Genomic DNA, 72,089 nt, shown 5'->3' on the forward strand with positions numbered 1-72,089 from the left:
CATGTGAATGATGAGCCTGACGATGATCCCACCCATGGTCCACAACATGCCCAGCCACAAGCCCCTCCCGGGTACTCCCCGCTCCCCCCCCCCCTAATTTTTCCGAGCGGTTCGAGTCTCTTTGTGTCTCAAACCAAATCATGTCCCAGAAAATGCACCATATGTGGGGGTGGAACCAGTGTTCTAAAAGGCACGCCATGGCGTGAGGCGTGGCTTCGCCGTTACAAAAAGTTTCATAACGTTGTTGTTAGGCGTGGCGCGTGGCAAGGAGTGATATTGCGCCCCATGGCGCGTTATGGAGTGTTATGGCACGTGTTTTTTCGTTTGAGACACATTTTTTTTTCTCTTTGTTATGTCTTTTCAAATCGGAGATATAAGTATTGTGGTTTTTGTTAACTTTTTGTTATTAGTTATTGATCTAACATTTCCAAAAAGTAGTTATATTTAATATAAAATTATTTTTATGTGGTAATATAATTTTAAATTAATACAAAATCGCCGCCTTACATCACGCCTTGAAAAATGCCATGGCTCGTCATGGCTCGTTAAGCTTGAGGCTTGGCCTTGCCGCCACGCCACACCACGCCTCACGCCATTTAGAACCTTGGGTGGAACTAATCCCAAAACCATTTTGAGAATGTCCCACTTCCACCTTCCTATCCATACCCTCCATGTGACATCCCCAAAATCACGGCCAAAAAAGACCGGTTTTGTTTATACTTTATTTCAAAATCAGAGTTATCTTTTAATAAAAGGGTTGCGGAATTTGTCCCAAAACAATAATATGATAAAGATTTATCAAAAGCATTTCCATAGAAATGTATTTCATTAAAAGACTCGGGATGTCATGTTCGTACAGATCAAAAGTATAAACAGTACAATATAAGCCTTACTACATTATTTCATATCTACAGGCCTATATCCGTAATCCCTCGTCCAAAACATCACACCTATGCTCATGCGCCACTACCTGTAATACATAAAACTGAGTGGGTCAGGCTTGGGAGCCTGGTGAGCACATAGGGTTTTCAACCCACAATAAATAAGTTTATTAATTTCATCAATCAACAATAACCCGATTACCCGTTCCCGTTATCCTCACTTTACGTCCCTAAACACCTATCATAAGGGACCTAGCCTAAGGATTATCATCGGGACGGACACTACTGCTAAGGGGATTCCTCAGTAATAAATGTCCTAATAGGCAACCATGTGGGGGATGGAGTACACCGGTGAACACATCGTTCACAACACCTACAGGTTGCGAACCTGCTAGTGTTCCACTGGACTGTCTAGAAGAGTCCGTGGTCGTCATCTATACTCCGCTAGATGACTGGATCAACAACAACAACATCGAGGCCTCTCATCATTTTATCACACATCACCTATTACATCTACCCATGTTTTACCCCAACATTTTCGTAGATATAAAATACATATACAGTTTAAATCATTGAAAACATGTATAACAACGTTCATCTAGCATAGATAGCAAGTATTCAGATAATATGCACACATAGCACGTAATTTATATAAAATACTTCATATCTATGTGTAAGTTGAAGGTAACTATGCACTCACCGGAAAAGGTGGTGATTCCGAACTCAGACAGCGCTTCGCTTCTTAAAAAGAATTTTTCTTCGACGAAACCTAGTATTATTACCACTAGAGTTTAGTTTATTATTCGTCGAGACTAATTAATAGTCTAGCTATTATTATTATTATATAAGCGTCAAAAAATACTTATATAACCCATAATAATAGCCCAAGTATTTATTATAAGTTCCTAATAACGTTACTATAATTAAATAAAAGTTATATTAAAAATAGCGTAGGCGTAGCTCACTTACAGCGGGTTTTATAGAAAACCGGGCTTTGCTTGGAGCAGCGTTCCCGAGCCGAAAAGCTCTTCTTCTCAAAGCCTTCGAGCACTCCGGGGCTTCCGCCTCGTGCTAGGGAGGTTCCCTAGGCTTTTCGGGGAATTTCGGGGCTAGAGAGAGGTTCTAGAGAGAGAGAGAGAGTAAAGAGAAGAAAGAATGGGAAAGGTGTGAAGAAAATGAGGGTGGGAGAGGTGGTATTTATAGGGTGAAATGTGGCTGAACTTGGTGCCACATGTCACCATCTGGTGGCAAGCCTTGGGGAGAAAGCAATGGCCAAGATTGTGCCACATCACCCATTTTCGCACAGCACACTTCCGACTTCTAAAATCCGTAACTTTCACATACGACCTCCGTTTTTGACGTTCTTTATATCCACGCGTAGGTAATAATAAGATCTACAACTTTCATTTTGACACCGTCAGCTAATTCTCGACCGATCTTAAATTTAACAGTACAAGGAGATTATACTGTTAAACGTCTGCGTAAAATTAATAACTTCTACATACGGACTCTGTTTTTGTCTGTCTTTTTACCGTTGATTTCCTATTAATGAGATCTTCAACTCTCATTTATGTTGCGTAAGCCAAAAACCGCTTGAACTAAAATTCGAGTTTCAGGCCGTGCACTGCTAAGCCGAATCTTAGAAAAATCATAACTTCTTCATACGAAGTCAGATTTGGGCGTTCTTTTTATTGATGTTCTTAGTTTTATATATTCTATGACTTTTGTTTAGATTGATAAGGCTAAAAAGTCTTCTATCGTAAATTCACTATTTACGTCTCCCGGTGCCGTGCCGGTTTTGCCGTAAAACTTCGGCGGGCCATAACTTCTTCGTTATAGCTCGGATTTCGGCATTCTTTATATGTACGGAAACCTTGAGACGTATTCTATAACTTTATGTAGAGATATTGGGATTATCTCACACTTTAATTTTGACGCTCATTTTTATTCTTTATTAATTATACATTTATAATTAAATAATAAACACATAAACACACATAATTCACATAATACTCAAATATTTTATATTTATTACTTCAAAAAGAGTTACAATAGTTGACCTAGACTATTACATTGACAAAAATGCTTAGCCCTGAAAACCCGGACGTTACAATTCTCACCCCCTTAGGATGATTCCGTCCCGGAATCATGCATCAGCAAACAGATGTGGATAGCGACTCATCATGTCATCCTCTGTTTCCCAAGTGAGATTCGGCCCATTCGAATGTTTCCATCGGACTAGCACCAAGTCGACCATCTTGCGTCGTAACTTCTTAGTCTTACGGTCAATAATTGCCTCAGGCTCTTCGATCAGCCTTTTATTCTCATCCATCCTTAATTCCGAGATTGGAATTATGTCGGGAACATCTCCCATGAATTTCCTCAAATAACACACATGGAAGGTGTTATGAATACCATTGAGTTCTTCGGGCAATTCCAGCTTGTAAGCTTGGTTCCCAATCCTCTGAAGAACTTTGAATGGTCCAATAAACCTTGGACTCAACTTTCCTCGTTTCCCAAATCGTATAAGTCCCTTCCACGGTGAGACTTTAAGTAAAACGGAATCCCCAACTTCGAAGGTTATCGGTCGTCTTTTCTTGTCGGCATAGCTCTTCTGACGATCCTGAGCTGCTAACATTCTTTCCCTAATCACCTTCAATTTCTCAGCAGTCTCATGGACTATCTCGGGGCCCATAAACTGCTTCTCTCCGGCTTCAAGCCAACAAGACGGCGTACGACACTTCTGCCCATACAAGGCTTGATAAGGAGCCATCTTGATGCTCGAGTGAAAACTATTGTTGTAGGAAAATTCTACCAGAGGTAAGTGCTCGTCCCAATTCCCTTGGAATTCGAGGGTACATGCTCTCAGCATATCTTCCAACGTCTGAATCGTTCTTTCACTCTGACCATCAGTTTGCGGATGGTAAGCAGTACTCAAACACAACTTTGTACCCAACTCCTCTTGTAGACTCCTCCAAAACCTCGATGTGAAACGACTATCACGATCTGACACAATAGTAAGAGGGACACCGTGAAGTCTTACAATTTCCTTCACGTAAGCATTTGCGAGCTTATCCATAGACCACTTCTCGTTGGCTGCTATGAAGTGTGCACTCTTGGTGAAACGATCCACGACTACCCAAATCATGTCGTGACCATTCTTCGTTCTGGGCAGTTTAGTCACAAAATCCATGGTGATGTCTTCCCATTTACCCATGGGTACAGGTAAGGGTTCTAAACTCCCATACGGTTTTTGATGTTGTGCCTTAACCCTCGCACATGTTACGCACTCAGCCACATACTTCGCAACATCGAGCTTCATCGTCGGCCACCAGTAGTAGGGTTTTAGGTCCCTATACATTTTAGTGCTACCGGGATGAATCGAGTACATGGTCTTGTGTGCTTCTTCCATTAGAAGATCTCTTATTCCTCCCGTCTTAGGTACCCAAATTCGATCTTGGAATACCTTCAGTCCTCGACTGTTCGTACCGAACACTAACGTTTTTCCCAAACGTTCTTCCTTTCGGTCATTCTTTTCTAAGGCTTCTTCTTGAGCTTTCCTGATACTTTCCACAATCGTCGAGACGACTTCAATTCTTAACGCTCTTGGCCTTCTTCTTTCAAGATTGACTTTCCGACTGAGAGCATCAGCAACAATATTTGCTTTACCTGGGTGGTAAAGTATCTCACAGTCGTAGTCCTTGAGAAGTTCTAGCCAGCGTCGTTGCCTCATGTTCAACTCCTTCTGATTAAAGAGATACTGGAGACTCTTATGATCAGTGAAGAGCTTGCACTTCGTGCCGTAGAGGTAATGCCTCCATATCTTTAAGGCGAATACTACCGCTGCCAACTCCAGATCATGAGTGGGGTAGTTCTTTTCGTGCTCTTTCAATTGTCGAGATGCGTATGCTATCACCTTTTCTCTTTGGGTCAGAACACAACCTAACCCGACTCCAGATGCATCACTATAAACTGCAAAATCTTCGACTCCATCGGGTAGAGAAAGTATCGGCGCTTCACATAACTTCTTCTTTAGCTTCTCGAACGCCTCATCGTGTTTCTCACTCCATGTATACGTAGCTCCTTTATGGGTCAAAGCTGTTAATGGAGCAGCTATCGAAGAAAAGCCTTGGATAAATCGTCGGTAATATCCGGCTAATCCTAGAAAGCTTCGAATCTCCGTGGGATTCTTCGGACGTTCCCACTTCATTACAGCTTCGATCTTGGCAGGGTCAACCATTATTCCTTCTTGGTTAACAACATGACCCAAGAATTGGACTTCCCGTATCCAAAAGTCGCATTTGGAGAACTTTGCAAAAAGCTTCTCCTTCTTTAACACCTCCAACACTTCTCGTAGATGCTTGCCATGCTCCTCCTGGCTTTTCGAGTAAATGAGAATGTCGTCGATGAACACTATCACAGATTTATCGAGGAATGGTTTACAAACCCTATTCATCAAATCCATGAATGCTGCGGGAGCATTGGTTAGTCCGAACGACATAACCAAGAACTCGTAGTGTCCATATCTTGTTCTGAATGCAGTCTTCTCAATATCCTGCTCTCTCACCTTCAGCTGATGATATCCTGACCTAAGATCGATCTTTGAGAAGTAGCTCGAACCTTGCAGCTGATCGAATAGATCATCAATCCTCGGTAATGGATACTTGTTCTTCACCGTTGCCTTATTCAACTCTCGGTAGTCTATGCACATCCTCATGCTTCCGTCCTTCTTCTTCACGAATAACACCGGAGCTCCCCAGGGTGATGAACTAGGTCGAATGAAACCGCTATCCAACAGCTCCTGAAGTTGCATCATGAGCTCCTTCATCTCCGTCGGTGCTAATCGGTAAGGTGCCTTTGCTATCGATGTTGTTCCTGGTAATAAGTCTATACGAAATTCTACTTGCCTATCAGGTGGTAATCCAGGAAGATCTTCGGGAAAGACTTCCGGATAATCGCACACAACCGGTATATTCTGCACCTCTTTCTTTTCTTTCTTAGCATCGATTACGAATGCCAAGTACGATGCACATCCCTTGGACAAACATTTCCTAGCTTTCATCAAGGATATGATTCCAGAACTCACTCTGCGTTTGTCCCCGTACACCATAAATGATTCCTTTCCGGGTGGGTTTATCCTAACTATCTTCTTTCGGCATAATATCTCGGCATCGTTGGCGCTAAGCCAATCCATACCCAAAACGATGTCGAAACCGTTTAACTCTATGGGTAATAGTTCCTCCTGGAATTCGTTTCCGTTTAGGTCAATGACGATGTTCCTAATACGATTACTAACAGGTACGAATTTGCCACTGGCAACTTCTACAATTAGGGCGTTATCAAGTTTTTCTACAGGTAATGCTAATTTCGCACTAAATTTATGCGACACAAAGGAGTAGTTGGCTCCGGAATCAAACAGTATATTTGCAGGCAAACCATTTACAAGAAAGGTACCTGAAACGACGTCTGCTGCCTCCTTTGCAGCCTCGAGCGTCATCTGGAAGGCTCTCGCCTTCGGCTTTGGTGGTATGTTGGGTCTTCCTGCCTCCTTCTTCTTCGGGCAGTCCTTCAAAATGTGCCCTTCTTCATTACACCCATAACAGGCCTTCTGGTTAAGAGTGCATTCGTTGGCATAGTGCCCAGGCTTTCCGCATTTGTAACAAGTGACCCCTCCATCACACTTCCCAGAGTGCTTCTTCTTGCACTTGTCACACCACTTTGCTTCTGATCCTCCTCCTCTCGAACTAGACTTCGAGAATCTACCTTTCTTACCGGACCTCGAGGATCCGTCAAATTTCCGTTTCTCTCCCACTTCCGCTCTCTCCAGACCCTTTTCTCGTATCTGGGTCTCCACATTCTTAGCAGCCCAGATGGAAGCTTTTAGAGTGGTAGTTTGCTTGACCATTGGACCGAAGTCCGCTGGTAATCCGAGGGCAAATTTGTTAACCTTGGAGAGTTCAGTTGGGACGAGGTGAGGAACAAGCTTCATTTTCTCAGTAAAGCTTGCAGCGTATTCAGTAACGCTCATTCTTCCCTTCTTCAGATTCTGGAATTCGTTGCTGATCTCCAGAAGATCCTGCTCAGAGCAGTATTGCATCTTCAACTGTACCAGAAAATCCTCCCACGACATTTTGCTTGCTTCACCTTTGGGCATTGAATCAGCTAATAGCTTCCACCAGCTTAGTACTCCAGATTTCAATAGAGGAACTGCAAGAGCAGTCTTCTGCCTATTGCTACACTCGCAACTCTCAAACATTGTCTCCATCTCAGAGATCCAGTTCATGACTTCCACCGGCGTCGGGCTTCCGGATAGACTCGGTGGCTTGGATGCCATGAAATCCTTGTATTTGCATCCACGTCCATCATTTCCTCCATCCTGGTGGTTTTGCCTAACTATCGGTGGGTTGGCTTGACCAATAGTCCCACTGTAGTTTCCTTCTTCAGTCTGCCCTTCGTTCAACTCGGGCTGTTCGAGCTGAATAGTCGCTTCCTCTCGATTTTGCTGGAGCAAACGCCTGGTTTCCTCCATTTGACGATCCAACATTGCCTGGATCATCGCTTGCACTCCGGCCATCGTTATTGGTCCGGCAGCGGCTTCCACAACTGGTATTTCCTCGATCACGGGGGGTTGGTGTCCGTTCCCATTTGCGTTTACGTTTCCGCTACGGGTCCTTACCATCTTGATCTATATACCGAATAAGGTGGATTTAGATCTTTATTTAGGAGAGATGTTTTAAATCGTCCTTATCACTCCGACACGTTTACATGCTAGTTCTAATATCGTAGTCGTACGTTTAGAATCCTAAACACATAAGGTTCCAGATCCGGTCGGCAACAGACCATAGATCCCGAACAAAATAACAGCATATCATGCATAAAACATTTAGCACATAAAAGCATTTTAGGCACAATTCCTAAAATAAGCTAGTGCTCACACCTCACAATCATCGCTTAGCATTCTAAGTTTAAGTCTAGAAATCCTACAAATTCCTAGTTCGCTTAAACTAATGCTCTGATACCAACTGTGACATCCCCAAAATCACGGCCAAAAAAGACCGGTTTTGTTTATACTTTATTTCAAAATCAGAGTTATCTTTTAATAAAAGGGTTGCGGAATTTGTCCCAAAACAATAATATGATAAAGATTTATCAAAAGCATTTCCATAGAAATGTATTTCATTAAAAGACTCGGGATGTCATGTTCGTACAGATCAAAAGTATAAACAGTACAATATAAGCCTTACTACATTATTTCATATCTACAGGCCTATATCCGTAATCCCTCGTCCAAAACATCACACCTATGCTCATGCGCCACTACCTGTAATACATAAAACTGAGTGGGTCAGGCTTGGGAGCCTGGTGAGCACATAGGGTTTTCAACCCACAATAAATAAGTTTATTAATTTCATCAATCAACAATAACCCGATTACCCGTTCCCGTTATCCTCACTTTACGTCCCTAAACACCTATCATAAGGGACCTAGCCTAAGGATTATCATCGGGACGGACACTACTGCTAAGGGGATTCCTCAGCAATAAATGTCCTAATAGGCAACCATGTGGGGGATGGAGTACACCGGTGAACACATCGTTCACAACACCTACAGGTTGCGAACCTGCTAGTGTTCCATTGGACTGTCTAGAAGAGTCCGTGGTCGTCATCTATACTCTGCTAGATGACTGGATCAACAACAACAACATCGAGGCCTCTCATCATTTTATCACACATCACCTATTACATCTACCCATGTTTTACCCCAACATTTTCGTAGATATAAAATACATATACAGTTTAAATCATTGAAAACATGTATAACAACGTTCATCTAGCATAGATAGCAAGTATTCAGATAATATGCACACATAGCACGTAATTTATATAAAATACTTCATATCTATGTGTAAGTTGAAGGTAACTATGCACTCACCGGAAAAGGTGGTGATTCCGAACTCAGACAGCGCTTCGCTTCTTAAAAAGAATTTTTCTTCGACGAAACCTAGTATTATTACCACTAGAGTTTAGTTTATTATTCGTCGAGACTAATTAATAGTCTAGCTATTATTATTATTATATAAGCGTCAAAAAAATACTTATATAACCCATAATAATAGCCCAAGTATTTATTATAAGTTCCTAATAACGTTACTATAATTAAATAAAAGTTATATTAAAAATAGCGTAGGCGTAGCTCACTTACAGCGGGTTTTATAGAAAACCGGGCTTTGCTTGGAGCAGCGTTCCCGAGCCGAAAAGCTCTTCTTCTCAGAGCCTTCGAGCACTCCGGGGCTTCCGCCTCGTGCTAGGGAGGTTCCCTAGGCTTTTCGGGGGATTTCGGGGCTAGAGAGAGGTTCTAGAGAGAGAGAGAGTAAAGAGAAGAAAGAATGGGAAAGGTGTGAAGAAAATGAGGGTGGGAGAGGTGGTATTTATAGGGTGAAATGTGGCTGAACTTGGTGCCACATGTCACCATCTGGTGGCAAGCCTTGGGGAGAAAGCAATGGCCAAGATTGTGCCACATCACCCATTTTCGCACAGCACACTTCCGACTTCTAAAATCCGTAACTTTCACATACGACCTCCGTTTTTGACGTTCTTTATATCCACGCGTAGGTAATAATAAGATCTACAACTTTCATTTTGACACCGTCAGCTAATTCTCGACCGATCTTAAATTTAACAGTACAAGGAGATTATACTGTTAAACGTCTGCGTAAAATTAATAACTTCTACATACGGACTCTGTTTTTGTCTGTCTTTTTACCGTTGATTTCCTATTAATGAGATCTTCAACTCTCATTTATGTTGCGTAAGCCAAAAACCGCTTGAACTAAAATTCGAGTTTCAGGCCGTGCACTGCTAAGCCGAATCTTAGAAAAATCATAACTTCTTCATACGAAGTCAGATTTGGGCGTTCTTTTTATCGATGTTCTTAGTTTTATATATTCTATGACTTTTGTTTAGATTGATAAGGCTAAAAAGTCTTCTATAGTAAATTCACTATTTACGTCTCCCGGTGCCGTGCCGGTTTTGCCGTAAAACTTCGGCGGGCCATAACTTCTTCGTTATAGCTCGGATTTCGGCATTCTTTATATGTACGGAAACCTTGAGACGTATTCTATAACTTTATGTAGAGATATTGGGATTATCTCACACTTTAATTTTGACGCTCATTTTTATTCTTTATTAATTATACATTTATAATTAAATAATAAACACATAAACACACATAATTCACATAATACTCAAATATTTTATATTTATTACTTCAAAAAGAGTTACAATAGTTGACCTAGACTATTACATTGACAAAAATGCTTAGCCCTGAAAACCCGGGCGTTACACTCCACCCACCCATCCTTATCCCCCTCCACCTTACCCTTACCCCTACCCCTGATACCCGTATCCTCCTCCCGATCCGCCGATTTAGGTACTTTCACCTCGCCCCAAGCATTGAGGACAATGCTTACTCCTAAGCTTGGGGTGGGGTATTCCTTTTTCTTTTTAATTTATCATGCATTTTAATTAGATTGCATAGCATTTTAGTATATGTTGCATTCATTTTTTATACATAAAACCCCAAAAAGATTTTATTTTCCTCTTTTTCATCTTTTATTTTTGCATGGCATTTAGCTTAGGGCATTAGCACTCATGCATTTTTGTTTTCTGTTTATTCTCACCTCTCTTGGATGCTATGGAACAGGTTCATAGTTATTGTATCATTATTGGTCCAGGATCTTGTTGCTATCTCACCCATCAAACTGGGACCACTAGCTGTAGTTTAGGATTTCATACCTGGGATCAGATGCTGGTAGCTTAAAGGGGTAAGTGATCATGGCCATGTAGTTTTCATGAAGAATTATGCATACAATACTAACGACTGTAGGATATATTATAGCAATAGATATCTTAGCCTTGCGGTCACTACCGCCGAGAGGATCACACTTGATCATGTTTGAACCGTTAGGATGAAGCACTGGTGCTTGTCCCTGAGTAGAATCCATATCTGGTCTCTTTATGTCACCATATCTTTTTCGCGATTTTTTAGGTTTTTAGAGTCTTTTAGCCCACATTAGGGCATTTTCTTTATTTATGGAAAATCAAAAGTTTGAAAAGGAGCTTGCATATTTACGCTCCACACATGATCATTTTCACACTTAGCCCATTCGGATTATTATTTCTACCCATTCGGTTCCACTTACATACTTTCGGGAACCAAATTTTGAGTCAAAGGGGGTTTCTAGTTAAAAAAAATTGTGGAAAAAAATATAATAATAATAATAATAATAATAATAATAATAATAATAATAATAATAATAATAATATTAATAATAATAATAATAATAATAATAATAATAATAATAATAAACCAGGCAAATTCCCAACTGCAGAAATCTGAGAAGGGTGACCGGTTCAATTATTGAACAAAATTTTCCAACATTTTTGGTCACCAGGCGTTTGATATTCATTTATATTGGTTTAATTTATTGTATTTAGATCGAGTTGTTTTTCACAAATTGGTGATGTTAGGGAGACTGTCGAGTCGGATACTACGGGAGGTTTGGGCCAACACCAAGTGAGTCGATTCCTACAATGGTGCCCGAGCGATTAAACCTAGCTACACATGAGAGAAACCGGCAGACGTGAGATCAGAGTGTACACTTAAAGAAGAGCTCCACACGAGCCCATCCAGCTGCTTTCTCCCTACTACAGATGTTCTTCATTGTATGCATGTTCCATTGAGGCTACGACTGACCATCCCTCCTTGCTCACCTAGAGGAGTTGTCCTGGCTATGGTTTATGGTCCCATTGTCATCGGATGAAAAAGTTGTGAGATAGCAGCGAGATCAATTCTGACCATATTGACTAACGTTGTACAGGTTCCATGGTTATATCCCTTCTTTTTATTTTTAGGGTAGTTCGTCTCAAGTTCTTTTTAGTCTTGTCTTACTTGAGGATAAGTAAGGTTCAAGCTTGGGGTGATTTGATAGCTTCATTTTATTACTTCTTTCCGTAGTTTATTTTTAGTTAAAACCATCTCATTTTAGTTATTCTTCATGCATATTTTCTCTTTGTGTTATTTTTCTCCTTCATCGGGTGCTTTCCAGTCTTTTAAGCTTATTTGTAGGATTTATCGAAGACTTTTTGTTATTGGTGGCTTAGAAGGATGCGGGACTTATGGAGGCTTGCGGTTTGCTTGTGGATTTGGAGTGGTGAGATTGGGCTTGGTGCTTGCATAAAGAAGAAATCAATTTGGACTTAATTTGTGAGCAAGGATGATGATGAGGCGACACGGAATCGAGCTACAAGAAAATTGAAGGAGTATTAGATCAATCATTAGAAGGCTTTGGAATGGAACAAATGGGCTCTAAAGAGTTATGCATGTGGGCTGAAGTTGAAGAATTGAACATTGGGCTAGATTGCATGTTAAATGGCCCAACTCACATATTCAGCGTGACCCACGCGATTCGCGTGGACCCATACGCGGTCCGCGTGAATTGTGCTGAGTGGATTCCAGGTTTTGACTTGTTGACTCTATTTGTGGAAGTTTGGTGGGTGGGTTTTGACACCTTTTTGAATCCAGAAATCAGCTCCCTTTTGCTAGAGATTGGAGCCATTATTGACGGGCATCACTTGAAGAACAAAAACCATTCTCTCTCAAGAAAGCTTTAGAAGATTTGAAGGATTTTTGGAAGAATAGTGTAATTTCTTTCCATCTTGCATCTAAGACAATGTTGGTACCACTAAACTATATTGCTTTTCTTTTACTTTGGCCATGCTTGGCTAAACTTTCATTTGGTTGATTATGGTTTAAACCATGGATAATTATTTGCTTTGAAGACTTATTATTACATTGTGTTTGAAGTTTATGGAAATGTTTTCTAGTTAAACATCTAGTTGTGCTTATTTATCTTTGATCGTGAGCTTGTATGAATGAATGCTTGTTTTTGTTGACTAATTTCTTGGTTAAGTACTAGACCTTCAAATTAGTAAGCAACAAATGGTTTATATGTTTGTTTTCATTTCATTTAGGACATGGAAATGTTTCCTCCATAATGATAATGTAAGCATTTGATTATCTTTTGGACTTGGTAACTCTTATAACTTAATGCTAATTGATTTTCACAAGATTTTATGCTTCATTGATTTTGTGACTTCAATTAAGGAAATGTATTAAGAGCTCCTCTAACCATTTTCATTTCTAAGAAGAGTTGATGCAATTTGTGCTTATGGATTGCTATAGCCAAGTTAAACCAATTCACAAGTGTTATTCCATTATGTCTAATGATAAGTCAATCATATCATCCATTAGGTGTACCCAAAAACTCAATCAATTTTACTTCATTGAATTTAATCCAAACTTTTACTTGTTTACTTGTCATATTGTTATTCTAGCTAGTTTTAATTTTTTTCAAACAATCAAAAAGAATTAAACCCTCCCCCCTGTTTTACTTTTTCTTTTTTTTGCAAGTATTTTACAAAGAGATTTACACAGAGATTTGAATTGAACCAATCTTCGTGGATACGATCCCCTTACCACTATACACTATTTTAGTGTGCAATATTTAGGGCATTTATTTTGTTGGCCTCGACAACCACCAAAGATCTTATGATACTTTAGAGAGAAATGGGGTTTCTAGCCTTATAATGGAAAAGAAATGAGGAAAAGGGTGTAAAGTCATGTATTTAACATGAGTTTACAGCCCAAACATGAAGGTTTGGCTGTAAACTCCATTTAATGGGTTTAAAGCTTGATTTAGGCACAATGGTTTCAAGCAGATACTTCCTAACACCCGATTCTTGAATATACTAGGCTTAGAACACTCAAATAGACTCTAAACAGTGCTAAAAGATAGGAGAAACAAGTCTGACTTTGATTGCATTGATTGACTGTAAAAGATAGAAATTTCGGGTTGTCACACCATTAGAGGAGTATTTTGGTGTTTTTGAAGAAGAAGGTGTTTAGAGAAGAAGCAAGAGATTGAAGTGAGCTTGTAGATCTAGAGGTTTTACATCATTTCCAGCCTATTGAAGGTATAAATTTCTCATCTTGGTGCTTTTACATCATAGATCTAGGTTCTCATGGATATTGTCCCTTTTGGTTTCAAGATTGGATTTTTATGATGCAAATCCGTTTCTGGACTTACGGTTGCCAACCATGAAGTTACTTGAGTCCCTTGAGCAGTAAAGTCGCAATCTTTAAGGCCTATTTGCGTCTATGCACGAGATCTAGCCATTTCCATGAAGATAGTTGTTATTTTTACAAGTTTGATCTCATTTGGTGAGGTGCAAGCCACCAAGTGATCAACTTTATCAGTTAAGAAGGGTTATTGGACTCAGATATGTAGTTTGGAAGTTGTTTCTTAAGGGATTAAGTAGTTTTGAATAATATGGCTTATCAAGGGAGTACGCTGGGCGTACAAGCAATGAAACTGTATGCGCAACGTATAGTCAAACTATGGACTTTGTGTTATTGGGCCTTGGTTTGGGGCCAGGCCTTAGGTTAGTAGATGTTAGGCCATGATGGGCCACCAGGAGACAGTTAAGGGCCTAAGGGCTAGTTTGGGTTTGGGTGGAAAGCCCATTTGAGGATTTGGGCCTAATTTAGAAAATTGGGCCACTAGAGGACTTTAATGGGCCTTAGTGAGTTTGGAAAGACTAGAAATGATTGGGCATCGATCATGGTCCAATTTAGATCAAAAGGGGTAAAATAGTCATTTTACCCTTAGATGGATTCTCAATTTTTGACTAAGTGTTTATTTTTGGTCATAATAGCCAAGGAGTCATTGGAGTAGTTGACAGAGATACCTTCGTCTGAGTTTTTTAGTATCCATTTTGAGAGGTGAGTTTTCCTCTAGTAGGAACGGTTCTAAGGCACCAATGCCGACTCGTTTAAGTAGTAGAGTATGCCGAGGTGAGCCCGATGTCGGGGTTAGCCCGTTGCAGTCTATATGTTTCCAAACATCGGTCCGATGCTGGGGCAGTTCCGAGAAGTAGTTATCTATGCTTGATGTCTTTGTGATTCATGTATGATTATGTGTTATGTGTTAGTTGTTTCGGGCCTCGGTCCGACGTCGGGGAAAGCTCGATGCAAATTATGTTATTATGTTATATGTTTATGATATATGTTATGTGTTCCGGGGTAAGCCCAATGTAAGTTAGTCATTATGCCATGTTTTATGTATTTCGGGGCAAGCTTGAGGTATGCTAGTTTATGTGTTATATGTATTTGTTCCGAGCTTCAGTCCGATGTCAGGGAAAGCCCGATGCAGTATATGTGATTATGTTATATGTTATGTGTTCCAGGGTAAGCCCGGTGTCGGGACAAGTCCGCTGTCGGGGTGAGCCCAAAACCCGATGCGGTCGGATGTCAAGGTGAGCTCGATGTCGGACATGAGTCTAATGTCCGGTAAGCCGATGCCAAGATTCGTCCCAATGTAGTAGGAGTTGTCCCAGAGTTATGTTATTTGTGATATGTGCTTTGTGTGGTATGTGGTAGTTGGGGGAGCTCACTAAGCTTCATGCTTACAGTTTCAGTTTTGATTTCAGGTGCTTTAGTTTTCAAAAGAGGAGCTCGGGAAGATTGCAGCACGCACACCATTTGTTCAGCTTGGGATGTTTATACTCTAATATATTTGACAGATGTTATGCTATTCTTGAGATACATAGTTTATGATTTTTATATGTTGAAAGATAATTATGGTTTTATTAATGAGTTAAAATGAAAATTTTGGGGATGTTACAAACTTGACCAACATTTGACATTTTATAGTAAAAAATTACAAATTTGATACACACATTTGAGCATTCAGATTAAATTAGCTAACTTTATCTTCTTCAAATTTAATAGTAATATTGTAACGCACCGATCCTTAATTTATTTATTAAGATTTTTTGGATAAAAGCTCTACTCGACGAGTTGGTCGACCTGCTCGTCGAGTAGCAGCGGGGTAAGAACGCGTGTTTAGTGACCTACACGGCAAGTCCACTATTCGGACTCGGCGAGTAGGAGCTGGCAGATGAAACCCTAAATCCCGGGGGTTTGCACCCCTATTTAAAGGAGCTTCAGCCTCCTTTGGGCTTCCTTACAGTCTTTGAGAGCCCTTATAAACCCTAATTCGTGTGTGTGTGTGTGCCTTGGAGTGGTTTTGAAGCTTCGAAGAGAGGATTTTGGAGGAAGGGAGTTAAGAGTGCAAAGGAAATTGAAGCAAGAAAGGAGGGGGAAACGGGTTTTGCCTCAGCTAGCATCTTTTGAAGGTATCAAAGTGCCATTCTTACTTCCTTTTCTTTCCTATTATTGAGTTCTAGGGCTTTTTATGGATTTTCAAGTTGGGGTGTTGAGATATAGCCTAGATCTGAAGTTGTAACTTCCGATCTGGACCCTCCTTGGGAGCTAGAGTCATAAAGTTGATGTATTGGTTGTAGATGAAGTCCCTCTTGGACTAGAAGCTCCATTAAGAACTTAAAATAGACATTTGGAGCCTTTATAACCATGCATGTACGTAAAGTTTGCAACTTTACGTGGTAAGTATGCCCTAGAAGCTTGGATTTGTGATTTGGAGCCGCTGCATGGCTCAAAACAAGTTTGTATGGATAAAGGACTGGATGGACTCATCGAGTCTCAAGGATGACTCGGCGAGTCACATGAAGATGGTCATTGAACTCGGCGAGTTGGATGAACAAATCGGCGAGTCCGATGAAGATCACCATAAAACTTGATGAGTTGAAGAACAACTTGGTGAGTCGGATGGTTTTTCCCTAGGATATGAATGCATGTGTACCCGTCGAGTTACAAGGAGGAAACTCTACGGGTGGCCCTTAAGGATTCGAAGGAACTCGACGAGTCACTCCGATGACTCGGTGAGTTGGAATATGCTCCATGGACTCGGCAAGTGGTCGAGTGCACTCGGTGAGTTGAGGTCAACATGGACTGTTGACCTTGACTGAGGACTCTGACCTCGATCAGGTTTTACTAAGTGATTATGGGGTGTCTCATAAGAGTAACAACTGATGAGTATATTGTGCTATGGTTATAGGTGGTGGAGCCGATGTCAAGTGATCCGATTGTTGGAGTTTGCATTTCTATCAACATCTGCGAGGTGAGTTATCCTCACTATATCGATAGGGTCTACGACACCAAGGCCAACCCTTTATGATTTACATCCTAGGTTAGGATGGTTGCTTTGTTATTGCCATGTTAGATTTCATCCTGGTTTAGGATGGGTGTTATGTTATTGCCTTACTAGAATTTATCCTGTTTAGGATGGTTGTTATACTAGAGATCGGTGGTTATGGTATGTTGTATAAGATTCTGATCTATTGGATCGGAATCAGGATAGATAGTATGTTATGCTTTTATGATCCGTAGGGATTCATATGTTAGTGACATGTTAGGTCGATACTCTAGCTATGGGTGAAACTCTATGATTGATGGTCAATGAGATAGATATGTTTGCTAAGTGTACATGCCAGTATATGATCGTATGTGTACATGGTTAGTTGCTTGTTGGTTGGGTTGAGGCGGTCCTGCTTTGTGCTGAAGGCCAACACACCCTCTAAGCGGTCCGGGGAGACTGTAGGCCCACACGACAGACCAGTCATGCCGAAGACTCGGGATAGATTCAGATAGACTGTAGGCCCAGTAGGGCGGACCAATACGGCCGATGGCCCAGTATGTATGTTGTTTGATTGATCGTTATGGCTATGGTTTCTGCCAGTGTGGTATTGGTATTTTGGGGGTAGCTCACTAAGCCCGAGTTCAGTTTATTGTTTTAGGTACTTCAGGAGAGCGAGGGAAGGCGAAGGCGTGACCGTACCGCTCCTCATGCTCATGATCTATTTTGGGACACTCTAATGATAAATGAATTGTAAATGTTTTGTAAAAACAATTACTATTTGACTCTTTTGTTAGTATTAAAAGTTTAAATTTGGCGTAAATTTTATGGGTGTTACAAATGATTATATGTGTCAAAAGATTCTCTTGAATTTGAATATGAAAATAAAACTAGATTATACTCTATAGAATCATAGGTTGTTACTTCTAGGGTGGAAGGAGAACTCGTGAATTAAATTAACGAAATTAATGGCACTGGTTGGTGAAATTACATACCAGGAGCGAAGTAAGTGACGAAATTGAATTCAATTGCGGAAGGAGTAGAGAGGGGGAGATCATTGACGTTAGGCAACAAAAGCTCATTAAGCTCTTTTTCTCCATTATCTCCTTCACCATCAACGACTACCAAGTTATCTTTAACAACAGTCGGGACTTGTGATTCTTGTTTGGCGGCTGAGTAGGTGCTTAGCGTGGTCGTTTGAACTAAAATGGAATCGGAAATTAACGCCTAACCTAGCAACAAGATTCGTAAACGATACAGGTCTTTGATTGGAGATAGAAGATAGCTTCGATTGGAGATGGAGCCATCCAGAATAACATCTGCATAACCAACGGAATGGGGTAACAAATTTGCAACAAGAGGTTTGACTACCACTTTTTATTAGACAATGTTCATTCGTCAATAAGAAAATGGGAGGAGGCAGAAATAGAATACGTATGATATGAGAGGCTAGGGTTAAATAGTTTGTCAAATAGATTTTTATGGTAATATCTATAAATTAAAGGATTTAATTTTAATTATCATGCTAAAGTTACATAATTACTCTTATTACAGTTTTTAATTATTCATAAATTCTTATTGGTGCATTCATGTACACAATAGTTTATAGAAACATCTCTCTCTCTATCTCTATCTCTCTCTCTCTCTCTCTCTCTATATATATATATATATATATATATATATATATATATATATATATATATATATATATATATATATGATTGTAACCCTAATGTATATTGTTTATATTCAAGTTTATGAATAAATTTCTCTAGTTCGTTTATGGATGTAGCTTGATTACTTTAATCAAGTGAACTATGTTAAATCTTTGTGATCTTCATTGTCTTCGCTTCTTTATTATTTTGTAAAGGTTTACAAAACATAAAACATTCATATGATACACAAAAATATGAAGCATTATTACAACCTTCTTTTTTTATGTCAAAGACTAAAAGCTACACGAAAATTTTCATTGGATATCGGTTGTTCTTAAAAGCGATGGCTATTCATTTAAGTCCCCGAGTAGCACCACTAGAACTTCAACAAGGTAGAAATTCTCGTATTCCTTATGTACACGTTCCCGCGGCTCGGATGAGTATTCTTGTTTATATCGCTACGACTATAAACACGTTCTTGTTCCTATTAACAAAACATCCCCTCTTTCTTCGCTCTTTTGGAACCGGTACAGAAATGGGTGCTTTTTCTACGTTGTTTACCTTAGTTACTGGGGGGTTTCGGGGAAGACCTATGTGGGGCACCTTTTGGGTGTGGGATGCTCGTTTAACCTCTGTATTAATCTCGTTCTTTATTTACATGGATGCACTGCGTTTTCAATAATTTCTCCATCCAAATTTTTATACATACATTGAAAATCAAGTAACTTTAGTTATATAACAAATTGTATGATATGATTAAATATATTATAACATGAATATAGTATGCATTGAGAAGTTTCAACACACTGATGCTTTTATTATATATGTTAAAACATAAATGCATGACCGATGTGAGATTGATCATGTTGTATTCGGTTCTTGAGAACACAAATTTGGTCAGACTAGTAAGAGTGTAACTCTTAAAATTAATAAAATTAGCATGAAATGTAATAGAGAATCAACATCTTGTAGAATATCATAGCGATATTTGAAGTAAAATTGATAAAACGATGGGAAATTTTTTATATACAAGGTTAAATGATCAGGTAAACGAAAAAATAGAAGTTCAACAAAATAATTAATGAGTATGGATATTTGGATAAAATATAGTTTTTTTTTTTTTTTTTTAGAAAAAAAAAAATCTCTCTCTTAAAAGGTGTCAAAGACAGACCCCGTGTACCACATGACGAGTTTACTTCTTAAATTAGTAAAAATTTAAAATACCAGTGAAAATTAATAAACGTTTAGGGGTGAAGCTCTTTGAATTTGGACGGCAGTGATGGTGACTGGTGAGGAATAACAAACTTATTGTCTTTGAATCCTTTTCGAAGAGAGTACCTAACCATAGACTAGCTAGGTCCAGCCCATAAGTTTAAACTAATTGTCGCCTTAATTAATAGAGCAAATTACCCCACAACAATTACCTAAGAATTACCATTTTGACGACTTCCGTGAAATGGTATTTTATATATAAGGCTTATCTCTTGATGTTATAAATAGGTTAATTTTGTTTGTTTCAACAGTGTTAAAAGTTACAAGTGTGGTGTTACTGTATTTCTTGGCCCTGTTGATTAATTATAGAAGAAAATGGATCGGACCTCCACTCTAACCTCAACTTTTGCTCTCCTTCGGTTTATTTTGGTGCTATATATTTTTTCATCGGTTTATGGGAATTCTGAAGGTATGTTCGCTTGGTGCCAATTTAGTAGTTCACTTCAACTGATCTTAGCATCTTTCTTCCTTGTGAGTGTACGGATTTTAAGATGATCAGGTAATTGTCTAATTGATTTAATGTGTATATATAACACAGGTGATGCTCTGATCACCTTCAAGAAACAATTAAGCGATCCTTACAATGTTCTCCAAAGTTGGGATCCAAGCCATGTTAACCCGTGTACTTGGTTTTATGTTACTTGCAACTCAAACGGTAGTGTCACACGATTGTAAGCATACCCTACTTTTGTTTTTTTTACATGAAATTTTGTTATAGTACTTTCTCTATTGTCATGATTTTCAAAACGAAATCCTGTGCGTTCTTGGATTTGTTGAATGCAGAGATCTCTGGAACATGAGCTTGACTGGTCGACTTGTTCCGCAGCTCGGTCAACTCACCAATTTGTACTACTTGTAAGTGCGGCCTTTTAGCAATTGAAACTATACGTATTTTATTAAGTACAACATGTTCTTGTTTTTAGTAAATAAATAATATAAACCATAATAGCAATAGTCACAATAACGGTCACTCGATCAGGGATGACTTAAACATAACTTTTTTAAACCTTAAACTGACGAATTAATTAGTTAACGTTCTAAATAGATCAATCTATGCTCACAGGGAGATTTGTGGTAATAAGATCATGGGAAAAATTCCTAAAGAGCTTGGGAACTTAAAGAATTTGGTGACTTTGGATCTTTACATGAATCAGTTAGAAGGTCACATTCCAAGCACATTAGGCCACCTTCAGAAGCTTCGCTACCTGTACGATTTCACATATTTCAAATTCTTTTCACAATATTATTGATTTTATATATTTATGATCATCTTTTCGACATATCATTGCTCAATGTGTCGTTTTCTGCTTGTGCGAGGGCAGACGTCTCCACCGTAATGCTTTGACAGGAACTATCCCGTATTCGTTAACCACTATAACTACACTAAATGTTCTGTTAGTATCCAATTTAGCTGGCATATATGCTTTCATGCATTTTGTGCAACATGTTTAATATATTTAGTGGTTTTTATCACAGTGATTTATCTTACAATCGTTTGAGTGGACGTGTTCCGGTCAACGGCTCCTTTGCAAAATTTACACCTATAAGGTCTGCTATTATTTATTTGAAACGTGAAAGAATACATGATGTCTTCTTGATATTGACTGCAAAATATTATATTTTTTTTCTTCAGTTTTTTCAATAATCCGGGGTTGATATTTCCTGTGTATGTCCCCCCACCTCAATCTAGAGATGTACCAGTTACTGCTCCAGCTCCAGCTAAGCCCCTATAAATCCATGCAGGTATTTTAAGCATCGTTGGTGATTATTACTACCAATACTCTGAGTGTTTTTATTTAATGGACTTAATAAAGCAAACTTAGTGGTTCTTTTTCACATCACGTAGAAAGAATAACTTTAAATAGAGAAATAAGAAATAGTCTTAAATATAAGAGCAAATAAAATAGGTTTTTTTTAAGGGTTTAAATATTTTTGGTTATTTAACTTTTGGTTTTATACTTATTTGGTTACTTAATTCTTTTTAAGTTTTAAAAGGTCATCAAACTTTTGGCTTTGTACTCATTTAGTAACTTAACTTTTGGTTTGGTCACATTTAGTCACCTAACTTTTAAAATCGTGCTCATTTAGTCACTAAACTTTTAAATTTTTTCAAAAGTTAGTGACTAAATGAGCACACAATTAATTTTAAAAGTTAGGTGACTAAATGAGCACAAACCTAAAACTTAAGTGACCAAAACAAAAGTTAAGTGACTAATGAGCACAAAGTCAAAAGTTTGATGACCTTCTAAAACTTAAAAAGAGTTAAATGACAAAATAAGCACAAAACAAAAAGTTAAATGACCAAAAATGACCTAAACCTTTTTTTAACTGTACGTTTGGTTCTAGGTTTTCTTTGTTTTGCACTTGGACGTTCTTTTGTTATTATTTTATTGTGTTTTATGTCCTTTTGTATATTTTAGACATTTTTAGATAGGAACGGAGCTAGAATTTTAGATTAGTAGGGGCTAAGATGTATATCGTAAAAATATAAAAGGGAGCTTTAACTGATAATACAATAATACCAATGGAGTTAGGGGGACAAAATACCCACTAGTCCCTCTACTGGCTCCGCCCATGTTTTTAGATATTTTTATTATTTATTGTTTATAAAAACTAAAATAACTAATTAATAAGCATATATATATATATATATATATATATATATATATATATATATATATAGAGAGAGAGAGAGAGAGAGAGAGAGGTTCCACTCTCAACCTTACCTCAACCATCTAACCCTCTCATCTCTCTTCTTCTTCTTCTTTTTCTTCTTCTTATTCTTCTCTCTCTCTCTCTCTCTCTCTCTCTCATATCAATTGAAAAATATAGAAGCCTAAACATTTGGAACATAGCCCTCCACCACTAAAACCATCGGTCGCCGCCGGAACTATCGCACTGCCATCTTTTCGTACTTCTCGACTCTCTTATCCTGCTGCTTCTCTCTACTTCGTCTTTTTCCTTTCTTGGGCCGATCTGACTGTTTATCGTCATCCAATCATGCGGCGGTCATAGCATAAGATCTGGATCCGATGGTGTTAGCTTTAGGGTCCTGTGGTGGTGTTGGCTTCAATCGGCGGTAGTAGTTGATCTGGATCAGATGATGATGGTGGTGGCTTCCAAGCAACGACATTGGTGTATGTCGTGTCTGTTGGCGTTCTGGTCTTGTTCAAGTTTTGGCCTCGCAAGTGCTGATAATGGGCATGAAGAAAAAGGTGATATGAGATCTTAAATTTAAGTTGTAGATTAGGTTTGGAGGTGAGGGTCATAGTTTTCTCGCCGAGGGGGGGGGGGCGGTAAGACAAGCAAACGAAGGTTGTTTTCCCATAGCAACCTGACGAAAGGGGCTAAAATGGTAGTTGAGAGTGCTTAAGGGTTTTCTATAGTGAGAAGGTTTAGAAGAAGAGTGTATGAGGGGTGCTGCTATTAAGACATCATTTAGACACCATATAAACATCTTTATCAAAAGTCAATCAATAGGTAACAATTTTTAATCATCTTTTTCAAAAAAAAAAAATGCAATTTTAAGCAATAAAAAGTACTTTAAAAGCTATATAGAATGTCTAAATTGTAAAATGGTGTATCCCTTTAGCCAACCCCGTATACGAAAAGCGGTTTATGAAGTAGGGCATTTTAGTTTGTTTTATTATATAAATGCAAATAATAAATCCGAATAAAATAAATCATAAACAAAAAAATTTATTTCAAGTTTTTGAGAGACAAAAATGGAATAAAAAAAATACACTAGAGACGGTCTAAGAAAAAAAAACCTTAAGGACCAAGCACATTGTTTATACAAACCACATGATTTAAGTAATTTGTACTAAATATTACTTCAAAAACAAATTCATTTGTCTATATTTAAAATTTTGTAAAATAACTTTTTATTGATAAGTAGATGTGTTCGTTACACAACTTTTGAGAACTTCTAACTTCTAACTTTTAACAAAAGAACTTAAAAACAACTAGCGTTTAACAAAAAACTATATTAGATTTTTAGAAATTGATTTAAATGTATTTTTAAATAAATAAATCATATCCATACTATTAGTAATTATCTTATATTATTAAATATAAATATATTTTAATCATTATGAGGTCCTTATTTGAAACAACTATATCACTAGATTTTATAACTTATTAGTTTTCATCTAACAAACTAATAAATATTTATTATATTAATTTATAAGCTAAAATTAATAACATAAAATAATATTGTTTCTTTTAGAACACTGAAACACTTGTAATATCTATAAATTATTTGGTATGGTTTCTTAGAAAATTGAAATATCTTATTTAATTTATTTGTAAAATACTAAACATTTACGATATGTTTGGTCTACTAACTGACAACCTAACTCATAGCTGAAAAAAGTTAACTTATAATAGAAAAACTAGTTGTTATATGAAAAACTAATCGATAGCTAAAAAACTTAACTAATAAAAAATATTATTTGATAAACCTAGCTAATTAGCTAGCTGAAAATATAAAATGATATCATTAGTTAAGTGCATATTTGGAAAATAAACAAAATAAATTAAAAAAAAACAATCCTAAAAACATAAGCTATGTTTGGTATATTAGCTGAAAAGTTAGATATAACTAAAAAAGCTAGCTATTAAAAAAATGATATTCGGTAAACTAGATGATAAGATAGTTGAATGAAATAAAATGATATAAAAGAATATTTGAAAATATATGTTTTTATATTATTAATCGAGGGTATATTTAAATTTTTTTAAAGCAACTAAAATTCTAATCTAAGTAGGTTTTAAAAATGTAGCATATAAGCTAGTTAACCACCTAGTTTGGCTCACTAATCACAAGAATAGTCTAACTAGGTTTCAAAAAGGTAATGTATAAGCTACTATTAGCTTGTAAACATGTCAACTTTAATTTTTTTGAAAAATTAGCTAGTTATGTGGCGCTAAACACAACATTATTAATATGCATAATTTGCGCTAAACATTATTAATATGCATAATTTTTTTTACTAATTGATTAGCATAACGGACGCTTGATATTAAAATCTCGAGGATTTTTAACTTGTGACAATTATAGTTTGGAAGAATAAATTAATCATTATACTATTTCAATCAATATGACAAAATGAAGTTATGGCAACCCCGCTAAATGGTTGCATTAGACCTTGTAAATTGTATAATGCCTAAAACAACTTTTTTACCAAAGATTGCATTCAATAAAGTTGCATTTAACCTAAAGCACCAATTTTTTTTTTGAAAAAATGCAGAAAGAGTTGCATATCTTTTTTTAGATTCAACCTTTGTAATGCAAGTCAACCTTTTTTTATGCTCATATGTAGCTTTTTTTACATTTAGATATAACTTCTTTTAACTGTTTTAGTTACACATGTACAAATGCATCACCACCACCACTTTTTTTTTATTATTAATTATTAGTCATATCTCTACTATAAAGTTGATGGTGTATATCATTCTATTTGTTCATCGCAACCATATAACGACCGGCAACATCACTTCCATCTTTTAGAGGTTTGTAGTTCTTTATTTGTTCCTTCAAGAATATTAAAAAATAAATCGGATAATATTTCTTAAAAATATGTTGTTAAGAAGTTTATATTGTAAAAAAATATTGCACTTCAGTGTACAAAAAAACATATTTTTATTGCGTAAAAATAGCTACTTGACATCCAAAAATTTGTTATCAAAAGATTGTTTTTATTGTAAAAAACAACATTTTAACATCTAAAAGCTCTAATTTAACATCAAAAATGTCGTTTACTATCAAAAGGAAAAATCTATTGTGAAATTGATATACAAACTTACAATTTTGATTGTCTAGTCATCATATGAATAAACAAATTCACGCTCATCTATCATTTTACGTATACGTTTAAATATTTGACGTAGAGTGGGGAATTCTTTGTTTGAATCTTCATTTTTTTGTATTCATGGTAACATAGATATCAAAATGAAAGTATCAAAGTATTGGAAAATAAAAATACAAATCACGAGCAAAATGAAGAAGAAACTAAACGTAAATATCAAGCATGGAGAGTTGATAAGGATATGCTGGTATGGAGGGTTTTATCAATGAACATACCAAAAAAAGAGTACAAAAAGAACTTTGAAACTCACCAAGAAACTGTGAATTTGTAGCTTGCTAGGAACTCTCTGAAGACTCAAGACTGAAATTAATGATCGAGAATGATGAAAATGATTGACTCACCTCAAACGCTGCTAAGAGTGAAGCAAACAAATAAGAAATTCTGAAACACTACGACCGAACATCCTAAACAAATCCAAACAATCATATTACCAGGTTCTCTCAAGTTTAGTACTTTCACAAATATAGTATAAATATTACAATTAGGTGTAGGCTTACTTTCATTAGTGTTTTAGAATTTCTCACTTTGACCCATGTTTTGTGTTTTGATCACAAAGCAATATCTGCACTTTAAACAGGATGATATCAAATTTTCCAGAAAATAGACTTGATTTCCTACATCTTTGTTCTTGTAGTGATTTCATCAAATTCGGACGAGAATGACCTCTACACCCTTGCAAAACATGTCAACGAATCTGACCAAATTTAACTTTGAATCAACAAGTCATCTTAAGATTTAGGGTTTGGTTTAACCCATCAAGACCTTTAGATAATTGGCTGAAATTGACTCAAATGTTTATTTTACATCTTTTCGATCTTTCTTGTGTTAACCTAAATTTTTTCTCATTTATTGCAAGGGTAATTAAAAAATAAAATTGGAGGGAATTAAAATTAACAATATAACTTTTTGTAATAAAGTTACAATTTTTAATAAGAATTGAAACTCTTTTTAAAAAACTATCAATTTTCAATAAAAATATGTAACTTTTTTACATTAAAAATTTAGAAGTTTCAATAAAATTTGCAAAATTTTAAATTCAAAGTTGCAATTTTTGATGAAATTTGCAAGTTTTCTTAACAAAGTTTCATTAAATCATCTAGTGCAACCTTTGTGTTGGGAGGGACATTATTTATAATCAAATAGAACTTGTGTGAAAAGTGTTAAGAAGTAAAGAGGATATATCGCAAAACTATAAGCACATAAGACATAGTATTTACGTGGTTTGGTTAAGGTGACCTACGTCCACGGACAGGAGGGAATTATTCTTTTATTTTAGAGCTCCCAAAGCCCATTGGCCAATAGGCCCATGGATAAATGCAACTAATCATATTCCGCCATGTAGCATCTTCTAGAACATTCTTAAGAACCATAGAGGACTTTAGAGCATACTTGTCTCATCAAGGACCAACATGGTCCAACTTGCACCATAGTGGTGCAACAAGTGTATGGATGGCGCAACACGCTTCAAGAATGGCAGAAGAATGTCAAAATCAGAGCAACAACACCACCTTGGTGCAACAAGAACATACATGACACAAAAAGGCCATGCATGGTGCAAGAGCATACTTCATGGCTCAATAGGAGTACCCCATGGCGCAAATGGGATCCTCATGGCGCAAGAGCAACTCCTCATGGCGCAAGAGGAAGTATAATGGCGCAAGAAGGAATGCCCTTGGTGCAACAACATCCTTCTTGGCATATCCCTTTAACATATGGCGCAAAAAGATCCCCTTGTTGCTCCATATCACTCCCAAGTGCTCCAAACCCCTTTTGTACGATTTGTTCCTTTGTCACATGCTCCATGAAGCCCAATTGCTCCATTGAGTTCCAAGTGCTCCAAATGCTCCATGAAGATGATCCAAATGCTCGAGTCACATTTAAAAATCTCCACCTTAACTTGAGCATCCTCTGAACTACACCTCGAATAAGAACTTCCTCTCCCTTGCTACCATTCGTCCCTGAAGAGATCTACCTCCTACGATTATCAACCAAATCCAAGCAAAGCTTGGACATTTCCGTTAGCAACAACTTTGTCAACATATATGTTGGGTTGACTTTGGTATCAATCTTTTGTATTAAAAATTTGTCTCCTTCCAGAATATCCCGAATGAAATTCAGCGTGACATCAATGTGCTTCGTCTTCTAGTGATACACAAGGTTCTTTGCAAGACTCAAATCACCTTGAATGTCACAACACAAGACATGCTTCTCCACCTTCAGAACAAGACTCTAAATAATCCTTTCTAACCATATCTCCTCCTTCATTCCTTCTATCATAGACATGTACTCGGATTTAGCTATAGACAAATCAACGGTATCTTGTAACGTTGACTTCTAATTGATTGCACATCTGAATAAAGTGAATATGTAGCACGTCTGTGACCTGCACTTCAACAAGTCACCACCATAATTAGATTCATCATATCCCACCATGTCACTCTTCGTATTAGCTTCATACAACAATCAAACATCAGTCGTTCCCTTCAAGTATCACAAGATCCACTTTATAGCTTCTCAATGCGTCTTCCTTATATTACTCATAAACCTGCTAACCACATTAACTGCATGAGCCAAATCAGGTTTGGTATAGACCATAACAAACATGAGACTACCAACATCACTTGAGTATGGAACCTTGCTCATGTACTTCCTTTCTTTATTAGTAATGGGTATAGTGCTTAGAACAAGTTTAAAATGAGTCGCCAAAGGAGTTCCAACTGGCTTGGACTGATCACATTTGAAGGACTGTAGAACCTTCTCAATGTACTTTTGTTGAGAAATAGATAACTGCCCTGATCTTCAATCCATTTTGAATCTCCATCCCCAATATCTTCTTTGCTGCTTCCAAATCCTTCATCTCAAACTCATTCTTTAGGATCGGCTTCAAGTAGTTTATTCCAGCCGTGTCTTTAGCTTCGATGAGCATATCATCAACATATAACAACAAATATATGTAGAAATCTAGTGACAATTCATTTTAGTAAACACAATTGTCAAACTGGTTTTGAGTGTAGCCATTCGATATTATGAATGAATCAAATCTCTTGTACCATTGTCTTGGAGACTGCTTCAACCCATAAATGGATTTCATCATCAAACATACATGATCCTTCTTAGAATCAGGGAACCCTTATGGATGGGACATATAAATATTCTCATTTAATGCACTCACCATGGCCAAAAGAAATCGAATTGTTTGTTCTTCAAGAACGTTGAGAACACCTCGTGATAATAAATTCCTTCCTTCTAAGAAAACCCTTTCACCACGAATGTTGCCTTGAACCTAGTCGGTTCAACTCTTGGTATCTCTTCTTTATTCTTAAAGATCTATTTTTATCCTATTGGCTTTGCTTCTTTTGGTAATGGGAATAGGTACCATGTTTCATTCTTCTTTAAAGATTACATTCCTTCATTCATGTCCATCAAAGATTCATTTGCTTATTTCCTCGCCACAACGTCTTTATATGATTGAGGCTCCTCAATGTCAATGTCTTCTCCAGTTAATAAAGAAAAAGCAATGGAGTCAAGTTCACCTGAATTCACACATTCCACATATCTATCAGGTAGTCTAATGAACCTTTTTTACATTCTCTTTGCTATACATTTAGACATATCATCATTCCCGACATTAGCACCACTGGATGAAGAACCCATGGGTTGCTCTTGGGTTTCATGTTGTCCACGATCTTTACTGCCGCCTTGCTCTTTGTCACTTTTCATAACTCTATATGGAGTTTGAATTGTAAACTCCACCTTCTGGCTAGCACCCTGAACTTTGTTCCCTGCTTGACTTGTATCATCTCCTCCCTGGTTATCCATGGCGGATTCATCAAAGGTCACATTTCTGCTCATGATATATTTAGGAGTTCTTCCTTCTTCTGTACATCATACTTGACAACCTTTTACTCCTGTCGCATATCCTATAAATATACACGTCATTTCCCTTGGCTCAAGTTTACCATCATTCACATGAGCATATACGGGGAATCCAAATATACATAAACCAAAATAGTCAGAAGGTTTCCCATATCATACCTCTTGAGGAGTCTTCAAGTCTATTGCAGTTGATGGTGATCTGTTCAGCAAATAGCAAGCAGTGTTAACTGCTTCCGCCCAGAATTCATTGCATAGGTTAGCAAATATTTGCTTGCCCCTTATACGCTTCATAAGAGTTTGGTTCATCCATTTTGCTACTCCACTTTTGTTCTGGTGTGTTCCGTACAATGCGGTTCCTTACTATACCTTTTGTCTTGTATAAATTATCTATTGGAGCATTGCAGAACTCCAACCCATTATCAGTCCTCAGAGCTTGACCTCTTTTCTAGTCTTTTTCTCAACCATGGTCTTTCACTCCATAAACTTGCCAAACACCTCATCTTTGGTCTTCAGAGAGTACAACCAAAAACTTCTTTGAATAGTCATTAATGAACGTCACAAAGTATGTGAGTCCTCCTTGAGACTTCACTGGTATAGGACCCTATAGATCTAAGTGAACATACTCCATGATTTCCTTGCTTGTGTGTTGACCGGTACCAAACTTCACTTTGCGATGCTTTCCCATGATGCCAGCTTCACAAAACTTTATCTTTTCAGTACCCTCTACACCAAGCAGTCCATGTTTACTTAGAAATGACATGCCATTCTCACTCATATTTCCCAAACTACGATGCCACAACTCTATCTTGTCATCACCTCCATTCAAGGATTGGGAGATAGCCATCGTTCCCATAATCCTACTACTTTCTAGGATATAGATCCCTCCACGATTCATCTTCCATTTCATTATAACTAGAGATCCTTTGGTCACTTTGACCCAATCACCTTCATCAGCGTACCTCATCCTATTCTTAGCCAATGTACCGAGAGAAATTAGATTCTTCTGAAGTTCTAGAATGTACCAACAATCTAACTTCCTGAGCATGCCATCGTGCATCTTGATCTGCATTGTGCCACTACCTTTAATACTGCTCACCTAATCATCACCCATCTTGATTGTGCCATCCCACTCTTTAAAGGAGGCGAACCTATCACGATTATACGTCATGTGATAGGATGATCAAGAATCCAAGACCCAAGCATTAGCAGAACTTGATGTACGTCCAATCAGTACATCACCATCATCCCCTTCATCAGAACTTTCATGAACTACAACAATAGTGTTATTGCTGCTTGATTCAGTCTTGGACTTCCCATTCTTTAGCTGTGGATAATTTCGCTTGAAGTGTCCTTTCTCCTTGCATTTATAACATTTCATGTTCGATGAACCCCTAGACTTCGATTTTGAACATGATCTCCCTCTATTTCCCCCTTCCTCTCTTCTATCCTCCCTCTCCATGCAAGGAAACCAAAACTAGACATATCTTCTCCAAATTAAAATTTTCTTTTCAGTTCCTTTGACATCACAGAGTCCTTCATATCATTCACAGAGATTGTTGTCCTACCATAGAGCATAGTAATAATGAAATACTCATATGAGTTAGGAAGAGAACATAAGAGAATGAGCGCCTAATCTTCATCTTTAATCTTCATGTCAACAGCTTGTACATCTAACCTTTGCTTCAGATACAACCTTTGTTTCTGGTACCACATTTTCCTCGATACTTCATATATTAAGCTAAAAAATTGCACTATGTGACTTCGCCAGAATGTCCACCTTCTTATCACCTGCCACGTCGTTTGGCAATTCCGCCTCTCCTTCCAGTACCGCCGCACATCCTTGTTGAGCCAGAAGAGCCCCCATCTTCACCTTCCACAAAATGAAGTCATTTGAGCCATTGAACTTCTCCAAATTAGTCCTGTGAGATGCCATCTTCAATCATAGGAGTACAAACCACAACTTTGATACCACTTGTTAGGAAGTAAAGAGGATAACTAGCAAAACTCTAAGCACACAAGGTACAATATTCATGTGGTTCGGTCAAGGTGACCTATGTCCATGGGCAGGAGGGGGTATTCTTTTATTTTAGAGCTCTCAAACAGAGGTTACAAGTACAATTACATAGAGATTCGCCTATCACTCTATAATTCAAGATACAAAATGACCTGGCATGCATCCCTATTTATACTAGACAGATCAAGCCTAAAACCCTAATGGGCCAAGCCCATTAGCCCATAGGCCTATGAATGGAGGTAACTAATCATATTCCATCATGCAACATCTTTTGGAATATTCTTGAGCAACATAGAGGACTTCATAGCATACTTGGCTCATTAACGACCAAGATGGTTCAACTTGCATCATAATGGTGCAACAAGGGTATGGATGGTGCAACATGCTTCAAGTGTGTCACAAGAACATCAAGATTTGAGCAACAACACCACCTTGGTGCAACAAGAGCATACATGGCACAACAAGGCCATGCATGGCATAAGAGCATACTCCATGGCTCAATTGGAGTACCTAATGACGCAAGAGGGATCGTCATGGCGCAAGAGGGAGTATAATGGTGCAATAAGGAATGTGTTTGGCGCAATATCATCCTTCTTGGCCCATCCCTTCAACATATGGCATGACAAGGTTCCCTTGTTGCTCCATATCACTCCCAAGTATTCCAAACCTCTTCTAGGAGCAACAAACCCCCTTCGTAGGAACCTTTGCTTTGTCACATGCTCCATGAACCCCAAGTGCTCTATTGAGTTCCAAGTGCGCCAAATGCTCCATGAACATGATCCAAATGCTCGAGTCACATTTAACAAAATGTTTGCATCTAAAAGGTTGCATTAGACTTACTTAATTTTTTGGAAAGGAAACTTCTCTAACGAGATTTTCCGGGTCAACTTTGCGCACCGACTAATACCACACTGCGATCATGAGACTCTAACTCATGCCATTGAGTCGTTACAGACGAGCCTCCATGGTCATATGGGCTGAATAATGCAAGAATTTGAACATGGGTCAATAGGTTATCCAATATATTTTTCATATGTTTTACCAAAGCACCACAACCCAACTGGTGACCACTCTTATACAAATAAAAGCTACCACTTCCGGCTTCCAACTATAACTTCCAGCTAATTTCACCAACACGACTTATGTCTAGAGAAGACTTAGGATAAATATTGGTTTTCTTAAACTACTATATTTACTATATGGTAACCGTGAACATTTCATTCAACCTTTTATATCTACTTCAGCCACTAACCCGTATTGTGATGCATGGACTTGGCGGCGAGATATTTTGTAGGTATATAAAACAACGATAAAGGGTATATGCATAATTTCTTTATGAAACTTCAATTTCATAAAAGTATTTCAAATTTTAATCGAAGACTTCAAATCCAAAAAGTTACTTCGACTAACATTTAACAAAAGATGTTTTTTTTTATTTTTTTTAAAATTGATTCAATTACCCTTTGATAAAATCAATGACGTGTTTTAAATAATTCATTTTATATAATTTTATATGTTTTAAATGTTTCAACTATATTTACTGAACAGTCATATAAAAATAAAAACTATCGGCTTCCATCTAGTTTTGCTAAAAAATACCCTTAAGTTGGTTATGGAAACACTTTTGTGTCTTAGAGTGATATTAACCAAATATTTGAATAAAAACAATAATATTAATATTTTATGGTACAAAAATGTACGATAACTAATGAGAGTGTAAATGGGAATAACATTTAAGAATTGAACAATATGGGACTAGTTCGTTCGGTAAAGGTGTAACATTTTTTGATTGAAGGTCACCGGTTTAAATCCGGGCGTAAGCGAATTAACAAACTTGTTGAATTTTATTTATAACTATTAAACCATCCGTTTAAAAAAATAGAATAATATTCAATCAATTTTTATAATAATCATATTAGATTTTATTAAAGGGATTTTCTAATAAGAGTATAGGGAACATGTAAGTACTAAAGACGAGATCCGCTCGCAAATAAACTATAATTCTTCTTTATGCGATGCATCTTCCATTTGTTGGTTTCGTTTAATTTAGCAATTAATCTATATTTTTTTGCGATGTGTTTTGACTTATTGAATGCAATTTTGCAGGCGAAGAACCAAGTGATGAACGGTTTACGGACTTCGTTTATTTCGGAAGTACTCGTATTATAAGTGTTTGAATAATGATTTAATTTAGTATAACAATATATGTGCGAGTGAGAGTTTGATCATTGTTGAATAACAACATTTTACTTAAAATAAATATTTATTAGTAGTTGAAATAAAAAAGTCTTTGTAATTACTTTTGAGCAATGTTTTAAAAACCGGTTTGAACCGACTCTTTGAGTCAGTTGGACCTGGTACCGTAGAAGAGAACGGTTCAACAACAACCGAGTTTATGTCAATTTCTAGTCTAGATCAAACTAGACGGTTTCTTTAAACACTAGGTTGAACCAACGTGATAGAAATGATAAAAAACTGTTTGAACCGGTTCATTAAACATGGATAGTTGAATTTCACTTATTTGTTAACAAAACAACATATTTCCAAAGCAAATTGAACGATTCAATTGACCTGGTTGACTCGAAGTATACACAACTTAAAGGTCGATGCACATCATTGTCAAATGTAGAAAATTATTTGATTTTATATGTAGGAAAATAGAAATTGCATAAAAATTATTGAAGTCGGGTTGAACCAACGATCGAACAGGCTTAACCGAAAATCGGTCACTAGAACAGTTCAACTGAAAACCAGTTTTTAAAAAAAAATTTCAAGCCATTCGGGGCTTTCCGGCGCTCCGGAACTCACTTCTAACACCTAAGAGGTGCTAGGAAAAAGCCTAGAGGGTTTGGGGTGCTTGGGAGAGAATTGAAGTGAATTGCTGTGAAAAAATGAGAAGAAACGAACTCTATTTATAAGCTGGGCGAAGTACGTACACGGGGCGTACTAGAGCTGTATGATGGGTGTACTCAGTACGTGGGGCTTACCAATAGTTATGCGGGGCGTTCCCTGCCACTTGTCAGCATCCGGTGGCATGACGTGGGGAGAAAGTAACGATCAAGATTTAGCCACATGTTACATGCGAAGTTAATTAACAAAAACTAATTATTTTCTAAAATCCGTAACTTTCTCATACGAGCTCCATCTTTAATGTTCTTTACATCTACGCGTAGATAGCGACGCGATGTACAACTTTCGTTTAGACTCCGTCAGCTAGTTTTGAATTTATTTTTTAAATTATATTTTAACAGACTTAGACAATTAAAGTCCGTTAAAAATTCATAATTTTCTCATCTCTCATCCGTTTTTTTTACTGTCTTTATATCATTGATCTCCTATTAACAAGATTTTCAATTCTTATTTAGGTTGTGTCAGCTAAAAATATATCGGTCTAAAATTCGATTTCTAAGTTGTGCACTACTATGCTAAATCTTAGAAAAACCATAACTTCTTCACACAAAGTCAGTTTTGGACGTTGTCTATATGCACACTCTCGGTTTAACATATACTACGACTTTCGTTTAGATCGATAAAGCTAAAAATTATTTTGTCAAAAATTAGTTTTTAGGATATGCGGTGTCATGCCAGTTTATTCGCAAAACTTCGATGAGTCATAACTTCTCCGTTATAGTTCGGATTTCAGTGTTTCTTATATGTACAAAATCCTTGTGACATATATAAGAATTTTGGTTAACATTAGTTACTCTAAATAATCGTCTATTAAAAAATCATTTTTAATGCATATTATCTCTAAATTGACTAGCCCCAATCTGCATGCGTTACAATTATCTCCCTCTTAGGATGAATACATCCCGGTTATCATCAACAAAACAGGGCTTCTATAATTACTAAATATGTTAGCATATCATCGTAGGTAATAACCATAACTCTTATATCCTTTCAAATGGGTATCTAACTCTAGGATCTCTTGAATGCTGGTGGTGCTCAATCTTTCACCTGCTCTTTATCTCATGTTGGACTTTTAATCGTAACCTTCAAGTTACAAACATGATCTTTATTTGAGACTCCTGCTCCTTTGTAAACAGTCTTAGCTTAAGATAAGTTATTTACTTCGATTATCGTGATAGACAATTAGGTTATATTCTAGTGATCTCTCATCATATGATGCAACGCTTAGACTCAGGTATTATAGAGTCAAATTCCAGAATGAAAGATACCTCCCTTCATGTTCTAATGTGATATAATCACATTTTAGCATGCAGCACTTCTAGCTACAAGTTTCTTACTTTCACGGTAATTGTGATACTTCTATTGATTGATTCAATTATCTTTTACTTCAATCTTCTAGCTTAAGTCATATGCTACATCGATCTTGGTTCTTTGAACAATGTAACTGTAATGCCCGTGCTCTAGGGCTAAGGAGTAGCAGATGACGTAATACTATAGGTCAATTATTGTAACTCTTTTGGAAGTAATAAAGATGAATTATTTGAGTATTATATGAATTATGTGCTTATTCCTTATTTATAAATCTATATTAAATAAAGGATAAAAATAAGCGTCAAAAATTAATTGTGAGATAAATCCGATATCTTTACATAAAGTTGTAGTGGCCGAAACAAGGATTTCGGGGATATAAATAACGCCGAAATGCGAGTTATAACGAAGATGTTATGACTCGTCGAAGTTTCGCAACGGAACCGGCACAACACCGAGAAACGTAAATAGTGAATTTACGATAGATCGACTTTTAGCCTTACTTATCTAAATGAAAGTCTTATAATATGTTAACCTGAGAGCGTCCATAAAAAGAACGCCCAAATGTAACGCCCGGGTTCCCATGTACATTAATTTATATTATATTTTGATTTGTGTTGAGTGACTCAACGAGTTGGTGCATAGACTCGACGAGTCAGGTCGTGAATGGGTCACGTGGAAAATGATTAGACTCGACGAGTCGGGGGAGTGCACTCGCCAAGTTAGAGCTGACGAAAGAAACCCTAATTTCTCGGGTTTGGGACCTATTTAAGGACCCTTATAGCCACCATTTGCGGCTACCAGACCCTTGAGAGAAACCCTAAGAGTGCTTGAGCGTTTGTGAGAGGAAAGGATCCATTATTTGATCTTTGTAGGTTGGTTTTGCAAGAAGAAGGTGGTTCCAGCTTAGAGGAGACCAAGGAGATTGCATATCTGTGGATCTCAAGCAAAGAACATCATCCGTGAGCTAGCATATCAATCCTTTTCTGTTTTGTTGAAGAATCCACGGACTTAGGGTTTTCTATACCGTTTATTAGGATGATTTGTTGGATATATGGTCCCTTATCATATTTTGACATCAAATATGGACCCATAGTGGTCCAGAGAGCTTTATCCATCTTGCTTTATGATGAGTTATGGAAGAAATGGACTTAGGATGTTGCATTTGTGGCTAATTTATCAAATAGAGTTGTTTGGATGTTGCATGAGTATCAAGATTGAACCTTTACATGTTTAATGAGCTTAGGAAGGTCAGATCTATGGAGTAAAGGAATAGATCTGACCTCAGAAGGTCTTTTGAGTTTGAGCAATGTCTGAACTCGTCGAGTCAACTCCTGACTCGACGTGTTGGGTCAAAAGGTGGCTATTGACCAACGTGGACCAGAGTTAACTTGTGTTGACTAAAGGGCATTAGTCAAACTAAGTCAGGAAAGTATTAATTAGAGATATATTTATGTTATAGGTGGAAGCTAGGTCGGAGGATTGAACGCGAGTGATTATCTGACATCTTCGAGGTGAGTCTTTTCACTATAATTTACCTAGACTGGTAATCAGAGTTATGTGACAGTGTATCTTGTATGCTATTTATGTGTTGTGATTTCTATATGATATGTGATATGCATGATTCAGAGTTTAAAGAGTTAGGACGAGTGGGTCCACAGAGTTATGGGACCATGAGGGTCCCACAGAGATATTCGACCAGAGGGTCATCAGAGTTACAGCTTTGAGTGGCTGATACGTGTCTACGTGGTATTTTTGGGGAACTCACTAAGCATTTATGCTTACAGTGTTTTGTGTATGTGTTTCAGGTACCAGTGATGATCGCGGGAAGGTGCCGGCATGATCAGTACACACTTGCAGTGAAGATGTTTTAGGATTCTGGGGATTGTGATTTGTACTTATGTTCAGTGAAAAACCTATGATACACGTTTTTGAGAATATGTGATTGGAGTATTTTTATTAATTTGAAATGAATTTTTTTTTTTGAAATTTCACAGTGTTACAATTTGGTATCAGAGCCTTGGTTTGAGGGATTCAGATCCACCTTCGGGTGTATTCGAACTCAAACTAAGGATTTGAGAAAGTTTTCATAAAATAAATGATTTGTCCTAAGAGTAAAAGGATAGAGAATAAAACAGAGGAAAGCAGTGTGTACGATCAGCCAGCGCTCGAACGGTGATTTCCCAAAAATACCCTCATATTATGTGTCATGAGATATGTTATGATTAATATGCATGCTAGAGTAGGCTAAGTATTCTTATTAGGACTAGAGTTGTCTGATTCATGATGCCTTAGCCTAGGGAGATTACTGCTATGAGATGCTTGAGAGAGAGTAGCTAGTAGTGAGAGTAGCATGTGTATGCAGCAAGAGATAAAGTACTTGTGATATGGGATCCGTGGAGGGGAACTTGGAATGAATACTGATGCAGTGTGGAAGGTAGTATAGGGCACATACTACTGGAAACATCGGGTCAGTGAACAGTCCAAGTAGGAATCCTTAGGATGATGGGGAGCAAGTAGGGTTGAGTTATGAAGTGTGAGTATGGTCGAGCGGGTCTCTGATAATCTTTTATGTTGTGTTTCAGAGACATCATGGTTGGGATACGCCATAGGCCACGGACTAGCAAGGGGGTTGCGAGCGATGAGGAGCTCCGCCAGATGATTCATGATGAGGTGGAGCTGAAATTTCAGAGATGTTCGGGTCTATCAAGACCACTCTGATTGAGACTTTTGATAAGTGGTTTGCTGCTCTTACTGATGCTACTATTGCTGCAGCAACTGCAGCCGTTGCTGCTGCCAGGCCTCAGGGAGGTGACGCGTTGCTGTACCGGGAGTTCAGTAACACGAAACCACAAGAGTTTGATGGGACTCAGGATCCGATAGCCACGATGAGGTGGATCTATGATATTGAGGGGTGCTTCTACACATGTTCATGTCCGAAGCATCTGAGGGTACGGTTCCCTTTGAACTAGCTTCGCTTGAGGGCGAAGGATTGGTGGAAGTTCGCGATAACACACTTCACTTCTGCAAAGCTTGTTGTGGTGACCTGGGAGAGGTTTACCAATATCTTTCGAGATGAGTACGTTCCCCCGGTGGAAAGGGAACGGCTAGCCCATGATTTCTTGACCCTTAAGTAGGGTATTGAGTCTGTTACCGAGATTACCATGATGTTTCACGAGAGGGCGATGTCTTTCCCTAAGCAGGTGTCCATAGAGTAGGCACGCATGAGTCGATATCTGAGTATTCTGAGGAGGGACATTCATGAGTTCGTGGTGAACTCGACGTACCGGACATTTGCCGAGCTTCAGGAAAATCCTCGGAAGAGGGAGATCGAGCTCGAGACACAAGCCAGGGAGGAGACCGAGTCTCAGAGGATGGAGAGGCGATCGACTCAGTCTCAGCCGGCAGCCAAGCAGGCAAAGCCCGCTGATGCGAGGTTAGGGAGCCAGAAGGGCCGCACTTGTGGTAAGTGCGGCAAGGGTCATGAAGGGGTATGTAGATCTGAATCTTGCTGCAAGTGTGGCAAGGAGGGGCATACGGCAAAGGACTGCCCCCAAGGGATGTACAATATGTTTCCACTGCAACCAGACTGGCCATCGGAAGACCGAGTGCCCACAGCTGCGAGGGTCAGCGCACGGAGCACCACATGGATCTGCCCCTGCTGCGGTGCGAGCTACAGAGAGTCGGTCAGTGAAGGCTGAGGTGCCCAAGGATCGCGGGAGAGCCTTTCAGTTGACAACGGAGGAGGTCCGCGCAGCGCCTGATGTTGTGGCTGGTATGTATCCTTCCATGTATTTATGCTATGCGTGAGATATTGTGTTTATAGTATGATATGTGTAGGTACTTTTATTGTGAATTTTGTACCTGCTTTGGTGTTATTTGACTCGGGTGCGAGTCGGTCATTTGTGTCTTTAGCGTTCAGCCAGCACATCAGTATTCAGCGGGAGGCGATGTTTCGACCTCTGCGGGTTTCTATAGCCAACGAGCGAGTGGTGTATGCTAGGGATGTGATTCGGGGATGTGTGCTTGAGATCTTCGGTGTTGAGTTTCCGATAGATCTTGTTCCGATAGCGATGGGGGACGTGTGCGTTATAGTGGGCATGGATTAGTTGAGCCGCTTCGGGGCTGTTATTGACTGCGAGCGACAGTTGGTGACGATACGAGACCCTAGTAGGGGAGTGTTGACGGTATATGGTGAGGGTACCTGAATTGAGTCAACGTTTTGTTCATCCGCCAGAGCCAGACAGAGTCTTCAGCAGGGTTGCAAGGGGTTTCTAGCCTATATGTTGGATACCCGAGCAGTCGCAGGTAGGCCGAGTTCGATTGATGATGTTCCAGTGGTGTGCGAGTTTCTAGATGTTTTTCCTAAGGAATTTCCGGGTGTGCCTCCCGAAAGGCAGGTAGAGTTTCGCATTGATTTGGTTCCGGGAGTAGCGCCTATCACTAAGGCGCCTTATCGTCTTGCGCCGCCAGAGATGCAGGAGTTATCCTCGCAACTTTAGGAGCTGTTGGGGAAAGGGTTTATTCGGCCGATTAGCTCGCCTTGGGGAGCTCCGATCCTTTTTGTTAGGAAAAAGTATGGCTCGCATCGGATGTGCATTGATTACCGGGAGTTGAACAAACTGACGGTCAAGAACCATTACCCGTTGCTGAGGATCGATGATCTGTTTGATCAGGTGCAGGGGGCATCTTGATTTTCCAAGATAGACTTGAGGTCTGGATAGCACCAGATGAGGGTACGTGATGAGGATATCCAGAAGATGGGGTTCAGGACGCGTTATGGGCATTATGAGTTCGTGGTGATGCCCTTTGGGCTCACCAATGCACCAGCAACATTCATGGATCTCATGAACAGGGTATAGAGGCCGATGCTGGATCGATCGGTGATTATGTTCATTGATGATATTCTAGTGTATTCTCGATCCCGAAAGCAGCATGAGGAGCATTTGAGGGAAGTCCTCGGGGTGTTGAGATCGGAGAGGCTGTATGCCAAATTCTCCAAGTGCGATTTCTAGTTACGAGAGGTTCAGTTCTTGGAGCATCTTGTCAATCAGAATGGTATATTGGTCGACCCAGCCAAGATTAAGGCGGTGATGAGTTGGAAGGTGCCAAAATCTGCTATCGAGATCAAAAGTTTTCTGGGATTGCCTAGTTATTATCAGAGATTCATCAAGGATTTCTCCAAGATTGCAGTGCCACTTACCCGGTTGACCCAGAAATGAGTTGTTTTGTCATGGGGTCCGAAGCAGCAGACCTCGTTTGAGACTCTTCACCGGAAGTTGTGCGAAGCCCCAATGTTATCCCTTCCAGAAGGAGTTGAGCATTTTGTGGTATACTGCGATGCATCGATATCAGGGTTGGGTGCAATGCTTATGCAGAGAGGGAAAGTGATAGCATATGCATCGAGGTAGTTGAAGCCTCATAAGGCAAGGTATCCCACTCACGATCAGGAGTTGGGAGCGGTAGTGTTCACCCTCAAGATATGGTGCCACTATTTGTACAGTGTTCGATGTACCATTTACACAGACCACAAGAGTTTGAAGTGTTTAATGGATCAGCCCAACCTGAATATGCAACAAAGGAGATGGCTGGATGTGGTGAAGGATTACGATTGTGAGATCCTGTACCACCCGGGCAAGGCGAATGTGGCAACTGATGCCCTGAGTCGGAGGGCAGAGAGTGTTCCGATACGAGGTATGTGTAAGAGAATGATCGTGATGACTCCGGTGTTAGATACCATTCGTGAGGCCCAGGCATAGGCTATGAGACCGGAGAACCGCAAGAAGGAGTGAGTGATTGGGCAGGTATCTGAGTTTGTGACTGATAGCCGAGGGCTTATGACTTTTCATGGTCGGATCTGGGTGCTGTTTATTGCTGGGGCATGCAGTGTATTGATGGAGGAGGCACATAGATCGAGATTCTCGATCCATCCCGGGGCCACTATGATGTATTTAGATCTGAAGAGAGACTATTGGTGGCCTTGTATGAAGAGAGATGTTGCATGGATTGTAAAGAGGTGCTTGACCTGTCGTCGGGTTAAGGCCGAGCACCAGCGTCCGCATGGAAAGTTGCAGCCACTTGAGGTTCCTCAGTGGAAGTGGGAACAGATTTCTATGGATTTCATCACCAAACTGCCAAGAACCCTAAGGGGGTGTCAATGCCATTTGGGTCATTGTGGATCTATTGACGAAGAGTGCTCACTTCCTTGCCATCAGTGAGAGCTCTTCTACAGAGAAGTTGGCAGAGATATATGTGAGGGAGGTGGTGTCTCGGCATGGAGTGCCGATCTCGATTGTGTCAGATCGAGATGTACTTTTTACTTCTAGGTTCTGGAAGAATTTTCATGAGGAGTTGGGTACGAGATTGCATTTCAGCAGTGCTTATCACCCTCATACCAATGGTTAGAGTGAACGAACTATCCAAACACTCGAGGACATGCTTCGGGCATGTGTATTAGACTTCGGAGGAAGTTAGGACATGTATCTGCCTTTGGCTAAGTTTTCCTATAACAACAACTACCATTCGAGCATCAGTATGCCCCCTTTCGAGCTGTTGTATGGAAGGAGGCGTCAGACTCCCATTTGTTGGGGAGAGGTAGAACAGCGTGTGATGGGTAGTACGGAGATAGTGCTCCAGACCACTGAGTAGATTCAACAGGTCAGGAAGAGGTTGCTGATGGCCCAGAGTCGCCAGAAGAGCTACGCTGATAGGCATCTCTTAGAGCTCGAGTTTTAGGTTGGTGATTTCGTTCTCCTGAAGGTATCACCTTTGAAAGGTGTGATTGGATTCAGGAAGAGAGGCAAGTTGGGACCTCGATATATCGGTCCATTCAGGGTGACAGCTAGGGTGGGCAGAGTAGTGTATCGTTTGGAGCTACCTGCCGAGCTGAGTCAGATTCATGATACCTTCCATGTGTCTCAGTTAAGGAAGTGTATTGCCGACGAGTCAGCAGTGGTTCCATTAGAGGACATTCAGGTGGATGCGAGCCTGAACTATGTTAAGAGGCCGATCGTGACCCGAGATAGGAGAATCAAGGTTCTGAGGAAAAAGAAGGTGTCCCTGGTTCAGGTCCAGTGGCAACATCGGAAGGGGTCCGAGCTGACTTGGGAGTCAGAGTTAGAAATGCGAGAGCAGTATCTAGAGTTGTTTGCATAGCGAGACTGCGGGGGGGGGGGGGGGAGTCTGATTCTAGTGGGGGGAAATTGTAACGCCTGGGTTCCCAGGTACATTAATTTATATTATATTTTATGTTGTGTTGAGTGACTCAACGAATTGGTGCATAGACTCGATGAGTCAGGTCACGAATGGGTGACGTGGAAAATGATTAGACTCGACGAGTTGGGGGAGTGCACTCGCCGAGTCAGAGCTGACGAAAGAAACCCTAATTTCTTGGGTTTGGGACCTATTTAAGGACCCTTATAGCCATCATTTGCGGCTACCAGACCCTTGAGAGAAACCCTAAGAGTGCTTGAGCGTTTGTGAGAGGAAAGGTGCCATTATTTGATCTTTGTTGGTTGGTTTTGCAAGAATAAGGTGGTTCTAGCTTAGAGGATACCAAAGAGGTTGCATATCTATGGATCTCAAGCAAAGAACAACATCCGTGAGGTAGCATATCGATCCTTTTCTGTTTTTTTGAAGAATCCATGGACTTAGGGTTTTCTATACACTTTATTGGGATGATTTGCTGGATATATGGTCCCTTATCATGTTTTGACTTCAGATTTAGACCTATAGTGGTCCAAAGAGCTTTATCCATCTTGCTTTATGATGAGTTATGGAAGAAATGGACTTAGGATGTTGCATTTGGGGCTAATTCATCAAATAGAGTTGTTTGGACGTTGCATGAGTATCAAGATTGAACCTTTACGTGTTAAATGAGCTTAGGAAGGTCAAATCTATGGATTAAAGGAACAGATCTGACCTCAGAAGGTCTTTTGAGTTTGTGAATGGAATGAACTCGCCGACTCCATGAGCAGACTCGACGAGTCGGACCAGGTTGTCCCGTGACTCACACAGTTGATGTCTCGCCGAGTTGGGAGAGTGAGTCGGTGAGTAAGAGGGGGATTTAGGGGACTTGAGTTCACGTCTGAATTCGCTGAGTCAGCACCTGACTCGACGAGTTGGGTCAAAGGGTTGCCATTGAACAACATGGACCAGAGTTGACGTGTGTTGTCTAAAGGGCATTAGTCAAACTAAGTCATGAAAGTATTAATTAGAGATGTATTTATGCTATAGGTAGAAGCTAGGTCGGAGGATTGAACGCGAGTGATTATCCGATATCTTCGAGGTGAGTCTTTCCACTATACTTTACCTAGACTGGTAATCAGAGTTATGTGACAGTGTATCTTGTATGCTATTTATGTGTTGTGATTTCTATATGATATGTGATATGCATGATTCAGAGTTTAGGGAGTTAGGACCAGTGGGTCCACAAAGTTATGGGACCATGAGGGTCCCACAGAGATATTCGACCAGAGGGTCATCAGAGTTACAGCTTTGAGTGGCTGATACGTGTCTACGTGGTATTTTTGGGGAACTCACTAAGCATTTATGCTTACAGTGTTTTGTGTATGTGTTTCAGGTACCAGTGATGATCGCGGGAAGGCGCCGACATGATCAATACACACTTGCAGTGAAGATGTTTTAGGATTCTGGGGATTGTGATTTATACTTATGTTCAGTGAAAAACCTATGATACACATTTTTGAGAATATGTGATTGGAGTATTTTTATTAATTTGAAATGAAAAATTGTTTTAAATTTTCACGGTGTTACACCAAATCTAACTTCGTATGAGAAATTTAAGATTTTTCGAAGTTTTGGTTTAGCAGTGTACAACTCGGAGTTTGAATATTAGAATGAGCAGTATTTAGCCGACGCAACCTAAATGAGAATCGAAGATCTCGTTAATAGTAGCGTGACGATAAAAAGATAAGTGAAAATGGACGTCGGATGAAGAAGTTATGGATTTTTAACTGACCATTCCTGTCCCGGCCTGTTAATAATATACAATTTAAAATAAATTTAAAATTAGCCGAGGTGTCTAAACGAAAGTTGTAGAGTAGGTTCCCGCTTATGCGTGGATATAAAGAACGTCGAATACAGAGCTCATATGTGAAGGTTATGAAATTTTGAAGTCGGGAAGGAAAATTGCGAAAGCTGAAGTGAAACCGATGACGTGGCCAAATCCTAGCCATCGCTTGCTGTTCATGGTCTCGCAAAAGATCTTGACACGTCACATCTCAGAAGCCTAACGCTCGCATCGGACGACCAGCGTACGAGTACGCCTCGCGTATGCAGATTGGATACCTCTAGTTCTTGGAAACGCATGGTCTCGGAGCAGGCCACATCGCCCCAGCACCTTGCAACACGCGTCTCTACGCCCTGCGTAGATCGACTAAACGCAGCGCATTCAGCGAGGGCTCGCAACTATAAATATAGGCTGAGGGATGCCTCCATTTTAACACCAAAACTCACTCTCTCTCTATTTTCTTTCTCTCTCTAGCCTATCTTAAGCCCCTAAAGCCTAGGTAAACCCCCTAGCACCCGAAGGAATCCCCGAGGCTCCAAGAGTCCCGAGAAAAAGTGTCTTTCGGTTTAGAAACAATGATCCAAGTGAATTTTGGTTTTCTATAAAACCCACTGTAAGTGAGCTATGCTTATGCTATCACTACAACAAAATGCAGGTAATGCAACCCCGCTAAAAAGTTGCATTTAACCTTAAAATAGTTGCATAAATCCTAAAGCAACCTTTTACCAAAGGTTGCATTAGGTAAAGTTGCATCATACCTAAACCAACTTTTCTTTGGAAAATGCAAGCCTTTCCGAAATTGTTGCAAATCGTTTTAGATGCAACCTTTTTAAATGTAACCTTTATTATGATAAAGAAACTTTTTTATGCTTACATGCAACTTTTTTTTTTTTTTTACAATTAGATGCAACCTTTTTAACTGTTTTAGTTAGGAATATGCAACTTTTTTAATAATCAATTGCAATCTTTATTATATTTCTAGTAAAGAATTGCAACCTTTCTCTATGGCATATGTATGCAATCTTTATTACCTCTCTAATTTCAAAAAAAAAAAAAAAAATACAATCTTGTTTACAGTCAAAAGCAAATTTATTTTGGTGACTTTTCTAATGCTAATCCTACATCTTTTTTATAGTCATGTAAATGTTGCATATGTTTTACTACATTGCTATGGATATTCATTACTACTAAAATTGTACCATAAGAATAATAAAATAAATAGCATATATAACTTTATGGTGTCCTTTGACATGTCTAAATTCAAAATAACAACCATAAATCAAAGTCAACACAAATTTCTCAAGTATAATCACAAAAAAAAAAAAAAAAAAAAAAAAAAACGTTCTAGACATGTACTAAACAAAGAAGATAAATCATATTAGCAACTATCGACCTTCTGGAGGTTATTGTTCCATAAACTTCCTCATCGTGACATCAAAGTTTTCTCTTTGGCTGTTGCTATCTATTCACATAGCTTCTAATTCGACATGTTTTTTTTATGGTCCTCTTGAATCTCTTTTCGCATTTCAATCAACTGATTTCTTTCAACTTCACTTGCTTTGAATGATTCCATAAGTTCCGCCGGAATCATGCATGATGCATAATCACCACCCACTTTTTTTATTAATTTATTACTAATGCCTCTACCAAAAAGTCGATGATATCCAACATTCTCTTTGTTCATCACAATAATATAAGGAGTTGTGGCACCACTTTCATCTTGTAGAGGTTTTTAGTTCTTCATTTGTACCTTCAAGATTATTAAAAATTCAATAGGATAATATTGCTAAAAAATATGCTGTCAAAAAAGTTGTTTATAATATATCATCATAACATGTAACATGATATAAAAGCATAGCATGACATTCATCATATAATTATGTAAGAAATACATAAAGCATGCACAGACTCTTAAAAAAATATAATCTTTTTTAGGGATGTGTGCTTAGAAAAATCATATGTACTCACCTTATCTTATTGACTTCTTTCTCCTACTTGAAAATTTGAGGACCTTGAAGGTATCAAGACAATCCTATACACATAAATATCATCATTTAAACACGTATTTTTTGATTTTTGGACGGTCTAAATATAGTTTTAACATTACTTGAATTGTTTGTGTTATTGTTTCATTTTTAGCATTTTTCAGATTTGACCAATGTTCAGTGTTTTGGTCATAACTCGAGCTACAGATCTCCAAATTACCTTAAATTTATATTTCTGGAAACTAGACTCAAGTTCCTACGAATTTGACTTTACACCAAAATTTGACTCTTAACCAAAAGTCATCTTAAGCTTTAGGGTTTGGACTCCCAACTCGCCGATTCCATGCACCACAACCCTTAAAATTCAACCAAACCCAATAATACCTGGATCAGATGTTACAAGTCCGCCACTTGAATTGGACTTCGTCCTCGAAGTCTACTGACCCAAACAAATTCGGGTAATGCTCTCGCATCCCCTCTTCCGGCTCCCAAGTCCCTTCGGAGCTGCTTTGGTGCTGCCTTTGTAATTCTACCAACCTTACTTCCTTATTCCAAAGAACCTTGGTCTCCCTAACCAGGATCGCAACTGGCTTCTCGATGTAGTTCAAACTCTCATCCATCTGAATGTCATCTAAAGAAACGACTGTGGACTTGTCCGCGACACACTTCCGAAGCTGTGGCACATGAAATGTGTTTTGAATTTGGCTAAGCTCCTCCGACATATCCAAGCGATACGCCACCTTGCCCATCCGGGTCGAGATCCTGAACGACCTGTATACAGAGGCCCCACATGGCCTCTCTTTCGAAACCTGATAATCCCTTTCCATGGTGATAGCTTCAGCAACATGAAATCCAAAAATGAACGAATTACCTACAACCTGATCACATTTGTTTCATCTAAAAGCTAAAGCCTCGAGGTGGTTTGTCTCCCTGACAGACTGCACACATTGAATTATCAACGAACTCGTTCCACCAGAAAACCAATCTAAATAGAATACTTCACACTCACAATGCCTTGAGGCTTCCTAACAAACGGAATCACCAATCAATTGCGACTACTGAATAACAAGAAATTCCACACACAAAACCCCAAATCACTGGTGTCGCTCCTACCCCTCTTTCTGCCACATGGCTGTTTTCCAGAAGAACAACCAGGGACCTCCCTGGCTCCAACCAGTCTACCAACTATCCGGGACACCTTACACCCACCTGATTGCTGAGCCAAACCACACTCATCAGTCACTTGTTTCCTCCAAAGGATACCTTGTCTAACCATAACTTCCCTATCTCCTTCCAGCTGATTGATCCATCCGATCGTGATTGGCTGACAACCTGTCGCGACTGAATCCAATGCAAAAAGGTGTATACTACCAGAATAGTTATAGTCTTACATCATACCCGGTCTCCTCCGACCCACCGTTTCCTGATTCAGACATGTTGTGACTTTATTACAGATAGAGCCACCCGATACACTTTGTAATGGCTTAAACTACTAGCAGATCAACCCGTTCACCACTCTGGAAATCTGCTCTTGATGCCCTTGGCATATAGGTGCCCCACATCCCGTCTCACTGAAATAGAATCCAACACGGATTCTGATTAGGGTTCTTATCCAAATTTAAATTGTTACTTCGTTCCTATCCATAGATCCATGAATCCTCATTTTCATAATGCCCCATGACATCCCGTCATCCTTTACTCGTCCGCCTAATAAATACCTTTAGCTGATTCCTTCAGACTTCCACTCTTGCTCCTGGTCTAACCACTAGGTTCTTATGAGGTCCTATAATAGGGCTACCCAACCACAACCCTACAGAAACATGCACTACTCGACCACAAGATCGTTTATCACACGATCCAACCCTTAGCTCAACATTCTCCACTGGTTCCAATCCAAAATTCCAATAACCATATGGCTCACCCCTGGATAACTGATCGGTCAATCACCTCTGGTCCAGATCCTAACTAAGAAGTAGTTCCCCCACAACCATGCGAACTAGCTTATCCTAGTCCAGATCACCTGATAGAGTCCGTGAATGCCACGAAACACCCACACAGTTACAAAACTCTCTACCACTTGTGAATGCTACGACTCCCATGTAGTCTTACAATAATCTCTACTGCTAGTGACTGCTACAGCTCCCCTGCAGTCTCACAACAATATACCGTAACTGACCATTAGTGAATGTTACGGATCCCCCTTAGTGTTACAACACTTTTACCATTGCTTCCGTCCTGGATACCTATGTTGTTCTCCCCTAGTTAGATTCAACTAAGTCCATTCTGCATAGAAAATTGCAGGATTCCCAATCCTCATTAGGTTCCAATGCTCACCTTGCTGACGACCGGTGCTTACCAAAGCTAGGACACCATGTATAACCCTTCCAAAAAACACAATTACCAAAAACCAACTAGCACATCTTGTGTCCCAACAATGCCAATGACTCTAGCTATTTACACTGATATCACACTCAGATCTCAGAGTCCAAAGTTCGGATGCTCCCACAATACTTCACCAACAGTTTCTCCTTCCCTCCCTTGGCAACTCCAAGAGGCTTTCCTAACATAATTGCTAAGGTTATTGAACCCAGTCAAAATTCCCTCGTACGAACCCTTAAACCAACCCTGACCATATTTACAATGACACTCGAATGCTGGAAAATCAACGATATATCAGGAGATCACCCCGTACTACTCCACCCAAATTCATGGTTTGTAGATGGCATATAACTCTTCTTGAAGATGCATGTAACTCAACCACCACTCGAGATAACAACCAACGATACACATTCCCATGCTAATGAAAAATATCCATTACTAAATACATGTAACGCTGGTGGGGATGCAAAAGTGTACATACCTTGCACCCTTGCCTGCAAGAGTTCCGATCTCCCCAGTCTGACCCTTCAAAATGGGGTCCGTTCCTACTGGGCTCTGGTTCTACCGTCTCATCCAATGGTGATTCTCAAAATAGCCAGATCGGATGCACTCACCGCTCCTCTCTGATTCTCCAATGGTCGACCTCATTGTCTCCCTTCTGGTTGCAACAATTATAACGAGCTTCCTCCCCCCTCGATGGGCAATCCTTGAAAATGTGACCAACCCTCCTACTCCTATAGTAACCCAGATCACTTAACATATTCCGACAACGACTCAGAGCAGTCACGGTATACGCGGATTCCGCTCCACAACGTACATCCATCTAAAGATCTCTCAAAGATTTCTCGACATGCTGAACGACATTTGACAACCCTTGCTAACCCAGAGAATAGCAGAGTACCGACCCGATATCTAACTTATCACGATTACCAAACGATCTAAATCCCTGATATCCACCGGAAATGGCCGAAGATAGCACATCCACAACATCTGAAGGAATCCTAACCACCTCCTACTACGATGTCTCAACTGTCCTGATAGCATGACGTAACCCCTCATTCTGATCTCAATGACAATCCAAACCCTTGGAATGAAATTTCAACGCACAGTTTATGCAATGTTGCACTGGATCCGACCCTACCGGCCTCTCAAATACTGATCCAAACTCTTGGGTCTCCGCCTGAAAGCCTCCAATAAATTCACCTGAAATAAACCTCTCTTATTGAGGTACCCCTAATCAATCTTCCGTCCCCGGCTCTGTGATCCATACCATTCAGGGTCTCGCACCCCAACACCCTCACCAGTTCAATTGCCAATGGACGAACTACAGTAGCTGGAGCAACCTCTTCTCTAAGCCAATAATAAACTATCCCCAAGACCTAGTCTCCCAATCCCAAAAGTGCAATATATCGCATAATCAATCCTTTCCGCCTGATACAAGATATCTAAGACGAACTCAAAATCCTGGCAGTTCCTCCACTATCTGGCTTACTACCGGAGCCGGGACCAAACCCTGGTCCTTTTCCTTGCATGCTCATCCGTATTCTGCATAGCAACTATTCCCACATTCCAATCATAATCAAGGATTCTCCTTCCCAGGCTTCTTAGATTCTCCAAGACTCTCACTGATTCAAGTATGGATCCTGTGCTTTCAGTAGTACGGGCCCATACTACCTTCCACATCTATCCATACTTTCCTCAATAATCCTCCCGAATCATCTAAGTCACCTGCCCCATTGATGCACTGAACATCCACTAAACAACAAAACAATATCCACTAAAGCATCTCCTAGGCTCCCCCTAGGCTCCCAACCTCACCGAACCGCCCTACTAACTCACTGGAGCATATCCTAGGCTTTCCTAGGTTCTCAATCTCACCCTGTCATCAGCTGTTGAGGAAATCCCCATGATGCCATCCATCCACTTCCTGGATATCGTCATATCCACTTAGTGGCTGGCTCCCATCACTCAAGAGTTCCACAAAGCACAAAGAAAGCAACATTCTAGTAGTAACACTCCGATCCAAATAACTACCATATAACATTCCGCCCATATATCGCAACCCACACTATCCAAATCCATCCATACTTACTATCAGCTGCCTTATGCATGGAAATTATACACAGAACAGGATCTAATACACTGTAAAATAATCAACTCTACCCTAGGACCACAACAAGACAAGGAACAGTAAATAAGGCCAAATCAATTATTCTAAGGCTATAAGATCCTAACCGTCTATAATTTTAAAAGCATACACATAGTAGTTACTAATACCAATAATCATTCTCATTCAATCATGACATCATATTCCCAAGGCTACACGCACCATATATCATCCCAACCTATTGTTGAATACTCAGCACTAGCATGCAAGTCTACCAGCTCATACAACATATACAGGCATCTCCCTTAGCCCTAACTAGCATACGATTCACAGATTTTAAACCAAGTCATAATAGATAACATATATGGGTATTTTGGGGAAAGATACTTGAGCTCGGTTGATTACATGCACCACACCATTTCTTGTCTTATAAAGTCTTTACTTAAAACCATTTTTCGTTTGAAAACTTTACAGATCCTCAGTTTGAGTTCAGACTCACCCGAAAGTATATCTGAATCCCTCAAATCAAGGCTCTAATACCAACTTGTAACGAACCAAAAATCAGGGGTAAAAGTTTCATTTTTAATCCAACCCAAACATAGATACCATTTATTCCAAACATTCCAAAACAGTGTTAATCAAAAAATTTATCAGAGTTCGTCCTAAAATCATTCAATGCATAAATCATAGGTGTGTGTACTATGATCAATCCGAGCCCTTCGTTTCAAAACCTGACGATGCCTGAAACCAAAACTGTAAATCGTAAGCACCAAGCTTAGAGAGTCCCCCAGAGCATACACTACACACAAACCGCATAACACGTATCAAATTGGCCATAAGCTACATATATCACATAATCCATGCATTCAACAAATAAGGAAGCCCTGGAAACCCTCCCGGGTCTTACACCGAATGTGATGGGAACCCCCACGTGGTCTTTATCTGCCATGGGAACCCCCACATGGTCTTCCTGCCTTGGGAACCCCCACAAGGTCATTCTGCCGTGGGAACACCCACAAGGTCTTCCTACCAAACAAGACATAATGCAAAATATACGAGAAAATATATTAGGATGCCATGGAAACCCTCCAAGGTCTTATACCAAATGCCATGGGAACCCCCACATGATCTTTCATGCAAATGACATATTATCATATCACATATTCAATCAATAAACTGCATCTCATAAAATGGGCTGGCCTTGGTGCCTTAGACCCATTGATATGGTGAGAAGACTCACCTCTTGACTGCTGAACTGATAAGCTAAAATTAGACATATCTCACACCCTGCTCCTTCTCAACTGCCCATAATCATCAGGTGATTAAATTGACACAAACCTATAAATACCCTCAAGTCTACCCTGGTCAAATTCTATGTCTGTAGCCAAGGTCGACCGTCCATATTGATCTTGACTCGTACATTACAATTAGCCACTCGTCGGGTTCCTTGCTTAACTCGTCAACTCGCCGAGTCACCCAAGAGAGTCATCGAGTTCCTTGATGTTCACGGCCGTAAACTCCCATCCGAACACCCTAGACCATGAACCCTTGGCCGTGAACCCTTGGTCGTGAATGAGAAAACCCTCCCGACTTGCCGAGTCACAAGAGCTACTCGACGACTTCCCACGTATTCGGTCCTTTCCAATGGGATTTAAGGTCCCAAACTTCAGATCCATATTCTCATAGTGATAATACCACGTAAAGTTGCCAACTTTACGTTCATACTAAGTCTCATAATGCTAAAACCACATCAACAAGCTTCTTACAAGGCCCAAATGCATGAATAAGAATTAGGGTGCACCAAGGAGACAACTTTATGACATTTGGGACCTAAGAAGATCCAGATCTAGAACCATATCCTTGTGATAGGTCCAGATGCAAACTTGGTTCCATTTCTGCAAGGATGGCCATAATCTTCCAAAAGAAATCTAAGAGTTTTAAGCTTTGAGGTAATAGATTAATACCTCGATAAGGTGCCTAACACGAAATAGATACTCGATCTAGTGCTCCTCCCTTGATACTTCCTCTTCAAGCTTGAAGTCCTCCCCAAAATCCCAAAGACAAGCTCCCAAATGTTCTCTCTCTCTCTCTCTCTCTCTCTCTCTCTCTTCACACACAAAAGGTTTGCGGCCGATAACAACTTTTAGGGTGTAAAAATGGAAGGCTATGAGGCAACTAATGATGTTTATATAAGGGGCAAACCCCAAAAATAGGTTTTTGACCATACAACATTGACTTGCCGAGTCAGTCCCGATACGTGATCGCGATTAAATGCCTCCACTCGATGAGTTGGACTCCCAACTCGCCGAGTCCAAGCACCATAACCCTAAAAATTCAACAAACCCCAATAATACCTGGATCAGATGTTATATTTGGTGACCAAATAAACCTATAACTAGATTCAAGGCATAGATTTATAAGCTGTCCAGATTGTAATTAAGCTGTAAATGACTAATCAAGGCTATAAGAAATGATGTGTAACACTCTAAGGAGACAAGATGAAACAAGTACAGTATGTGTCACATTCCTATGAGAGTACCATGCCTAAAGCATAAAGAATAAGAGATGTAATACACCTAATTCATCTATAAATAGCTAACTATATTACCGTTTTTCTTTATTTCAAAACAAAATCATTTAAAAATAATTAGTAGAAGGAAGGATTTAGAAGCATAATGGTTCAAGCTAACAAAATATGAGTACATATGTGATTTGATGGGATACATACATGCTATAATATGCTTTAAATTACTTTGCCATGATTAAAGGCTTAATGCTTTAAAAGCATGTTTTATAGTACATTAGTTATACTACTTTGTTATTGCTTAATTTTTTAAAGAGCATGTTTATGGTATATTATCAAGATATCATGAAAGTTTTATACATGTTAAGTTTGGCCATTTAAATACCCATCACACGGGGGTATTGTATGAAGGACTGACTTGCAACCGGACCTTGTGGAACATCCTTTTATGGATCTCGAGGTTATCTAACCTCTTAACAGTTTTGGCCTACTTACATGTAACCATGAGATCTCAAATAAATGTTTTAAGCATGCATAAATTATTACACTTAAATGATCAAAACCATAATTACTCATTGAGCTTAAAACCTTATGTATTCTTGTATGTATCTTAGGACAAAAGGAATAAGGGGCCACATGAAGTAGTTTTCTATAAATAAGTTGAAGTGATATAAGTTACTAAGATAGTATTTTATATTCCATGTTTACCAATTTATATGCAATAAATTTCTCTTTATGTAATAAAGATCTTTTTAGTAAGTGACATAGTTAAATTAAATATTAGCAATGGGGCATGACAGACTTAATAGGCTATGCCAAAAGTTATAGCTTAATGTATTAAAATTGAATAAGCTCATGATTTTTTTTAAATGTGAGTGTAAAATTGTCATTAAATATAACAAAAGAAAAAGAAGATAAGAAAGTAGGCTACCAAAATGGGAAATAAATGGATAATAAAACTATATGACTGTAGGCACATCTGATTGGGGTCCGGTTGCATTCATACCAGAACCTCTCCCAGTTTCCAAACAACTTGAGTCTGGAATGCCTGATCTGATACCAATGCTTCTAGATCATCATCAGTTATAACCTAATACATGATCATTTGATTAGATTTAAAATTATTAAATCCAAAATTATTAAATGAAAATAAGGTTTTTACTTTTTAGTACCTTTTTCATTTCAGTTATGGATTTGAATCCCCAAAAAAGATCATTAAGTTCCTTTCCATCAATGTCGAGCAAGGGTATATTAGGTATAAGTTATTTGAAAATTTTACTTTTTCCTATAAATTTATATGTAAATTATTGAAATCTGATGGGTTCCACTTTCACGATTAAAAGCATTAGCACCAACAGTAGCCTTATGTGGTTGCACCATTAGTCCATTGTACTCTTCCACCTAAATAACATATAAAATGAAAACATGTTTTTTAATTTTTTTATCATTTATTTTGTTTCTAACGTGTGGGAAATGGACATGTTTACAAGATCTTACTGGAAAGAAAAAAACCAAGCATGATACATTAGAAATAATTTGATTCTAAAATTCATTTCAAACGCGAATTCATAAATGAAATATTCCCTACATATCATTAGACATAAAAAAAAACTTGTGTAATTGAGAATGATGTAGAAGCCTTTCCAACCTTAGCGTCAACAATGTTCGTTTTGTCCAATGAAGGTCAAAATTCAAAAAAGGAATGTCAATTACTATAATTAACCCAAAGAATAACTAGTAAAGTTAATGAGTTCAATATTCACTGGTCACATCAGATCTTGGGAAAATAAGTGAATCAACTATGTGATACATGAATTCCAATTTTAGTTGACTCATACATATGAATAATATATTGAATGCAAAAAAATCATTATTCTTCAATGTTGCATGTCATCGATCATATGGTGTGCACCAATGAATTAGTGAGCTAAAACACACCACCTACATCCAATAGGAGGGAACAAATATAATAGAAAGAAATGGATGATAAATAAGTCGGAAAAATGAAGCCAATAAGGGAAGAAGTAAAGAACAAACCAATACCCCTTACAAATTAGCACTAAATCGAGTAGTGAATAGGATAAGAGAAATTGTGACTTGAAGATGACTTGGAATCAACCTCCACCGTCACTATTATGATGTTAATAGAATAATACGATAGTTGTAATTGAATACTGGAAAACAACACAAAAGCAATCACAATTACAAACAAATAGAAAAGAATCCTAGAATATTAGGCCTTGTTTAACCTTCTTTAGTAGGAGCGATCTTGTAACAGGACCCAAAACAATCACTTACCAGAAATTCACCAATGAAAGACCAAGATTCTGTAAGTGAATCTAAAAGTTGAAAAAAATTGAGTGATGATTAAGAAAGAGAACAAACATGGAGAGGAAAAAAATATTAGACATACCTTTTACAATTGGTGTTTGAAATGAATCGGCAAGCCAAGTAATCCAAAATTTGAAGGCAATCAGTCTCCCTAAAAACCCTAGCATCCATCAGTCCACCACCCATATCTTCTTCTGTATCAACATGAATTAAAGGCTTCATAAATCACCTTTTAGCACTTGAAGACTAGAGAAAAGAATTGTTCAAATGGGCCTTACAATTAATCATTTATCATATCATCATACTATATTATAAAGGAACATTTTTTTCTTTCACCACATCAATTTGAAACACCCAACTCTTTATATTTCCATATAATTTAATTAATTTATTAATTTAAATATGTTGTTAGTTATAAACATTATCATAAATAAAAGACTTCTTAAATTATGAATATGATATACTAAATTTGTTGACTTCAATATAATGTTAAATACATAACCTAAATTAATATATTAAGTAAACTTGAAAATATAGTGTAAAAATTAAATCTAACCTAAAATATCAACAATGTTTTAAAAATTAACGTGTATTTTTTAAAATAATTAAAAGGAAAATATTAAATACGATATATATATATATATATATATATATATATATATATATATATATATATATATATATATATATATATATATATAATCTTAAATCTAAAGGTCGAATTAACAAAAAGATGTCAAAAAACAATTTTTTATAATAACTAAAACTCAATTAAGTTTTTTTAATTAATTTAAAATAATAATTAAAAATAACATAAGGTTATAAATTAAATTATGTTACATTAAAAATAGCGGTTGATAATTTAAATAATCCAGAAAACATTTGTTCTTTTACCACATCATTTTGAAACTCCTAGCTTTTCATATTTTCACATAATATATTTAATTTATTAACTTAAAGATGGTGTTAATTATAAAGGTTATCATAAATTGAAGACTTCTTGATTTATCAATATGGTATACTAATTTTGTGTACTTCAATATAGTGTTAAGTGCATAACCTAAATTAATATATCAAACAAACTTAAAAAATATAATGTAAAATTTAAAAACTAAAGTAATAAAAATCCAACATATGTTTTTTAAAATAGCTGAAAGAAAATTACTAATTACGATAAATAAAATAACTAAAATTCAAATACGTTGTTTTTAAATTAATTTATAACAATAATAATAATAGTTAAAAATAACATGAAATTATAAATTAAATAATGTTACATTACAAACAGTTATTAATAATTTAAATTATATTCATGATGAAATTAAAACATCATCAAAAAAATTTTAAACTTAATAAATTATAACTATAGTTAATAAAAATAGTGAGTATTATAACTATTTTTTTTTTTTTTCTGAAAACACAACTTCCTAAATAAGGGTTCAATGCCCGAATAATCCATGGATGCAAATATACGGCTATGCATCCTGTCTTGCAGTAGTGCGATAATTTAAATATGGATCAATAATTTATTTATAATATATTTCACATTTGTTACTAAGTCACCTCAATTAATTTTATACCCACGAAAAATATGAAGAGAAACAATTAAATGATTTGATTTTAGTAAATGTTATATTATTTATTGTTCAAATTAATTATAATTTTGCATCTACAAAATGTAATTATTATTATTATTTTATAATTAATAAGAATGACATAAATATTTTCAATAACGTATGATTACCAAAAATTTAACCGTATAATTTTATTCAGTACAACGTGCATATATTCGTCTAGTATATGATATAATTTAAGCTCGTCCTAATTTATAATAAATAAGAAAACAAAATTTGAGTATATTGATGATTTATAAATTCTATTATATTAAAATGGCATTGTGACTTAAAAATTGCATTTTGCAAAAACGCAAGTAGATGAGTGTTCTATGGACACGTGGTTTGAGCCTAGCCATTTGCTGCTTGTGAGAGCTTCTAGCTAGGGTTATTTATTATTTACTAGGTGTGAACCCTATGTATTACATGAGTGTATTTAAAACAATTAAATATGTATAAACATTTGAGAAATTTGAATTTATAAGAAAAATAAGAAAAAATATTGAATTATTAAAATTAAAGTGTTTTTTTTTCTATTTTAAATTTAAACAAATCATTTAAATAAAATAATCAAAGCAAATTAATGAGATTTTATTTTAAAATTTAAAGTTATAAGGAAAGTCCATTAATGAAATTGATATGCATTTATTATTAAATTTAAATACCATATAAAATTTAATAAAATAGGAAAACCACACAATTACATATGAAATAAAAATTAATTCAAAATAACCACAAAATGACATGTGGCAAAATGAATAAGAGTATGACAAGTGGCAAAAAAACCTTTATTTATTAAAAAAGATTTATTAAAAAAGATTTATTTATTTATTCTGATTTTCTCTCACGTATTTGAAGTCAAAGACAGATCCAGCGTACGACGTGAGCTGTTTACTTCATTAAATTAGTAAACTAGATAAACTGTCACAGAAAATTCAAATATGTTGTGGGGTGAATCTTTGAGTTTGGAGGAGACTAATGGTGACGAAAATGAAGTAAATAAACTATCTTAATCTATTACACTGGTCCGTCTTTGAATCATTTTAGAAAAGTGATAATCAACAAAATCTAGAAGATTTCACTACGTAACCAATGACTAGGTCCAACCCAAAAGTCTAGTCTAAATGTCTCTTTCATAGGCAAACCCCACAATAATTTCCGAGCAATTACCATTGTGAAGGCTTCCATAAACTGGTTTTTATGGGTCTAAGTTCTTGATGTTATAAATAGGTTTTCATTGCTTTAACTTTTTTTAAAGCATACGAGTTAGGTTTTGGTTCCTTTAATAATTAAGGCTCGTTTAAAATGGATAGGATCTCCCCTCTGATCTCAACTTCTACTCTCCTTTGGTTTATTTTTGTGTTATATAGTTTTTCGAAGGTTTATGGGAATTCTGAAGGTATGTTCTTTCTTGATGCATGCCAATTTTTAAAAGATGCAGTGCATAGCATTTTCTTAATTCCTCATCCTCTATAGAGAACCTCTAGAATAAAAAACCCCGTATACTCTATGTAGAACATTAAAAAAATTCATGATATTTGTAGTAAAACTTCATAAAATTGATGTTTGTAAAATGAGCTTGCACTTCATGTGTAACACAGGTGATGCTTTGAATGCCTTAAAGGTACAACTAAGCGATCCTAACAATGTTCTCCAAAGTTGGGATCCAACCCTCGTCAACCCATGTACTTGGTATCATGTTACTTGCAACAATGAGAACAGTGTTACTAGATTGTAAGCATATCCACCATTTCAATAAAATTTCAAATTTTAGTACTTTCACAATTTCTTAGTCTTACAAACGAATCTGTATTCATGCATTTGTTGAATGCAGAGAACTTGGAAACGCGAGCTTGAGTGGTCAGCTAGTTCCACAGCTTGGTCAACTCATGAATTTGCAGTACTTGTAAGACTTACATTTTAGCTATCGAAAGTTTACCTATTTAAATGAGACACGTGGTCTAGAATTAAATAATTTTATTTAAAACGTCTTAATTTGTACTATTTACTAATCATATGAAGATGTGACAGGGAGCTTTATGGTAATAAGATCACAGGAAAAATTCCTAAAGAGCTTGGGAACTTAAAGAATTTGGTGAGTTTGGATCTTTACATGAATCAGTTAGAAGGTCGCATTCCAAGCACATTGGGCAATCTTCAAAAGCTTCGCTACCTGTACGATTTCACATCTTTCAAATTCTTTTCATTAATTAATTGAGTGCATATCTTTCAACCTCAATTCAATGACCCTTTGAGATTGTTATTTGTTGTAATCATATTCATATATACTTTTAACTTAATTCTCATTGCTCATTGATTTGTTTTCTGTTTGTGCGATGGCAGACGTCTCCACCACAACACTTTGACAGGAACTATTCCATATTCATTAACCACTATAAGTACACTACAAGTTCTGTGAGTATATTTCAAAGTTGACAATGCCATGGAATTGCATTTTATGTAATTTTTGCAAATTTTTTTATGGTTTTGTTTGGTTTTTAATAATTGTAGTGATCTATCATACAACCGTTTGAGAGGACATGTTCCTGTTAATGGCTCCTTTGCACTGTTTACAGCTATGAGGTCTGCTGTTACTAGTTATATGATTTGCTAAATTACATGATGCCTTCATAATATTTATAACTGCAAAATCTTTTTGTTTTTTCAGTTTTTACCATAATCCGGGGTTGAAACTTCCCGTGTATATTTCTTCACCACCTGCAGCCACAGCTCCATCTGTAGCTATACCTCCATTTATAGCTCCAGCTCCGGCCCCATTAAGTCCATGATCTTCCTTAGGTATTTTAAGTAAAAATGATAACGATAAGCTAATTATACCCTTGCTTTTTTATTAAGAACGAATTAATTACTTTATTTAAAAAGTAAAAGAAATGAGGAGTAAGTCGAAACTTTTTACAACTTTTTCTGCATTTATTTTTGTCGAGAGTTTTGTCAAAAGACAAAAGTTTTTAAATATGTTTATATAAATATTATTTCTTCAATAACTTTTAAATATTATGTATCTAGTCAATATTAATGGATTTGACCTGTTCAACTCTATTTGTAAACAGTGAATAATCACCAACCCTAATTCTGATTCATATGAACTTAGATCGGTCATGGAATGTGTGAATGTAACGGTGACAAATTAAGGGTAGATATGTTAATTTTGTTTGAAACTTCAATGCCAAAAACAAATTTAAAATTTGTGTGGAAGTTTTCGCATTATAAACTGTTTTGTTTGATCATATCTATGCTTAATTGAGCGGCTGGGGTATGGACGTCTAGGAGTGGCATTTACCAAACATTTGAATGAAACCGTTAACAGGCGACACATTTACTGAATCATATTTAATAATGTTTTAATGAAAATATTATATTTATATATTAATGATTTTCATATCAGTAAATGGGAATATGATGTGTCAATATGTGATATTTTTTTTTCAATAATTAATAGTATTAGAATTGATTAAATTAGCAAAAACCAAAAAGCTACCAACAAACAAGAAGCAACAAAATAGAGAGAACCGCGATAAAAGGCGTTGAATACCAAACAAACTAGAACTGTGTGTTAATCATGTCATGAATCTTCTTTTCTATCGTCTTTTTAGTTTCATCATCAATTTATATTTTTGCAATTTATTTTGACAGATTATATATGTTTAATTTCGCAGGCGAAGAACCAGAATGATGATCAACCTACGGAGCATAATTATTGCCTGTAACATCTTAAGTAGAGATGTATCAATAATAAATGTACTTGAAATAACGTTATATGTAAGCTCGGGTAACTTTGTATTCATTTTTGAATAATTATTTTACGTAAAATAAATATATATTATGGGGTGAATTATTTTTGTAATGTTATGTGGTTTTCCATAGAAATGGGAGAGGAAATGCATAGTACCACAAAGATAGATCGGGCCATTGGGCAAAGTAGGCTAACTATACCAATATAATACAATATATATAACAATATGTGTTTTTTGTTTTATGTAGGAAAAATTTTATGAAGTCTACGAATCACATCTACAATCATCTGCAGTAGAAGATGTGAAATAAACGGTTGTAATAAAAACCGTTTTTGTTTTTTTAAACATCTAGAATCTGCTGTAAATATTAAAAAATTAAAATAAAATGATTTTATAAAACAAAAATAGTTTTTTATTACCGAAAATTCAATAATTTATGATATTTCAGTAATAATTTATGATCTTTTAGTAAAAAAATAATGATAATTGAACAAAAAATAAATATGTTTTAACAAAAAATAATGATATTTCATCAAGAAATTATCATTATTCAATATAAAAAAAAATCAACAAGAATAAACAAAAAAAAAACGAAAAAATAATAATAATAAGATTTCAACAACATATAATCAAGATTTAAAAAAAAAAAAAAAAAAAAGATTGGAAGAGACAATACAAATGTTGCACTGTAACACTGAAAATTTAAAACAAAATTTTCGTTTAAAAATCGTTTATCTCTTTAATACTTTTCATAAAAATCTCCCTTTTTGTTTAAATTACAATACATGACTCTTTTGTTCAATCAGTTAATAGACTAGGACCCTTAAAACCAACGTTTCTTTTGGTGTATACAATCGAGTCGGTGCCGTCCTGTGATCCTGATAAAAACCTGAAACTTATAACACAAAACACTATAAGCACGAAGCTTAGTGAGTTACCCAAAATACCCCACATAACACATACTAGTCACTCGAGACTATAACTCTGTGGGCCCTTAGGCCCTAACTCTGTGGACACTCTGGTCCTAGCTCTGTGAACCATCCGATTCTAACTCTGATATACACACGACATAAATCACATAGAAATAATGCAGTGCAACACATTACATAAATAACATACAATAAATCTGTCACAAAACTCTAATTACCACTCAAGGTAAAGTATAGTGAGAAGACTCACCTGAGACGTCTCAGTAAATCTATGACTCGGTAGAAATATGGTCTAGCCTCCGCCTAACCAAATAAAGTAAATACTCTCATAAATATAACTCTTGAGACTAGACTCAACCCTCTCTTGGCACCCTTGGAAGGGTAAAAGACCATTTTACCCCTCTTTGAACTCAAAGGCTCCATTGTTGACCAGACCCTAAAAGTCAACAAAAGTCATCGATCAAACTTTGACCCGACTCGTCGAGTGCAGTTGGGCGACTCGGCGAGTCTACACGTGTGCACTATCCCTCTAGTCCCGCATGACACGTCGATTCTTTCCCCTGCTCGACGGGTCCCACCTGGCATGAGTCACGGGGCCACCCCGACTCGACTCGCCGAGTCCCATTATGAACTTGGCGAGTTCTGCCTTGAACTCCAGTCTTCTAATTCCTTCTGACTCACGGAGTCATTCTCCCAACTCGGCAAGCACTCACTGAGTGAACTATGGGGAACCCTAACACTACTCGCCGAGTCTACTCTTGATACTCGGCGAGTTCATGCCATGCTCGAGCTCAAATGAGCTCCTGAGGTCAGATCCGTTCCCTAACTCATAGATGTGGTCTCCTTAAGCAATATAAACACGTAAAGTTTGGATCTTGATGCCCATACAATGACCAAATGGCTCTATTTGGAGAAATCCCCTCATTATGACACCCTAAGCTCATAATTCTTCATGACACTCATAAAGATCAAGAAGTTAAGGTGTCTGGCCCTATTTGGATCCAGATTCGAAGCCCCAACACAAAAGGGACCAATTGCTTCACAAATCTTACTCAAAAAGTGGCTAGAAACCCTAACTCTCCAAAACTTACACCAAAACTGAAAGGGGATCGAATATATACCTCAAGATGAAGTCCCTAAGCTCTGAAATCCACAGATTACCACCCTCTTCAGTTTCCTCTTGCCTTGGTCACCTTCTTCTTGCAAAATCACCCACACAAGGATCAAAAATGGCTTCCTTTCTCTCTCAAAACGCTCATACAATCTGGGGTCTCTCTCAATCAACTGGTAGCTGCAAATGAAGGCCACAAGGGCGTTCAAATAGGTCTCAAACTTCGGAAATTAGGGTTTCATTAAACAGCGTGGACTCGTCGAGTGCACTAGTCGACTCGTCGAGACCGGTCATTAACCGGATAAGAATTCACGACCTTACTCGGCGAGTGTAAGTACCAACTTGTCGAGTCCCTCCACAAACTCCAAAATAAATGAATAAATAATATACATGGGAATCCGTATGTTGCAATTCTCCCCCACTAGAATCAAACTTCGTCCTCGAAGTCTCACTCTGCAAATAGCTCTGGATGCTGCTCACACATCTCTTGCTCTGGCTCCCAAGTCAACTCTAACCCTTTCCGATGCTGCCACTAGACCTGCACCAGAGGCACCTCCTTGTTCCTTAGAGCCTTGATCTTCCGATCCCTAATCGCCACATGTCTCTCAACATAGTTCAGGCTCGCATCCACCTGAATATCCTTTATTGGTACCACTGCCGATTCGTCGGCTATACACTTTCTCAGTTGCAACACGTGGAAGGTGTCATGAGTCTTGTCCAACTCTGCAGGTATCTCCAACAGGTAGGTTACCCTGCCTACTCTCACGATCTCCCTGAAAGGACCAATATATCGGGGCCCCAGTTTGCCCCACTTCCTAAACCAGATCACTCCTTTCCAAGGAAATACCTCCAGGAGTACGAAATCACCGCCCTGGAACTCGAGCTTTGACCATCTTATCTGCATAACTCTTCTGACGGCCCAGGGCCGTCAACAACCTCTGTCTGACCCGTCGAATCTGCTCTATCGCCTGAAGCAAAATTTATGTACTACCCATCACATGTTGCCCTACCTTTCCCCATCAAATGGGAGTCCGACACCTCCTCCCATACAAAATCTCAAAGGGTGGCATACCAATGCTCGAATGATAGCTGTTGTTATGCGAAAACTCAGACAAGGGTAAGTACGTGTTCCCACTCCCTCCGAAATCCAATACGCATGCCCGAAGAATGTCATTGAGCGTCTGAATCGTCGTCTCGCTCTGCCCGTCAGTCTGTGGGTGGTAGGCGGTATTAAAATACAACCTCGTGCCCAACTCCTCATGGAATTTCTTCCAGAATCTGGAAGTGAAACGTACATCTCGATCTGGGACAATCGAGATCGGTACTTCGTGCCGCGATACCACCTCCCTCACGCACAACTCTGCTAGGCTCTCCGCAGAAGCCCCCCCTGACTTCTTCTTCGCATCAACTAACTCGGCCCTGTGACACACAAGTCACCAAATTCTCGAATGAAAACTACAATCCGACCGAAAATCGACTTAGCCCTGACAGAGAGGGAGACCCCAGTCTCGCCCTTGGTTCAACCACCATGCTCCAAAAACTCAATACTAGGGCAACTCAAACCTAAAACTCTTCTGCATCATACACTGATCGGAGAACACTTCACCATCACACTCTCTGGCCGTCTAGTAAGTACTATGGCTCCCCGCACATTATGACAACCTCTGACTAGTGAGTACTACGGCTCCCCGTAGCACCATAACACCAACTGACTAGTGAGTACTACGGCTCCCCGCAGTACCACGACTCCCTCTCTCTGACTTGTGAGTACTACGGCTCCCTGTAGCATCACAACACTCTCTGACTAGTGAACACTAAAGATCCCCGTAGCTTCACCCCATACTCTCATTCTCATCACAACGCCACACTACGTCCACTAACTCTTGCTCCGTAGACTATCATAGATAGCTACACACACTTGTCCCATATATGCATCACAGACTCTGGCGGCAACCGCTATAACAAAATATCTACCTCTGCGGAGATCCACTTCCTTAATTAATCCCTCTTGATGTCAATACCCGAAGGGCTCCCACTGGAAATGTAGATACATGATACACCACTAGTCGACTCAAACTCAAGATTCTAATTAACTCCGAAATCGGAACGTTATACATGGGTACCACGGATCACCATTACAGAACATTACGATGTCCTGCCTCAACCACTGATCTCCTACTACCAGCACCATATAGATACAACAATACATTTCCTCGGAACCCCATAAATAATTCTCCATTTTACCCAATGCACAACTTCAGTGTATCCAACCACTCCATTGGAATACAAAGAAAGCACTAATGCTTCAGAACACGTTGATGACCCTCCGAAACCCTTTCCCATACTGCTCAAAATCCAAGCAACAATACACATACCGGCCGGGGAGTTGGCTGCTCGATAATATTTTATCCACCCCAAAAAGGGGCATATACAATCCATACTTCGTCCCAGAAGTTCTCAACTGCCCATACCATCATTACAAGTCTTCCACTTGAAACGACCCTGATCACCACCAGATTCCTGATCATTAGCCACCTGCCGTGGAGACACCCATCCTTTCTCAGTCACATACCACATGCATTATCTCGCTTTGCACCTTTCCTTGATCGCAAATGACCCTGGTCTCCTGAATTTGATCTGCAGGTTTCTGTATCCAACCCCTAACCGCTCTTGCACAAATCTTTGGTTCCCTCAACAAAATACCCGGTTCTCCCCCACTTAAGGTTTGAACCATCACCAATTGATGCATCAACACTCTACCCCACAGACGGTTTCCTCCAGAAACATCGCACCTACGCTTGGAAGGTGCCATACAACACCCAATGATCTCCCCACGTAGAGATCAAGAAACCTCAAATACCCTAAATCTCCAAAGAAATCCTCAGGAACTTCTCATCATGACTGCCCTAGCCATTCGAAGTCTTATACCATTCCAATATTGAACATCCACACTCTCTGGTACTATCACTAACTCTTAGACAGAAACAATAAATCATCATACTCCTGATCCTCAACTTCTCAACCCCCAATCCAACACGTGAGTCATCACGAGAATAAGGACTCCACTACCATACTCAATACACATCACAGATAGAAGAGCCACCGCTCTGATATACTCGACTGGATTACCCGTTGATACCGCTACCACACCCCCTACTATACTCAACTAGGGTGTAGTGTGGTCCTTGACTATCTCAGTCTCCACTGACTACCTGCTCATGATAGATCATTTCCTTGCGGCAGACATGCTGCCTGATACTCTGGTGGAAAATCATCATCAATGTCAACCCGTAGGGTTTACTCCTAAACCCAAAACTGAAATCTCACGCCTCTCCTACTTCCCACAGGAAACATAAATAGCACTCATCAAGTCATAGAGGGTGACATCTCCTCCATTAGCTGATTGCTCACTTAGACCGCAATCCCCCATAATTTCCTGCTCTACTAATCCCTAAGTCTTGCGAACACATCTGACATCTTACCATGATACTTTGAAATGCTCTCAACCTCCCTCTCAAGGGATGCCTATTTGGACTCAATCATGACCCTCAGGCCTAAAACTCCATTGCGCCCAAACTCCACCAATCAATCCTGATCGGACAACCAGAGAATCACAAACATTATTTTCTAAGAACCATGGTACTTAGCCCCTAACATCTCTTCTCAATCTGCTACAATATATGGTACTCGAAACATAACATCACTCCTCAATCTGCTCCGATGCATGGTGCTCGAACCATAACATCACTCCTCAATCTGCTCCGATGCATGGTGCTCGAACCATAACATCACTCCTCAACCTACTCCGACGAATGGTATATGAACCATAACATCACTCCTCAATCTTCTCCGATGCATGGTGCTCGAACCATCACATCACTCCTCAATCTACTCCGATGCATGGTACACAAACCATAACATCACTCCTCAATCTGCTCCGATGTATGGTACTCAAACCATAACATCACTCCTCAACATGCTATGATGTATGGTACTCGAACCATAACATCACTCCTCAATCTGCTCCGATGTATGGTACTCGAACCATAACATCACTCCTCAATCTGCTCCGATGTATGGTACTCGAACCATAACATCACCCCTCAATATGCTCCTTAGAACGTTCAGAATACTCCTTGTATCGAGTATGGGTCCTCTGCTTTCGGTAGTACGGGCCAATACTAGGTGCTACATCTACCCATACTTTCCACACGGACCATCCCAGAGCTCCTAAGTAGCTCCTCAACCTTCTCATTCACTAATTCCGCCATGCGTGCTCGCTCCTCAGCGAAATGCTCTACTCCACCAGCATACTCATCTGGCTAAGGTTACTCCCTTGGCTCTTCCTTCGTCCTCCCACTTCTTCGCCATCAGCTACTGAAGAGCTCCTAATGATGTCACCCATCTACCTCTGGAATATCGTCATATTCACTTGGTAGCTGACTCCCATCATCGAGAGTTCTACAAAGCACGAAGCAAGCAACATTCGGGCATTGAAGAATACATAAAACTTGCTCTGGGTGATAACTCCGCTTGCTCTGCTCATTCTCAAAAGTACCACCAAACTCTGCACTCTACCCCTCGCAGGTTCTAACTATTCTTTCGATAAGCACCACAACACTCATCTAGGCATCTCTCCTAGATTACCCCTCTACTCAAATCCCCTAAAAGGATTCCAACTAAATACTCTCACTCATCACATTCTCAAAAGCACATCACATATAACAGCAATCTCCTAGGCTAAGACATCACAAATCAGGCCACTCTAGTCCTAAGATATGAAATACCTAGCCTGTCTCTAGCATGCATAATATCTCATAAAATGTATCATAAATATCTCATAATACAAAAGTAAGGGTATTTTGGGAAATCACCGTTTGGGCTCTGGTTGATTGTACACACTGCTCTTTCTTGCTTTCTCTTTGAACTCTTATTCACTTTTAGAAAATCATTTCTTTGAAAACTCTTCTTACTTCCTCTGTTTGAGTCAAGATTACCCGAAGGTGCATCCGAATCCCTCAAACCAAGGCTCTGATACAAACTTGTAACACCGAAATTTTTAAAACAAATCTTTTGTTTAAAAATCGTTTATCTCTTTAACACTTTTCATAAAAATCTCCATTTTTGTTTAAATTACAATACATGACTCTTTTGTTAAATAAATTAATAGACCAGGACCCTCGAAACCAACGTTTCTTCTGGTCTGTACAATCGAACTAGTGCCGTCCCGTGATCCTGAGAAAAACCTGAAACATATAACACAAAACACTGTAAGCACAAAGCTTAGTGAATTCCCCAAAATACCACACATAACACATACTAGCCACTCGAGGCTATAACTCTGTGGGCCCTTAAGTCCTAACTCTGTGGTCCCTCTGGTCCTAGCTCTGTGAACCTTCCGGTTCTAACTCTAATATACTCGGATATACACACTGCATAAATCACATACAAATAATGCAATGCAACATATCACATAAATATCATACAATAACTCTGTCACATAACTCTAATTACCACTCAAGGTAAAGTATAGTGAGAAGAATCACCTCAGATGTCTCAGTAAATCTCTAACTCGGTAGAAATATGGTCTAGCCTCCGCCTAATCACATAAAGTAATTACTCTCATAAATATAACTCTCGATACTAGACTCAACCCTTTCTTGGCACCCTCGGAAGGGTAAAAGACCATTTTACCCCTCTCTGAACTCAAAGGCTCCACTGTTGACCAGACCCTAAATGTCAACAAAATTCATCGGTCAAACTTTGACCCAACTCGTCGAGTGCAGTTGGGCGACTCGGCGAGTCTACACGTGTGCACTATCCGTCTAGTCCCGCATGACACATCGAGTCTTTCCCCTGCTCGACGGGTCCCACCTGGCATGAGTCACGGGGCCACCCCGAATCGACTCGCCGAGTCCAATTATGAACTCGGAGAGTTCCGCCTTGAACTCCAGTCCTCTAACTCGTTCTGACTCATTGAGTCATTCTCCCAACTCGGCAAGCACTCACTGAGTGAACTATGGGGAACCCCAACCCTACTCGCCGTGTCTACTATTGGTACTCAGCGAGTTCATGCCATGCTCAATCTCAAATGAGCTCCTGAGGTCAGATCCATTCCCCTAACTCATAGATCTGGCCTCCTTAAGTAATATAAACACGTAAAGTTTGGATCTTGATGCCCACACAATGACCCAATGGCTCTATTTGGAGAAATCGCCTCATTATGCCACCCTAAGCTCACAATTCTTCATGAGACCCATAAAGATTAATAATTAAGGTCTTTGGACCTCTTTAGATCCAGATTCGAAGCCTCAACATAAAAAGGGACCAATTTCTTCACAGATCTTAGTCAAAAAGGGGCTAGAAACCCTAACTCTCTAAAACTTACACCAAAACTGAAAGGGGATCGAATATATACCTCGAGATGAAGTCCCTAAGCTCTGAAATCCACAGATTGGCACCCTCTTCAGTTTCCTCTTGCCTTGGTCACCTTCTTCTTGCAAAATCACCCACACAAGGATCAAAAATGGCTTCCTTTCTCTCTTAAAAGGCTCATACAATCTGGGGTCTCTCTCAATCAACTAGTAGCCACAAATGAAGGCCATAAGGGCCTTTAAATAGGTCTCAAACTCCGGAAATTAGGGTTTCATTAAACGGCTTGGACTCGCGGAGTCCACTAGTCGACTCGCCGAGTCCGATCATTAACCAGATAAGAATTCGCGACCCTACTCGGCGAGTCTAAGCACCAACTCACCGAGTCCCTCCACAAACTCCAAAATAAATGAATAAATAGTATACTAGGGAATCCGGATGTTACATGCATCAAATAGAACGTGTTGAGATTTTTAACTCTGAAGACTTCTAAAAAACAAACAGCAAAAGTGTCGCCTATGTGTTGCGGCGCACAACAATAATAAGTTTGAAAGAGATTTTTACAAAAAACAAACAACACCTAATAGGATGTAATAAACCATTGGTTTTTTATTTTACATTTGAACCATTATCTTAATTCACTTAGTATATTTGCTTTCTATGAAAATGGTCAACATCCCAATACCATAAAAATATAGTGTTGGAGCGGGGAAAGTTTGTCGGTCATAACCATCTCTATTTAAGTTTTTGTAATCATTAATCAACTAGGGTGGTTGTTGTGTTGCTATGGGCTTATCAATTCTATGTTTTATTATACATAATATCTATAATGGTATGTTGCACAAGGTTTTCTGTTAGATAGATACTATTCGTACAATCTTGTGAAATATGACACCATTTCTATTATTTTTCTATTAGGACAATTTCTATGTAAGTATATTCCTTTTTTTCTCTAGTCATAGTATAGAGAGAAAGAGTATGTGCTTCAGAACCCTCTCTCTCTCTCTCTCATTTTATTTTATAGTCTAAGCTTGTTTTTAATACATTATCATTTAACTCATCATATATGTTTATTTTATTTAAGATTATTCATTCTCGTGCTTGCCAATCATTCACACAGGATTAACAATTATTATTAAAACCATAATGGCTCATTTACTTTCAATTTTTTGGATGATACCAATCTGTCACACCTCCAGATAACGACGGAAATGTCGGGCGCAGAGACAACATCATGGTCACAGTTATTTGCATACATTGAACAATACAACAATATGATATGAAATAGATATTTTTATTTCTTCAATGGAGTAAATTACATATCCCCTAGACTAGGGTACAAGAATTCTGAAAATCAAGATGAAGCCATAACGAGAGGCAACTTAAAAAGTACTAAAATATGAAATATAAACTGCAATCCAATGATTATTGTGAAAGTACATTTTCCACCTATTTAGTTTCATGAGAATACATGTGTTTTTGTAACATCCCAAAAATTTCAACAAATGTAAACCTTTCAAAACAACCCATTTACTAATAAAAGTGTTTACAAAATCATTGTTTCAAACATTATTTAAAATTAGAGTCTTTCAAGATCCAATCTGTAGTAAAACCAACGATGTGTACAGTCACACCTTCACCCTGCCATGGTCCTTTGAAAACCTGAAACCATAAACTAAAACAGTAAGCATGATGCTTAGGGAGTTCCCCCAAAGTACCAACAATCAAATATATAACATATACAAATAACAACATGTCGGGTCCAATCAACCATCTGGATTTAATACCTCTAGCCCAGTCAACCATCGGGTTGGAATGCCAATATAATATGGGTACATTAAACCATCGGGTTGGAATACCAATATACTATGGGTCCAGTTAACCATCGGATTGGAATACCCTATGCCCAATCAACCATCAGGTTAGAATGCCAATCTACAACGGGTCATGTTATCCTCGGGATGAAATACGCTTGGGCCCAACCAACCATCGGGTTGGTACGCCCTCAATCTATTGGCTAATGCACAAAGCAGTAAAGCCTCAACTACCAAC

General features: G+C 38.4%; 2 protein-coding genes across 3 annotated transcripts; both read left to right on the forward strand.

Annotated features, from left to right (window-relative positions):
• Positions 1 to 20,089: 20,089 nt before the first annotated feature.
• On the forward strand, positions 20,090 to 33,983 carry LOC145017358 (uncharacterized). 2 transcript variants are annotated; one of them, XM_078975403.1, is made up of 8 exons: positions 20,090 to 20,331; positions 20,461 to 20,593; positions 20,706 to 20,777; positions 20,986 to 21,129; positions 21,245 to 21,316; positions 21,399 to 21,470; positions 21,556 to 21,665; positions 33,789 to 33,981. In XM_078975403.1, the coding sequence occupies exons 1-7, from the start codon at positions 20,238 to 20,240 to the stop codon at positions 21,653 to 21,655; spliced, it is 687 nt and encodes a 228-aa protein (XP_078831529.1). In that variant the 5' UTR covers positions 20,090 to 20,237; the 3' UTR covers positions 21,656 to 21,665; positions 33,789 to 33,981. The 2 variants fall into 2 exon arrangements, with proteins under 2 accessions (XP_078831529.1, XP_078831530.1); XM_078975404.1 differs by lacking the exon at positions 21,245 to 21,316 and having other exon boundaries at positions 33,789 to 33,983.
• Positions 33,984 to 59,105: 25,122 nt separating this feature from the next.
• LOC145015527 (uncharacterized) lies at positions 59,106 to 61,675 on the forward strand. The gene is made up of 8 exons (XM_078974010.1): positions 59,106 to 59,269; positions 59,472 to 59,604; positions 59,705 to 59,776; positions 59,902 to 60,045; positions 60,214 to 60,285; positions 60,382 to 60,453; positions 60,539 to 60,669; positions 61,548 to 61,675. Exons 1-7 carry the CDS (start codon positions 59,176 to 59,178, stop codon positions 60,657 to 60,659), a joined length of 708 nt encoding a protein of 235 aa, XP_078830136.1. The 5' UTR covers positions 59,106 to 59,175; the 3' UTR covers positions 60,660 to 60,669; positions 61,548 to 61,675.
• Positions 61,676 to 72,089: the final 10,414 nt, after the last annotated feature.

Source organism: Lactuca saligna, chromosome 9 (assembly GCF_052625555.1).
Source record: "Lactuca saligna cultivar CGN05327 chromosome 9, ASM5262555v1, whole genome shotgun sequence".
Taxonomy (NCBI): Eukaryota; Viridiplantae; Streptophyta; class Magnoliopsida; order Asterales; family Asteraceae; genus Lactuca; species Lactuca saligna.

Coding starts and splice junctions, on each gene's coding strand:
- LOC145017358 (XM_078975403.1), top strand. CDS start 20,238: ATGGATCGGACCTCCACTCTAACCTCAACTTTTGCTCTCCTTCGGTTT. Junction 20,332..20,460: donor GGTTTATGGGAATTCTGAAG/GTATGTTCGCTT, acceptor TATATAACACAG/GTGATGCTCTGATCACCTTC. Junction 21,130..21,244: donor CTTCAGAAGCTTCGCTACCT/GTACGATTTCAC, acceptor GTGCGAGGGCAG/ACGTCTCCACCGTAATGCTT.
- LOC145015527 (XM_078974010.1), top strand. CDS start 59,176: ATGGATAGGATCTCCCCTCTGATCTCAACTTCTACTCTCCTTTGGTTT. Junction 60,286..60,381: donor ATAAGTACACTACAAGTTCT/GTGAGTATATTT, acceptor TAATAATTGTAG/TGATCTATCATACAACCGTT. Junction 60,454..60,538: donor GCACTGTTTACAGCTATGAG/GTCTGCTGTTAC, acceptor TTGTTTTTTCAG/TTTTTACCATAATCCGGGGT.